This window comes from Leucoraja erinacea, chromosome 27 (assembly GCF_028641065.1).
Source record: "Leucoraja erinacea ecotype New England chromosome 27, Leri_hhj_1, whole genome shotgun sequence".
NCBI lineage: Eukaryota > Metazoa > Chordata > Chondrichthyes > Rajiformes > Rajidae > Leucoraja > Leucoraja erinaceus.
Window position 1 is genome coordinate 9,375,625 of NC_073403.1, and position 61,522 is coordinate 9,437,146.

Below are 61,522 nucleotides of genomic sequence, written 5' to 3' on the forward strand. Positions count from 1 at the left end.
CAATAACAATAAAAGTACTTACTTCTCAGACTAACTCATCTGGTTCATTCACTTCAGGGAAGGAAGGAAGCCAGCAATCCTTTCCTGGAGCAGCTAATTGGCCTACTCCTGCACCGAATGGCCTACTCCTGCACCTACTCCTGCACCTACTTTCTATGTTTCTAATATATAGATGCAGTCCCACTTATTTGCTGACTCTTCTTTATGCCCTTAACTCCAACAATTATGGCTGGAGAATAAATGCTGCATTGTCCACAAGGTCGTAAGTTATAGTAATAGAATTAGGCCATTCGGCCCATGAAGTCTACTCTGCCATTCAATCATGGCTGATCTACATCTCCCTCCAAACCCCATTCTCCTGCCTTCTCCCCATAACCCCTGACACCCGTACTAATTAAGAATCTATTTATCTCCGCCATAGAAATATCCATTGTTCATATCCAACAAACAAATATTTTTTTTTATAAACTTAATCATTTTAAAACAAAACTCTTACCTTGCATAAGAACCTCTGATTGACTACAATGTTCTGTTTAAAAAGCACATTAAACTTGTAGGAAGATTTACCAGAATGATATTTGGACTCGAACAATTAAATTATAAAACAAGACTAGAATTCCCTCGATTCGACCAACTTTTCTAGACTCATCTGGTTCACTCACTATTCATATCCTATACACAAATGGGTTTTTTTAATAGACTTAATAATTTAAAAACAAAACTCTTACCTTGCTTAAGAACCTCTGAGTATCTACAATATATATATATATATTTTAAGTACATTAACCTTGTAGGAAGATTTACCAGATTGATATTGGGTCTCTAACATTAAGTATTGATTTTGGGACTCTAACATTGATATTGGGACTAATATTTGATATTTGATAACATTTGACTAACATTGATATTGGGACTCTAAATTACAAAGGAAGACAACACAAACAAGCCTAGTATTCCCTCGATTTGGGTTCGGGTTAGGTAACTTTTCTAAGACATTAAGGAGAGCTGATAGGATATAGTGAGAAGCTCCTTCTAACCCCAAGGAAGTCCAGAGACGGTCCCTCAAGGAATAATGTCAAAAAACACTTTACACACAAGTGTTTAAAAATAAGATTTTTTTTTCTCTGTATAGTAATTGCTTGTCAATTTTTTAATCTGCAGTTCATAAAACCTTGTCCATCATAGGAGTTAAAGGGTTTGGGGGAATGATAACTACAGTATATGGACTCGGTTACAGATTTACTGAACAATGGGCTAAATTAGCTTCTTGCGTCCCTAACATTCTGTTCTGCACTTTCCTTCTGTGTCAGTTCTTGTTTAACTCTGGATTACATTTTCACTCTGTCTATCTTCACTTCAAATGTGGTCCTTTCAACCCTGCGCTCTCATCTTTGAAAATGCATCATCTCCAAACTTAAATCTCATACGTTCATAAGTTATAGGAGCAGAATTAGGCCATTCAGCCCACCGTCTACTCTGCCATTCAATCATAGCTGATCTATCTATCCCTCTCAACCCCATTCTCCTGCCTCCCCCCCCCCATATCCCCATAACCCCGACACCAAACTAATCAAGAAGCTCCATTCTTTTACTCACAAATCTTCCACGCTGCTTGTATTCTCCCCAACAAAGGTGGAAAAACCCGATTAATGAGCAGCCCTTCATACAGAAGCCAAACCCGTGCAATTGTAAAAGTCACGTTTCCAGCTGTTTTTGACAGCGTTAAGCCCAACATTGCTCTAATTTCACTCCTGCAATGCATAATAACTCAGAAAAAAATTAAAAATCTGAAAAGGCAGAGAATCGAGGGTGCCACAAACTGTACACAGGATAGCACTTTCCTCAATCGAGCATCTTCAAGTTAGTGTCTGGGCAGATCAGGCAAATTCGAATAAAATTCTGCGCAGGAAAGCACGAGGTGATCCATTTTTGATGGGATGAATAAGGCAAGACACTGCAAGTTAAATTGGACAACTTTGTACAGCTTTCAATGATGGGAGAGGCGAGAAGGTGGCAAGTTAGTTTACTAAAGCAGTTACTAAAGCACATGCAATCACGAGTTATGTAAATAGATGAATCGTATACTATACTAAACCTATATAAAACAAAAACCCAGCCTCAGGTGGAGATCAACTTCACGTAAGACAGGAAAGCTTCGGAGAAGATTCACTGGAGAGGTTTCAGGAATGAGGGATTACAGTTCTGTAAATAGTCAGGAAGGGTTGCTCTCATTAGGGCAGAGAAGACCCAGTAGAGATTGTGAGAGGAAGTAGATGCAGAGTGTTTTCGACAGCTCCTGGGTAAATAAACACAGAACGTAACTTAAAACTGTTAACTGTTAATTGGCACTAAAACAGCTTTTTACACAATGAATTGTCACAATTGGAACATACCACCTGAAAGCCGATTCAATAGTCGTTTTAAAACAAGGAATCAAATAAATACTTAAAGGCGGCAAAATTGACAGGGCTATTGGGAAAAATCATGAGGATTGGACTCCCAGACTCCTGAAAGAGCCAGCACAGGTTGAATAGACTGAATGGCCTCCATTTGGATTGTAATGTTTTATATCCCCCAAATTAATTGTGTATGCTTCGTTTAACTGTTAATGCAAAATGTGCAGAATGCAATAGGTAAAGACTTTGTGTCGTATATAATGTATGTCAAGAAAATGTCCTGACAGGTGAAAATGTGCGATTGCAACAACCTCCCTTCAAGACATCTTGTAAGTTTAACAATAATGAATTCTTCAACTGTTGATGAAGATCCAAGACAGTGTCTCAGAATATCCTGAAGAAACTGGTCTTCAACGTTGTCCGGAGACTGGGAGGAAGCCACAGAGTAAATAAGATTAGGGCAAGTGATTTATCGTGGCCAAGAGTTAGCAATTGGAAAACGCATTCACGTTCCCTCCTGGTTGTATTTTGGTTTTGATATTCATTTGATTTTAAAATCCAATCATCTGGCATTTCTTAGCTCACCTGATAATGAATGAAGATTCTTATTGCTATGGTGACAGCTGCCTTTATATTCACCCAGGTGTGTCTTTCAATAAGCTCCATCATACATGTGAATTCAGATACTAATTTTAAGTAAAACTTTAAAAAAATCTGACATTAAAACAGAAAATGCTGGAAACATTCAACAGGTCAGGCAGCATCTGTGGAATGAGAAACACTATAATGTTTTGGGTCAAAGACCTAACATCCTAACTGATGTGTGCATTGATTGCACTCAAGGATAGTATGCCTTGACAGGACAGCACACAAACAAATCTTTTCACTGTATCTCGGTACTGGTGACAGGAATAAATCAATAGTTATACCAACCAGGGGAAAAAAAGGCAACAAATTGGCTCTGTTGAAGAAAGGAGTGGGAGAGGTGTAGATATGACAAAGGGAACATCTCTAATAAATCGAGGCCAAAATTGTCACCGGGATAAGCAGTGACTGATATCATCCAGTCAAACAAAGAAGCATAAAGGTCACAAATCACAGAGCTGTGGGATTGTCCAACAGGTCGGGTTAATGGAGAGAGAAACTGATCCAATATCAAAGGTGGACTGGCAAGCTCTGCTGCAGAGAAGGCAACATACCTGAAGATGTTGAATGCTCTTTTTTCCAGTTTTTGTGTGACTTACTGTCCAGTTCCCTTTATACCACTGCTACTTTGGTCTTTGGATATCTCTCTCTCCCCCTCCCCCTTGCCCTCGTCCTCTCTATCCCTAACTAACTCTAACTCTCTCTATCCCTCCATTTCTGTTTCTATCTCTATTGCTATCTCTATCTCTCTAATCACCCCCATCAAGCCGATGAATGGATGGCCTTGATTATAGTTTCTCCCGTCAGTAACCCTGGCCCTGCCATTAAAGCGATTTAAAAAAAATATTCCTCTCTATCCATCCCGGACGCTCTCTGCACAGAAAGCCAATTTGTTGGCATGCTTTCCCAGTTTTGCCCAAGGGTCTTCAGCCTGAAACGTTAACCCTGCTCCACAGATGCTGCCTGGCCTGCTGAATGTTTCCACCATTTTCTGCTGCCATCTCTAATCGCAAGTAATTTTGCTGGACTGAAAGCTCGTTACATGATCTTGTGTCAGCTGGGGCTCCGATGGAAGCACGATTGCTGTGCTTTGAGAGAAGGTGATGGCTCTTCCAGAATGTAGGCCGGGAGTCCTATGCGTAATACTCAGAGAGAGCAGCCTCTCGGACGTGCTTTGTTAGTTCATTGGCGGCTATATCGTCACTGGTTGACGTAAAGTAATCTCTTGGCACTACTTCATGAAAGATTAGGCAAGTTATTCCTGGTCTGGAGGCCAATACTTATCCTTCAATCATCACCACAAAAATGGGTCACTGTCCATTAAAACGTTGCTGCTTGTGGTTGCATGATTGCACAAATTGGCTGCTACATTCCTTAACGTCAGGAACTACTACACTAGCCGTACGATACTTTAGCACACTTCAAAGGCAATGATAGTCGCCTTGTAACCGGAAACCACCCTGTTTCATTCCTCTTGCTGTCTTGGCTGGTGTGGAGAGAGGTAGACAGACAGTTCTAAAGGCCACCCTGACTGAAGTGGGGGTGGCAGAGGGCAGATAGATTGAGTGCAAGTGAAGGCTAGGGCCTTTGCTTGAGTTGCCAGGCAACGCCAAGAGCAACAAGATGGCGGTCGGTGTTTATGGAATTTGTGCGTTTCAATCGGTTTTCACAGGAAGAAAAAGGTAAGATGGTCACAAGACAGGGCCACGATGCTTTCAAATGCACGGCGGATGACTCCATGTTTAATTGCGGCTCCGAATTAATAATCAGTGCTCATCTTCTGCAATTTACAACCTGTTTATTGTGTTTCACCAACTAGTTGGTTTCTACATCCGAGATGTGTATTGTTCAGCTGTCCAACAACTCTTGTGAATCTTTGCTTTAGCTCTCCCGGGTCAGCTGTCTCCTACAAACCCGAAAGGCTCTTTACTTAACCAGTCCCCAAGACAGAGGTAGCCCCCTACATAGCAACATAGAAACATGAAAAAATAGGTGCAGGAGGGAAAATAGGCCCTTCGAGCCAGCACCGCCATTCAATATGATCATGGCTGATCATCTAAAATCAGTACTCCGTTCCTGCTTTTTCCCGATATCCCTTGATTCCTTTCGCCCTAAGAGCTAAATCTAACTCTCTCTTGAAAGCATCCAGTGAATTGCCTTCTGTGGCAGACAATTCCACACATTCACAAATCTCCTCAGTCCTAAATTGCCTACCTCTTATTCTTAAACTGTGACCCCCTGGTTCTGGACTCCGCCAACATCAGCAACACCTGCATCTAGCCTGTCCAATCCTTTAAGAATTGTATATGTTTCTATAAGATTCCCTCTCATCCTTCTAAATTCCGGTGAATGCAAACCCAGTCGACCCATTCTTTCATCATATGCCAGTCCTGCTTGCACTGGGGTCCACTTTCTGGTTTAAAACTTTTTGAATGTCTGGGCCTTTATTTTGTTTTGAGATGAAGTCGTACCCCCACTCAGAGACAGAGCCGGGCACTGGAAAACTCCAACACCCCCCTCGACAAGATGCATGTTCTCCTTGAGTTCCTCCCGAAAGGGCAAACGGTTCTTGTTCCGCATCCAGAGCAACAGATTTAAATTCATCCGAGTGTTCTTTCCCAAGGAAGAGGATGCTGGATATTAGTGTGGGAGCCATGGGACCCGGCCATTGGGCATTCCCAAAAATCCACCCAACCCATACAGGTCCAATACTGGACTCTCAACCTTCCGGCTAAAACGAGTGCAGATACTAACTCCACGGACATTCTGGTTCACTTCATTTTAAAAAGGCGATTTGCTATTAACTGCCTCAAAATATTATCTTGCTCATCTCCTGTAAAACAATATAATTACTTGGCAGTCTGACAGGTTTTCACATAGGATTGCATTCTGTGATCAAATCCAGAAAGGACGAGGAACAAAGGGTAGGGATTTGGAACTTATGGTCCATTTCCGAAACTGACTCATTCATTGGCAAAAACTCTCAAAAACGCCGTCATCTTGCACGAGATCAGAAGGAGGAGATTTATCTCTGTTGTAAAGGTGGATTTTTAAATTTTATTTTGTGGCTGTTTCCAGATTTCCAGGATAGTTTTGGGGAGTGAAAGGGTTCTAAGTTCCCTGTTGATTACTGCCTGAGCTCTGGGGGGGGGGGGGGGGGGGGGGAGGGGTTCTCTACAGACAACCCAGTGAGATGGGGGGGGGGGGGAATAGTTGGCCACAGATTGGATTCTGAGCTGCTCTCGGAGTTGCACAAGACTGTGATGGGCTGCTAAAGCATTTGTCACTATAATCTCCCCTGAACTTACCTCTCGAGGCAACCTGACTTGCGTTAGAACTTAACATGAAAGAACAAGAGTAAACCATCAGGCCCCCACAAGCCCACTCTGCAGTTCATGAAGATTGCGACTGATCTTCGACCTCCGCCCACTCTCCCATCCACAGGAAGACAGGCTTGTTTTAACACGCATGTTGGATGTGAAATGACCAAACGTGGATTTTAATTTAATATTTCTCAAACCAAAATCACTGACCAATTCATCATTGAGCCAAGCGTACGCGGTTGCAGTTTGGTTATAGAATGGTGATGAAGCTCCAGTGATGGCCATTGTTCTTTACTGATCATCGTGTCCCATGCATTTATTACTTCAACTCCCCCTGTCAGCTAAAATGCAGTGACTCCCACCATTAGCCCGACTGGTTCTGGTCAGGAGATTAGGGGAGAAGGCAGGAGAATGGGGTTGTGAGGGATAGATCAGCCACGATTGAGTGGTGGAGTAGACTTGATGGGCCGAATGGCCTAATTCTGCTCCTATCACATGAACTTATGGTGCCAATGCAGATCCCAGACCAGTCCCTGACATAATCCCAAATTTTGACATATTTCCCCATTTCCCAATGCAATCCTCATTAGGCAACCAAATATCCACAGTCTAACCCAAGATTCATGGCCAGACCGGAACCCTAGTGTCTAATCTCATTCTCATTGTCCAACCCAGTCCCCAAAGTCTGACACAATACCCACAGTCAAACCCTTACCAAACTCTATGACCAGATCCCTGTTGTCCAATCCAATTCATAATGCCATGAGGAATAGGAGTAGAATTAAGCCATTCAGTCCCATTAAGCCATTCAACCAAGGCTGACCTATCCCTCCCTCCTAACCCCATTCTCCTGCCTTCTCCCCATAACCTCTGACACCTGTACTAATCAAGAATCTATCTTGGCCGTAATAATATCCACTGACTTGGCCTCCACAGCCTTCTGTGGCAAAGAATTCCACAGATTCACCACCCCCTGACTAAAGAAATTTCTCCTCATCTCCTTCCAAAAAGAACGTCCTCTAATTCTGAGGCTGTGACCTCTAATCCCAGACTCTCCCACTCGTGGAAACACCTTGCTTCCCATTAATTCCCATTGAGGAACTGACACCACTGCCCTCCATTGTCCGACCCTATTGTTTGACATTACCCCCACTGTCCAACTCAATCATTTCCTGTAGACTTCTTCTGACTAATTCCCTGAGGTCCAATCTTCACCTCATCAGACCAGGTCTGGCCAAATGATCTAGGTCCAACTCAATGCCATCTTGGCTGGTTGTCACAATATCCAAACTCATTGGCGTTTACTCATAGCTTCACATGTGGGAGATTGGGGAAGTAAGGTACTTAACCTCCAGCTAGTTACTGGTGTGTATCATCATTACTGGGCAGGGAGAATGGATTAAATCTCTTGATGGCCTATGGGAGTAAGTAATCTTATTTAATCTGGAAATTAAATGTAACGATTAATAAAATAACCACAAAGCTGTCAAGATTGTCGTACAAAATCGAACTTGTTCACGAATGACATTTCAACGAAGGATCCTGTCCTTATCAGTATTGGAGTACTTGTGACTCCTGCTGTTTTAAGATGGCTAAATCTAGTGGCCCTATAGAGTGTCGAGTGGCCCTATAGAGTAGAAACAAAGACCAGAAGATACACAAAATTGCTGGAGAAACTCAGCGGGTGCAGCAGCATCTATGGAGCGAAGGAGATAGGTAACGTTTCGGGCCGAAACGTTACCTATCTCCTTCGCTCCATAGATGCTGCTGCACCCGCTGAGTTTCTCCAGCATTTTTGCGTACCTTCGATTTTCCAGCATCTGCAGTTCCTTCTTGAACACAAAGACCAGAAGATGCTGGTTTACCGAAGATGGACACACAGTGCTGGAGTAAGTCAGCGGGTCAGGCAGCATCTCTGGCGAAAAAAAGGATGGGTGACCTTTCGGGTCGGGTCCCTTCTTCAGGCTCCCATCCTTTTATTCTCCAGAGGTGCTGCCTGACCCGCTGAGTTACTCCAGCGCTTTGTGTCTATCTTTAGCCCTATCGAGTAGTCTAGCAAACTACTCCGTTGTATTAAACAGCCACGAGGAATCTACAGTGATTCAAGGAATAGATTCACCATAATCTTCTAGAAGCAATCAGGATAGACAACTAACCTGTTGGGGAGGGGGTTGGTATTTCCAGGGATGCTCACTATCCTGAGGATTACTATTTTCCATGTCTATTCACACGTGGGTAGGCATTAGTGTTATGATTTATCATTCTCAGCCAACGGTCCATCAGAACCAAACAGAGACACCACACAGTTGTACACGAACTGATGCTTTTTTTTTTAAATTACTTTCACAAAATAAACACTTAAGGGCCTGTCCCACTTATGCAATTTTTTCGGGCTGGTCTCTGAACGTTTTCAAAGTGTTGAAATTCCAGCGGCGACCAGAACAAGGAACGACTCTTTGGGCGACTACTCGCGACCAAGCAGGCGTCACCCCGCGACATGTCGCCCGTGTGGCCGTGAGCAGTCGCCCAAAGAGTCGTCGTACCTTTTTCTGGTCGCCGCTGGAATTTCGACATTTGGAAAATTCTCGGTGACCTGCTGCGACTATGACGGGTGCCGGCAAGTCGCCGAAAAAGATGGCGTAAGTGGGACAGGCCCTTTACAGTAATGAATGCTCCCTGTAGCCATCTGCATGCTTATAGCGACTGACAGGTGGCCTGCAAGTACCTACAGTATTTTGTGACATTGTTGAGCAGGGGAGAGCCTTGTCTCTTGCTGACAGGCGTGACCAGCTCTGGTCCAGGATGAGTTCTGGCCATCCATTCCTGTGAACAGATTTCAGCAAAGCTACAGTTAAGGTCGATGGAGGATGTCTGCTGGTTTTATTCACCGGCTCTGCCCAGAGTTTGCTCTTCCAGTGAGACTGGGGAGGGGGGAGGGGGGGGGGGGGGGGGGGGGATTTATCTCATGGGTTGTCCTTGTTCGTTAAGGCCGATGTCGACTCCTCCTGGGTACTCAGCAGAACTGGCATCGATGGCTGCCAAAAAATCTTCAAAGAAACAGCCCATGAATGAAATCTCTGTCCTGACTGGTATCATTTACTAATGTTGCTCTACCAGTCTGGCAGTGGCACTAAGTGTGGTTGTGGAGTGAAGAGATAGTGAGATGGGAAGTTAAGGGGTGTGTGTGCTTGTTCAGGGGGGGTTGTGAATGGGAGGGAGGGGGGGGGGGGGGATGGATTTGTATCGAGAGGCCTTAGTTTCAGTTAGTGGTTCACCAGCAATCGCAGTGGAAATGCGCCACAGCACACATTCTTTGCTGAAAGCACAATGGTGAAAGTTAGCAGGAGAACTAAAGTTAGGAGAGGGGGATAGATAGATAGGAAGGGGGGGGTGAGTGGGGGGGGGGGGGGGGGGGGGGGAGGGGGGGGGGGAGGTTTGAATGGCTTGCACTCTGTAAAATCCGATGGAAAAGGGAAGGTGACAAAAAACAAGAGGTCAAAGTCAATGACCCTAAAAATGAAAACTGGAAGTGACCTCAAATGACACCTAGAAAATGACATGATAAACTGTGGAAAAAGCACGACCAAAGAATGAGAGAGAGAGAGAGAGAGAGAGAGAAAGTCTATATATTTTTTTGTAGAAATACTGTTTCAAGCTGATTTTCCTGTCAGTGTGCAGGAAGTAATGCTTATGAATGTGGCTTCAGAAGTCTATAGAAAGCACCTTGATTTCTAATGGTATCTTGTACCCAATAATGGGAAAGAAAAGCGGTGGAATGTTAATAAAATAAAAGACTACGTGTTTAAGGGCCTGATCCTTTTATGACATTTGTCTCAATTGGTTGACTATCAGACCTCTGTGGAATCCTCACCCGCCACAGGAAGAAGAGGAAGATTTTAGAATTATTTCAGCACCATTTCACGAAACCTGAAAGAAAACCATATTTGTGAAGAGGAGAATTAGATGTTGGAGTAATTATTCTTGAAATGCTGCCTATAAAGGTCATTCCATTTCGTGGTGTGACATTTTGCAAGTAAAACATGAACGATGTATTAGTCTATCCCCAACAACAACACGTTGTAATTTATTGTTCCAATCGAAAGTGTTGCATTTCCGTTGAGAAGATGATGTTTGCATTATTCCCAAAGTCCCGGAGAGGTAACTGTGATGTGAGAAAGGCTGAGTCAACTTTTCCCCCCTTGCAAAAGTACGGTCGGGGAGGAAATGGCAGTCATGGTACATAAGGGACTGGATCACACGTGTGTTGTCCATTGGAGAAAATCTTGGCCCTGTGGAGATTTTATGGCAAACTGGAAGACACTATGGGTGCACAGGTCCTCCACTGGACAGAGAAGCCTTCAAGTCCATTCCAGCACAGACAGTTCCACCTTCCTCCTTGGCGACGTGACTTTGAGGAGAGATGGCCATTTCCGGGAAAAGTTGACCACAGTTTAATCCTCTCCCAGTGGACATTCTGAGATCTACCCAGCTGAGGGAACAAGAACTAGACCTTGGATCTGTAGATCCCCAAAAAAAACAAATGCAAACAAATGAGTTGGATTATAGAGGATCACTCAGTCCCTCAGGAACGTGAATGTGCAGAGCGTAACTGTGGCTTAGCACGGTTCACTCCTGGGTCTCACGGCGTCCTACACACACGGAGAGTAGAGGTACGGTTGACCTCCAGACTTTGTGGCCTTCTTTACCGCATGGTGCACGGTACGGTGGTGCAGTGGTTACGTTACCTGGCTGGTGGCCAAAGGCAAGAGTTTGAATCCCAACTTGAATCAAAGCTGGGAAATTTAAGTTCAAGTAATTAAATAAATCTAGAATGAACAAAGAAAAGGCCAGCCTCAGTAACAATAGCCACAAATCCACTGGATTGTTGCAAAAACCTCTCCGGCTCACTAACGTCCGACGGGGAAGGGAATCTGGATTCCTTACCTGATGTGACGTGTTTGCGACTCCAGATCACCAACGTGCTTGACTATTAAACATCTCCTCAGTTTGGGGCAACGGGAGGTGGACAATAATTGTTGGCGTCTCCAGTGATGTCCGTAGCCCGTGAATGAATAAATGTTAACAAAACACCAACACCCTAAGGTTTGGACAGTGCAGAGAGTAAACCAATTGTGGCTGGCCCTTTGTCTCATGGTCTGGCTAAACAAGGATTTTATTTTGTTTAAAGCACTAGTGCACAGTTCACACATGTGGTGCGGTTATTGAACAACTAATGTTATAGATTAAGTAGAGCTTTATGTGTCGTTTCACTTTAATATTGATAGGGATTCACTAAAAGCACCTCAAGGGCCTCTGCTATGAGCAAGAAGGCCCTTCCTACACCCATCCCAATACAAGAGGCCAAGTGCAGTCCCACTTAGAGGCTTGCCCGCACTTGGAAACTGGACAAGGTACCTCCTGTGCGTGAAAGTCGAGCTCCTTTGCGGTTCTGTTCATGGGATGAATTTCTTTAAGGAACGGATCGGGGCTATTGAAGCCCGGCAAACGGTACCATTTCAAACCTCCTTTTGTCTGCCATTGCTGATCAATCGATCGATGTGCTGCTTCAGCTCTGCCCTGTGTGCCGTTCCGTATTATTGCTCATGAAATGAGGCTGTCTGTGTATCTTTCCTTCACTGTGATGTAAATAAGGCAACAGAACTGCTGGGAGAAGATGGCTGCTGTAAGCAGGCTCTCACAATAGAGATTATGTTGCATGTCCGATAGCTTTGGCTGGATTAACAACACTGAAGCTATCGACAATCACTGAGTGAGTATAATGTGCGATCTTTGTTTATGGCTAGGATTTTAAAGGAAGATATTTTTATGGTTAATTGTTGCTGATCTATTTTACTATATTTATGTAATAAACTTGTGACAGAAACATTCTTTTTGTGTGGCTCGGTTCATTACACGCAGTTAGACAAACGTGCTGGAGAAACTCAGCGGGTGCAGCAGCATCTATGGAGCGAAGGACATAGGCAACGTTTCGGGCCGAAACCCTGATGTGAGGTGCATGGCAAATACCTGCATTTAGTTGGACTTCGCAACGGTTTGGGATCATAAGTGATAGGAGCAGAAATAGGCCATTCGGCCCATCAAGTCTACCCGCCATTCAATCATGGCTGATCTATCTTTCCTTCTCAATCCCATTCTCCTGCCTTCACCCCATAACCCTGACACCCGTACTAACCAAGGTACCCTTACTCCTCAAGTACATGTCCTCTGCTGGTGAAACCAGCTTGTTCCTCCCCGTCCTAATGGGGGAAAACATTCACCTCAATGTTTCCTTTGCCCGTTGAGTTGGGTTTCTCCATCTATGGGAGTCCATCATCCCACGGTTCTCCCAAGGTACCACATCACTAGCAGCGTTCTCCCCTTCATCCTAATGGATTCACCTAACGTTTCATCCGCCCAATTGAGTTTCTCCATGGATGCACCCAAGCCCTACCACAAACACATCAGTTTAAGTTCAAACGTTATAGGAGCAGAATTTGGCCATTCAGCCCATCAAGGAACATTCAGCCCAGAAAGGAATGTTGGTTTATACCGAAGATAAACACAAAATACTGGAGCAACTCAGCAAGTCAGGCAACATCTCTGGAGAAATAAAAATAGATGACGCTTCGGGCCAGAACCCATGTCTATCTAATCATTGTTTTAGTGCAATGAGGTTTCTCCCTCCATTTGTTCCTCATCTCCCTGAATGAAAAATTAGCTCCACACATCTGCCTTACACACTCATAATGAATCTCAATGTTCATTCCTTGGTTATCAACGCTTCCCTTGCAGTTTTTCATAAATGCATGTAACTCGGGTAAAGTATAGCTGGATTCTGACTCCTTTTCATCTTAACATTGGAAGGGTCTTATAGTCATACAGCACGGAAACAGGTCCACGTTGACCAAGATGCTGTCTATGCTAGTCCCACTTGCCCCAACTTGGTCCACATCTCTCTAAACCTTTCCTCTCCATCGCACACCTCCAGATTCAGGGACAGTTTCTTCCCAGCTGTTATCAGGCAACTGAACCATCCTATCACCAACTAGAGAGTGGCCCTGACCTACCAGCTACTTCATTGGAGACCCTCAGACTATCTTTAATCGGACTTTACTGGACTTTATCCTGCACTAAACGTCATTCCCTTTATCCTGAATCTATGCACTGTAAACGGCTTGATAATAATCATGTATAATCAAAATTAGGCCATTCGGCCCATCAAGTCTACTCTGCCATTCAATCATGGCTGATCAATCTCTCCCTCCGAACCCCATTCTCCTGCCTTCTCCCCATAACCACCTGTTCTGGTCTGCCCAACCTCTCCCTATAGTTCAGGCCCTTAGGTCCTGGCAACATCCTTGTAAGGACGGCACAGTGGCAGAGTTGCTGCCTTACAGCTCCATAGACCCAGATTTGATCCTTATGGATGCTGTCTGTACAGAGTTTGTACGTTCTCTCTGTGACCTCGTGGGTTTTCTCCGGATGCGCAGTTTTCCTGCCATACTCCAAAGGCATACAGGTTTGTAGACTAATTGGCTTAGGTAAAAAATCCTCCACTCCGGGGTGAACAGATCTTGCTTCTCCAATCTCTCCGAATAACTAAACTACTCCATCCCAGGCAACATCCTGGCGAATTCACCATTGCCCTGACTAATGAAGGTCAGTACCCCATATGCCTTCCCAAGCACTCTATCACTTCATCCACTGATGCAATATTGGATATTGAATGAATTAATGAATGAATGGCCAAGTATTCACATACAAGAGATTTGCCTTGGTGCTCTGCCCACAAGCGCCAACATGACATACAGTGACAGTTAGGAATGACACATAGTACATTAAACATTAATAATAAAACATTACCGATTAAACATGTGCATTAAATAAAATACCAGAGTAAAAGGAGGCAATGAGGCCAACATTGGACAATGAGGGAAACCAGTTGTGTGTAGAGGCAGGAGATTGCCCTCACACACAGAATACCCATTCAACCCTGTGAGTCAGTCTCGTCTTGTTACCATTGACTGAAGAATATCACTAGAGGGCAGTCTGACTCCAGATAAGGCAACAAGTTCGGGTGACGTTTGGATGTGGTTCTGTTTTATATTTTATGCTCTTTTTTTCAAGCCGAGTGCAAATGTTAATTTTGTTTTGCATTTCCTCAGAATCATTAATTTCCGACTTCGGGGTGTCTGAAAATTGTGAAAAGTGCAGCGCAGGTTAAACCTCTTTGAGGATAGGCACAAAATGCCGGAGTAACTCAGCGGGTCAGACAGCATCTCTGGAGAGAAGGAATGAACAGGTGACGTTTCGGGTTGAGACCATGTTAAAATTCTCTGAAATGTTTGCTTAATAATAAACCCTTACAGAAATATCTTTGGTGTCAAATGTGAAGACAGAGGGGGGGGGGGGGGGGGGGTTGGGGGGGGGGGGGGGAGGGGGGGGGGGTGGAGTGTGGTAAGTGGGGGGGGGGGGGTCGGGGAGGGGGGGGGGGGGGGGGGGGGGAGTTGCAGGTGGTGTGTGTTTTCCCCTTCCTCCAGCCTCACACTTTACGCTTCTTCTCACCATATCTCACACCCTCTTGTCTTTGTTTCATTCTGGCCATTGTCGACCCATTTGCCAATCACACCCCCCCCCCCCCCCCCCCCCCCCCCCCCCCCCCCCCCCCCCCCCCCCCCCCCCCCCCCCCCCCCCCCCCCTCTCACCTATATCCATCTATCACTTCCCAGGCTTGTTTCTACCCCATAGATAATGGAATCAAGGGATATGAGGAGAAAGCAGGGGTACTGATTCTGGATGACCAGCCATAATCATATTGAATGGCGGTGCTGGCTCGAAGGGCCGAATGGCCTACTCGTGGCGTCACAGGTGTTGGAGGCAGAGGCTATCACAACATTGAAGCATTATTTGGATAAGTGCTTGAAATACTAAGGCCGGGAGGACTATATGCTGCTAAATGGGATCAGTGCAGCCTGAATGGAGTTGATGAGCCCAGAGACCTCTCTACATGCTAAATGACTGAGCAATCACTTTATAAAGGCACCAGGGGGAGCTCATTCCCAGGGGAGAAGGCTGGGATCAGAATGGAGCCCAATAATTTCGCCATCAGGAAATCAAACGCTCATATCACCCACAACATTTCCTAGAATGCAAGCACATGCATTCATCACCTCCTCTCATCTGGTGTCACTGATGTAAAGATCACGCGGTCAACCAAACCAGAGATTCCTTCTTGGTTTGTCCTCTATGCCCCAGGAAAATAGAAACGGGGAAGGCCATTCGGTCCTTCTAGCCTACTCTGCTATCACTCAATATCACCCTGTCCCAACTTTGTTCCCTGTACCCCTAGATCTCTGCAGCCGTAAGAATAATATCCAGCTCTCTCATGATTTTTATTTAACGTTCATTTAGGGCTTGTGGGCTTTGTTATTTAATTACCCATCTGTTGGTGCCATGGAGAAGGTGCTGGTGATCTGGTTATGGAGTCATAGATAGACACAAAAAGCTGGCGTAACTCAGCGGGCCAGGCAGCATCTCTGGAGAGAAGGAATGGGTGACGTTTCGGGTAGAGACCCTTCTTCAGGCTGGTCAGGGATAAGGGAAACGAGAGATATAGACGATGATGCGGAGAGATAACAAAACAAGGAATGAAAGATATGCGAAAAAGTAACGATGATAAAGAAAACAAGCCATTGTTAGCTGTTTGTAGGGTGAATATGTAGGAGAAGCTAGTGTGACTTGGGTGAGGGAGGGAATGCCATGGCTACCTGAAGTAAGAGAAATCTAAACTCATACCACTGGGCTGTAAGCTGCCCAAGCAAAATATGTGATGCTGTTCCTCCAATTTGTGTTTAGCCTCACTCTGACAATGGAGGAGAACTTGGACAGAAAGGTCTGTGTTGGAATGGGAAGGAGAATTAAAATGTCCAGCAACCGGGAGATCAGGTTGGTTCACGTGGGCTGAGCGAAGGTGTCCTGTGAAACGATCGCCCGGTCTGCGTTTGTTCTCGTCAATATATAAGAGTCCACATCTTGAACAACGGATACAGTAGATGAGGTTGGAGGAGGTGCAAGTGAATCTCTGCCTAACCTGAAAGGAGTGTAGAGGTCCCTGGACAGAGGAGGTGTAGCGACGGGTGTTGCATCCTCTGTGGTTGCAGGGGAAGGTACCTGGGGAGGGGGTGGGAAGGGATGAGTTTGTCAGAGTGATGCTAAATGTAAATTGGAGGAAGAGCATCTCATATTCCGCTTGGGCTGCTTACAGCCCAGTGGTATGAATGTTGATTTCTCTCACTTCAGGTAGCCCCGGCATTCCCTCTCTCTATCCCTCCCCTACCCAAGTCACCCTACCTTCTCATTTTCACCCTACAACAGCTAACAATGGCCTGTTTCCTTTATCATAGTTACTTATTTGCATATCTTTCATTCATTATTCTTTATCTCTCATCACCGTCAATATCTCTTGATTTTCTTATCCCTAACCAGTCTGAAGAAGGGTCTCGACCCGAAACGTCACCCATTCCTTCTCTCCAGAGATGCTGCCTGGCCCGCTGAGTTACTCCAGCTTTTTGTGTCTATTTTCGGTTTAAACCAGCATCTGCAGTTATTTCTTACACATAGTCACAGAGCCGTTCAGCATGGAAACAGGCCCTTTGGCCCAACTTCCCCTTGCCAACCAATATGCCCCAGCTACACTAGTCCCACCTGCCTGCATTTGGCCCCTATCCCACTAAACCTGTCCTATCCATGTACCTGTCTAACTGTTTCTTAAACGCTGGGATAGTCCCAGCCTCAACTACCTCATCTGGCAGCTCGTTCCATACACCCACCACCCTTTGTGTGAAAAGGTTTCCCCTCAGATTCCGATTAAATCTCCCCCCTCACACATTAAACCTATGTCCCCTGGTCCTCGATTCCCCTACTCTGGGCAAGAGACTCTGTGCATCGACCGGATCAGTTCCTCTCATAATTGTATACAATCAAGCTAGTCTTGCAGCACCTCAGGTTCTTTGATCATGGCTGATCTATCTTTCCCTCTCAACCCCATTTTCCTGCCTTCTCCCCACAACCGTAGACAAATTAATTGAGAACCTATCAACCTCTGCCTTAAAATTACCCAATGACTTGCCCTCCACAGCCGTCTGTGGCAATGAATTCCATTGAAATATGGTAATCTCTCTCCTGTTGCGATATGGCCCTTGGACTGAGACTCTATGCATCTACCCAATCTATTCCTCTCATGATTTTATTCACTGTACACTACACTATACAGTGTTGGTAAGTTGTTGCACTGTGTCCTCTACAAACTGCTGCTACTGTGTGTTGCTGGTGGAGTGGGTGAAGGCTTGTGGATGGAGTGCCGATCAGCAGGCTGTTATGTCCTGCATGGTGCCGAGCTTCTCGAGTGTGGTTGAAGATGCTCTCAGCCAGGAGGTAGAGATAATCCCATCGCACTATAGACCAAAGATCTTAGAGCAGAGCTGCTCTAAGATCTTTGCTCCAGACTGGGGCCGTGTGGACGGGGATCAGACATTGGGACGGCAGCTGATGAATTCCTCACCACAGGATTCACACCCTCTCACCTGCTCTTGTAACCATATTGTGTAAATGGCTAAAAGGGCACAAAGTGCTGGGGTAACTCACCGGGTCAGGCAACATCTTTGGAAAGTATAAAGTATAAAGCTACTCCAGTTCAGTTTCTGATCAATTGTATGTCAGGCACTTGTGTAGTGTGAATGTTACGTACGTACGTATGTGTGTGTGTGTGTGTATATATATATGGAATATATATATATGTGTGTGTGTATGTGTGCATGTGTGTGTGTGTATAAATGTGTGGTATATGTATGAGTATGTGTGTGTGTGTGTGTGTGTGTGTATATATTTAGATGTGTGTGTGTGTGTGTGTGTATATGTGTGCACGTATATTTAAATGTGTGTGTGTATGTGTATGTATATGGGTGTGTGCACATGTGTGTGTATATATGTATTTTAATGTGTGCGTGCATGTGTGTGTGTGTGTATATGTGTATGTGTGTGTGTGCACATGTGTGTGTGTATGTGTATTTAAATGTGTGTGCGTGTGTGTGTATGTGTAATGAAATGTGTGTGTGTGCTGAAGGGGCTGTTTCCGCGCTGTATCTCGCAACTAAACTGAACTAAACATTCCACCCAGCCAACGACTGCAGCCTGTGCTGTACCAAGACACTAGCCTCTCCCGTGAACCGCGCCGCGGTGTGTCTGCCTCTCGTGTACCACAAGAAGACGCCAAGCTTCGTGTTGATATTTAATTCAGTGCATTCATATTTTAGTTTTTATAAATTGTATCTTGAGTTGATCTGGAATCACAAACACACCAATAATTGAAGGACGCCGGGACGATGATGCGGTAACTGGAACAGTCCAGGGCAGATTGTCCACTCATGCAGCAGCCCCCAGCCGAGGTTGTGTTTGACACAGTCAAGTCATTGTCCACCCCCTCTGCCCTGGCTGGTGGTCTCACCACCTCTCCCCTTGTAGGCTTCCTTTGTGTTGGACCCCAACCAGGCACGATCCACTTGGCTTCTCCATAGGAAGCCCAACAACGCGTACATTCTCATCCTGCACCTGTATCACCATCATCCCTTCCTCTACTCGCCCCCACCCCACCCCACCAACTCTACTGGCCCAGAGATACCGAGGTCTATTGGAACAGGTGGGTCAAGAACAGGACCTCGTGGACTGTTTAGCACTCGGAAGGAGAGGGGGAGAGTGAGGAGTGGTCGGGTGGGGGGTTGTAGCATCCATAACGGGAATTTAAAGGACTACACCACAAAGACGCGGCGGTTCGCTCGCACAAAGGTCGGTGGGGCTTGAAAACGAGCCGCAGAGAGGCAAGCGGGGACTGGAGTTGTGATCTGGTGTTGTTGGGGTTCTATGGATACAGTCACGGGACAGCCGATGAAATGTGAACGGCGCTGAACGGGACGACGTTTGCTGATGTGCCTTCGAACTGCGTGTAGAAGTGGGCCCGGGGTAGCGGGTGGGGACCGGAGTCGCTCGGTCTGACGCCCACCACCGTGGTCTGCTTGAGATGTGTTGGAAGTTCTCCCTGTTGCCTTTGGTGGGGGCTGGGTCGTCTGGAGGTTTGTCTGGGCTTGGGCCAATGACTAGCCAAACGCAGGAACGATGGTGGGGGGTAGGGGAGATCAGATCAGAGGGACCTCCCCCCACAAATCGCTCACCGCACAGAGTGCATGGACCTCCGGTTGATTTTTACACATTACTCAACCCAGCCAGCAGATAACCTCACGCCCACGTCTACCACTGAGCTCATGTGCGCAGACGGAGAGGTCCCAACGGAATGAGCTTTTAAATATATTGAATTTGTAGAACATTCCTTATAAGAATATATTACACTCCCTCGACAGCTGAAATATACACATTATTTACAGGATGCTTTGCACTATGTCTGAATGTCCATTGAAATATAAATAAAATCCCTTTAAAAATGTGGCGGAGACAGGGGAGAGCGAGAGAGGGGAGTTCAGGGGTCTATCCGGAAGGCCAGCAGCTTTTCCGAGTGCATGTTGTTGAGGGTGCGGAGGTCGGGCAGTTTGAGGAGCAGCTTGGTGAACCGCGAGGCTTCGCTGGGGTGGTTCTTCATGATCAGAGCCCTCAGCACACGGATCAACGCCTCCTGCAGCTGGTCCACCGAGTTAATGTTCTCAATCCCGGAACGATCTATATATAGTCCGAGAGAGAAAGAGAGGGGGGACAAAGTCAATCTGAAAGACACAGTGGCATGCGAAAGATACAGTGGCTGCCTCACCGAGCCAGAGTCCCGGGTTCAATCCTGACGACGGGTGCTGTCTGTGTGGAGTTAGCACCTTCTCCCCCGTGACCTGTGTGGGTTTTGCCCGGGCGCTCCGGTTCCCTCCCGCACTCCAAAGACGCACAGTTTCGCAGGTTCATTTGCTCCGGTAAAAATAGCAAATTGTCACTAGTGTATGAAGGATAGTGTTCATGTGCGGGGATCGCTGGTCAGTGCGGACTCGGTGGGCCGAAGGGCCGGCTTCCACGCTGTATCTCTAAAGTCCAAGGACCCTATCGCAACGGGAGAGATATGACCATATTTCAATGGAATTCATTGCCACAGGCGGCTGTGGATGGCAAGTCATTGGGTATTTTTAAGGCAGAGATTGACTAGTTCTCGATTAGTATGGGAGTCAAAGGTTAGGGGGAGAAGGCGGGAGAATGGGCTTGAGAGGGAAAGATAGATCAGCCATGATCGAAGAACCCGAGGTTCTGTACGACTGGCTTGAGTGTATAAAATCATGAGAGGAATAGATCGGGTAGATGCACGGTCTCACCAGAGTAGGTGAATCGAGGACCAGCGGACATGGGTTTAAGGTGCAGGGGTAAAGATTTAATAGGAATCTGAGGAGTAATGTGTTCACACAAAGGGTGGTGGGTGTATGGAACGAGCTGCCAGAGGAGGTAGTTGAGGCTGGGACTATCCCAACGTTTAAGAAACAGTTAGACAGGTACATGGATAGGACAGGTTTGGAGGGAAAGGGGCCAAACGCGGGCAGGTAGGACTAGTGTAGCTGGGGCATGTTGGTCGGTGTGGGCAAGTTGGGCCGAAGGGCCTGTTTTCACACTGTATACACTCTATGACTTCAGGCAAGAGCAGCCTGGATTCACAAGTGGAATGTTTCCAGAGCGGTCTCTGTCCCCACCACCCGTCCTCGTGCTCACCTGCCGAGACCAGCACGACGGCAGTGAAGAGGCCCAGCTCCTCCTCACTTAGCTGCAGGGAGCTCAGCTTCTCGCTGAAGTCGAACATGGAGTTGAGCAGGTCTCCCATTCCCATCCCCCGCAGCTCCTCGATGGAGTAGGCGATCCCGCTGATGAAGGTCACCGTCTGCTCCTTCACGTTGAACAGGGCCGCGAACCGCACCATCAACACCTGCCGCACAAGAGGACACGACGGATCACATCCTGTTGCTTCACAAACAGCCGACCTTGAGTGAGATCGCCATAAGGGCACAATGTCCACAAGGTTCAAGACAGCGAACCTGCATCTCAATCAGAAAACTCCTGGTTCAAGACCAGTTGACCACAACACAACCGGATACCCAATGCAATGCAATGCATTACTGCAGGAATGCCGCTGTGTCCGGGATGCTCTAATGGTGAATGAGGCATTGAACCCAATTCCCCAAAAGGCCCTTGGGTGAATGGAGACAGAAAGAGTCCATGACACCACGTTAATGAAGCACAAAGGAATTCTCCCTGGTGTATTGGGTAATACTCACCCCTCTCAATTCATATTTCTAGAACAAGGAGATGAGGAGGAGGGTGGTGACTCTGCGGGATTCATTGCCTGTGGAGGCCAGGTCAATGGATATTTTTGAGGCGGAGATTGATAGATTCTTGATTAGTTAGGGTGGCAGGGGATGATGGGGGAGAAGGCAGGTGAATGGGGTTGAGAGGGAAATCTAGATCAGCCGTGATTGAATGGCGGAGTAGACTAGATGGGATTGGATGGTGGAGTAGACTTGATGCGCCAAATGGCCTAATTCTGCACCTATCACTTATGAACATGAATGTACTTGGCATTAGAGAGGGAGAGAGGGAGAGGGTGAGCTGGAATGACGTAGTTCCATCCAATGATTGATAGAACAATTAGAAGGTAGTTATGGAAAATTAAGTTCGCTCAACTTGTAATCAGAGCCCTGGAATGCGGTGCCCCAATGAATGGTGGCAGAATATACCCAAATCGCATAATAACTTCCAGAGACATAGATTATAAGGCCATGGACCAAAAAGTGGGAAACGGGGTTAACTTAAATCTTTGGCAACCAAAAAAAGAGACAGAGTGCTGGAGTAACTGAGCCGGCCAGGAGTATCTCTAGAGAACATGGATAGGTGAAGTTTCAGGTTGGGATCTTCATATGATGGGTTGAATCTCCAGCTATTCCATCAACTTTTATAATTCAAACGGAATCCATGAGTATGGAGGTGAATTTAAAAACTCCCCCTACTAAATGATGCTCACTGGAGCTAAATTCACCTTGTTGCGTGTTGAGCAAGCTAATTCTTCCCCTGGTATAGAATTAGCCTGTACTCAGAGAGTCATCCAAACTAAACCCAGTCGGTAGAAGGATCCTGACCTAATATGTCACCAATGCATGCCTGACCAGCCGAGTTACTCCAGTACTTTTGTCACCTATTCATATGCTGCCAGCACTCCCAGCACTTTTTATGTCAGTTTTTGTAAACCAGCATCTACTGATTCCTCCTTTCTCCAAACTCCACCGTGGGTCAGATGTGGAGAGTTAAGTGTGGTCCCAACATTAGACCCCATGCACTCAAACCCAGCGCTCACCTCAAAGGTGCCGGCTTTCAGCAAGGTGACCTGGTCGTGTTGGGATAGGTCCCGGAATCCAGGAATCAGTTTTGCAAACTCCACCACCTCTCGGACAGCTGGCGTGAAGCTCAGGGAAAAGTCCTCCCAGATCTGCTGCACCGATTGGTTGCCGTCCACGTGCGGCTGTGCGTTTATCGGGCATGCCTGTGGAGGGGAGCAGAGAGACAAGTGTGATGATGCATGACTGCCCAACCGATAGTACGGTACTTTATAGTATGGTACTTTATGGTATGGTACTTTATGGTATGGTGTGGTACTTTATTTGTCAACGTAGAGCGGTACAGTGAAAACCATTATTGTACACAGTTCAGTACATATCACTATACATAAGCACTTCGATACCGATTAGATCTGAAGAAGGGTCTTGACCCGAAAGGTTACCCATTCCTTTTCTCCAGAGATGCCACCTGTCTATTTTATATACGCATCTCAGATACAGTACACGTGTATAGCAGCAGTACACTGAGACATTTGGAGGCATTTTCAAGCCCCAGTTGTTGTAAGTGCAGGGATCCTGATCTGACCGTGAATGTCTGTTGAACTGATGAAGACGACCATTAACTCTGTGGGCAGGCTGAGCAGAGACGAGCTTCCAGCAATATAACCACAATGACTTCACGCAGTTCCTTTTCTCTGCGTCCTGTGTCTTATTCTTTGGCTGGTTGGTAGCCGACCAGCTAATGGAAATAGCCAGTCTTTGGCAACCCCCTCCCCCACTGACACCCCATCCCAAAAGATAAGTTATATCATTCACAAACTACTAGTAAAAATGAAGGCTGCACTTTGTGACACCTTTACAGTTCATTAGTCAAGAAACAAGAGTGTTTTATTGACATTTGTCCCAAAACAGAACAATGAAATTCTTACGTGCAGAGTCCACTGTATCAGTCAAATATCCTTTTAATCTCCCTGCAGGCTTACTTAATATCAATGTCAAATTTACTATGTTAATTATGCCCACAGTTTAGTTTAGATACAGTTCTCAAAACATTTTATTAATTTCAACTCTTCACAAAATGTACTAAATAATTAAAAATCTCATTAATTGCTAATGTTAGACTCTTTTGTCATCTTCCCACTTATTAAATGCCAGTACTCCACTTGCCAGGTGTTTATCAGCCTATAAGAAGGCTATTGGTAGCTGTAGTCATATTTTTGTGACAAGATTGAATGACGAATTACAAAGTCCATGTATTCTTTACAATATGGGCCTTCAAGAATGAACTGACTATATGGATAGGATAAAATAATATTTTTATAATCGAAGTTTCTGAAGTTAGTACTGTAATGTCTCTTTCATATCCACCTGATGAAAGAAAGCCTTGAGTTATGAGATGAACATGACAAAGACCACAGGAGGAAGAGCAAAAGTGAAAACAATACTTTGATTTGTAAAGATAAAGGTAATAGTTCAGACTGGGGGTTTGGCCCGAAACGTTGCCTATTCCCTTCGCTCCATAGATGCTGCTGCACCCGCTGAGTTTCTCCAGCACTTTTGTCTACCTTCGATTTTTCAGCATCTGCAGTTCCTTCTTAAACACAAGGTAATAGTTCCGTTTACTATTGTCACGTGTACCGAGGTACAGTGAAAAGCTTTTTGTAGCGTTCTATCCAGTCAGCAGAAAGACTACACGACTACAATCAAGCCATCCACACTGTACAGATACAGGAATGAAGGGCAAGATAAAGCCCAGTGAAGTCTGATTCAAGAGAGTTTGCTACTTTTGAGCAATTAGTTTGATCGGGGAAGAGGGAAATGGGATTTAGTATCAAAAACTATTCTTCATGAAATGTTACCACAAAGGATATGATGAAGTATTCTTGGGACAACATATTTATGTCTTGAGTGTCACGTCGTGCTTGCTTATTTTTGCAAGGAAAGTTTTTAAAAAAAAACAGATTTTTACTGCGCAAGTCATCTTTTAAAAGGGGTGATTTACTTCAGGAGTGTTTGTTAATGGGAATGACATCAATTGGATTACTGGAAAAGGAGTAGGTTCCAAGGCAAAGGATTAAAGAATGTGAGGTGATGTTGGTCTCTATAATGTGTGGACTTGTTAATGGCTTACTGTTGCCTTGTTTAAAGTGCTGTTAAAATTCTACGGCACTTACTGTTCCACACCTATATTTAAAAATAAATACCTCTAACATTTATTGGTAACTGTGGCTTTGATCTTTGTGTTTTATTAGTATTTTATAAGGAGAATCATTTACTATCTGCAAATATGTTTAGTGTGTCGCTTGCTAGGTAAAAGAAAATCAGTCAAATGGCAAATGTAGACAAAAATGCTGGAGAAACTCAGCGGGTGGGGCAGCATCTATGGAGCGAAGGAAATATGCAACGTTTCGGGCCGAAACCCTTCTTCAGACATTGGATGAAATGGCCCATTAACTTACCAGGACGACAGTATTCGGTCCTTTCCATGGGCATGTCCTCCCATTACCACTCTCCATCTCATCACTGGCACCAAACAGATTTCTATTGTGCAGTTTGTGTCCGTTGGGCTGATGCTGGTAATGTCCGTTTGCGTGGCCATTGGGGTAGGAGGAAGGGTAACACATATTCTTTAGTCCAGAGCCACTGCCCTTGTGGAACATGTTGTTCTCTTCATGATAGATAGTGTTCGCACCATTGACGTGGCAATTAGCATTGTGGCTCATCGACTCTGTGTCGTGCTGGCAGGTTGCAGGTGTTTGCTTCAACTTGTCGTGGGCGTAGGTGAAGGTCTCTTTGTGAGCCCGGGAAATGGAGTAGATGACCTCTTCCATGGAGGCTTCGGTGCTGGGGCAACAGACCTGCTGCAGGTTGCACTGCTGCTGGGAATGGTGGCAGGACGACATGCGCTCCTGCTGCGCGGGCTGCACCGGGACGGCCAGTGGAGGCTGAAGCTGCCAGCTCGGCTGCTGGGGCTGCAGCTCGTTCTGCAACTCGCCGCTCAGCTGGTTGTTGACCATGTTATTCATCACGCTCTGCATCTCCGCCAACATCCGCTGCTTCTCCCGCTTCGGGATACGCCCGAAACGCACGGCTGCAAGAAAAACCAGAGGCGGTAAGTTACTGGAGTGCCGCCTTCAATGTACGTGGCCCCTCTGAAGCCCACATTTAATCCAGCGCTGCGCAGAACAAGGTTTCGCCCCTGGTGCATCAGGATGATCATTAGATCCTCTAATGATCCTCTAATGATCATCTCATGGCGACCTACACAGTGGCGCAGCGGTAGAGTTGCTGCCTCACAGTGCCAGAGACCCAGGTTCAATCCTGACTGCGGCCGTTGTCTGTGCTTAGCTTTTACGTTTCCCCTGTGACTGCGTGGGTTTTCTCCAGGTGCTCTGGTTTCCTCCCACATTCCAAAGACATCCAGCTTTGTAGGTTAATTGGCCTTTTGCCCTCACGTGTGGGACATAGAACTAGTGATCGATGGTCGGCATGGACTCGCTGGGCCAAAGAGGCAGCTCCCACACTGTATCTCTAAGCTAAGCTAAACTCAGCAACACCACTTTAAAAGGAGTGAATCACTGAGATACAAGGTGCAGGTCATTCTGGGAAATAATGTACATGGGAATAACCACAGTGGTGTGAAAATCAAAAATAATAAAATAAATACCTTGCTCCTATAACTGGGCTGCTTTCTTCACAGAATTGACAGAGAGCAGGGTGGGGGTTGGGGGGGGGGGGGGGGGGGGGGAGGGGGGGGTCCCGAGGTCTGCAGTGAGGAGGAGAAGCGGTAGAAAAACAAGAGGAATCGGTAGAAGTTGCGATCAATGTTACTAACATATGGCTGACAAGGTGCATCTGTCCATGCTTCCATCAGGAGACCAGACAAGCGAGTTTCAATGGTTTCTTTAATGCTATGTGTGCCAGGAACAGTGAAAGACACTTTTAGCATGCAGCTGAGCAGGAGTACCCCAGTATGTAAGCACAAACGCTCCGGTCCTTACAGTATGCACAGTACAGCCCACTGAGACCGTTTGTAAGAGGTGTTGACATTCACACCCTTTTATCTTTGAGCACCAGAGGCGGCTGCGTGGTCAATGGATCCAAACACACAACAACGCGTCTTTCCTTCAGCAAGTACGACGAGTGGTAAACGGTGGCGATCGGAAGACTCACCATCCCTGGACATGCCAACGGCAAGGCATTTCTTGAAGCGGCATTGCTGGCAGCGATTCCTGTTGATCCGCATGATGGTACAGTTCTCGTTCTTCAGGCACTTCTTGTACTGGATGTTCTGCTGGATGCTCCTCCTGAAGAAGCCCTGTGACGTACAAAGATCAGACCCTGAGCTTTAGCCACCCTCTGCTTTCAGCTTCTCGCCCAGAATTACGACATCCTCAAATAATATTCTCTTCCTCTCCACGCGACTTAACAACCAACCCACCAATTTAATGAACAATTCTAAAGCCACAGGTGTGTCGGTGGTTGTAAGCATGCAGACATAACATAGATTTCATAGAAAAAGAGTCTGAAGAAGAAGAAGTGGCTAAGTGTCATTTTTCACACAGAGAGTGGTGAATCTGTGGAACTCTCTGCCACAGAAGGTAGTTGAGGCCTGTTTATTGGCTATATTTAACAGGGAGTTAGATGTGGCCCTTGTGGCTAAAGGGATCGGGGGAATGGAGAGAAGGCAGGTACAGGATACTGAGTTGGATGATCAGCCATGATCATATTGAATGGCGGTGCAGGCTCGAAGGGCCGAATGGCCTACTCCTGCACCTATTTTCTATGTTTCTGATTGTCACATTTGCCGCTATCTCTGGCAATTTTATGAGTCTCTTCCTTGGATTTAATACTATCTTTATCTTCCCACGACAGCCGCCGAGAGCCTTTCTGCCTCTTTAATTCTTAACCCTCATAGAAATATATTCTTCTCCAATATACATTATTTCCTTAAATACTGGCCATTGGTATCCACCGTATCCTCCCACCGGCGGCACCACCAACACTTCACACTGACTCAGACAAGCAGCCAACATATGTGTATGTGTCTCTGTCTCTGGTTTATTATATTGTTTACAATGTACCATGTTTACATATTCTGTTGTGCCGCTGCTAGTAAGAATTTGATTGTTCTACCTGGGTACATATGACAATAAAACGCTCTTGACTTTTGCCTCAGTGTCTGTGCATCAAGGGCTAGGTCGGCAGGTAAGCATGCATTCATGTTAACTGTAGCTGCAAGGTTCTCCTGTGCAAGTGGGTGTCCCTTACCTTGCAACCTTCACAGGCATGTACTCCATAGTGGAAACCAGAGGCTACGTCTCCGCATACTTTGCACAGCAGGATCATTCCACTGATTTCTGGATGAGAGGGAAAAAAAAAACAAAGGGAAATGATTGGAACAAAACCTCTTCAGAGGACACCGTCAACTTTGGAGAACTACCTGCGGCTGGAGCCACTGATGCTGCATTTAATGCCTCTTCTTCTTCTTGCGTGTGGCGTGCACAGCCTAAAGTTGTTGGACAACTTGTTCTATTTGATCTTCCCTTTGTGCACGTCGAGTTGATTGCATTAGTCGAAGCAGGGCGGACCACGTGAAGGTTGCAATCTTCCACCCCCATTTAATGCTAAGACTATGAGATGGCATGGGCCTGCAGTGAAGGCCCACTGATGAAGAGATGAAGCAAGTTATTTTTAAGAAGGCTTTGAAAACTGGAAGTAGAAATAGCTTCATTGGAAGTCCTTCAAAATGCAGAGTAGAATTCGTGTTCATATGTTCTACGAGCAGAATTGGGCCATTCGGCTCACCAAGTCTACTCCGCCATTCAATCATGGCTGATTTATCTTTCCCTCTCCCTCTCAACCCCATTCTCCTTCCTTCTCCCCATCACCCCTGACACCCGTACTAATCAAGAATCTGTCAATCTCCGCCTTAAAAATATCCATTGACTTGGCCTCCACAATGAATCCCACAGATTCACCACCCTCTGACTAAAGAGCACATCGAGTGAAGTGACTGGATTTGAAAGAAGATATCATTCTGCAATGCTGACTGGTCAAAGTAACCATGAGTAGTTACTGGGGAATAAGAGGCTGTTTCTATGTGATTATACTTGTCCGATCAGCTGAGAAGGTTATTGGCTGCAACCTTTCCCCCATTGACGAACTGCACACTGCAAGGGCCAGGAAGCGAGCGGGTAAGATCATCTTTGACCCCTGGCCACAAACTCTTTGAAGCACTGCCCTCCGGAAGGCGACTCCGGACTGTCAAAGCCGCCACAGCCAGACATAAAAACAGCTTTTTTCCCACGAGTAGTAGCTCTACTCAATAACCAAAAGTCTGTAGCCTTCTTTTGCTCTGGTATTTTATTTCATTCACATGTTTAAATTATGTTTTATTATTAATGTTTTATGTGTCATTCTTAATTGTTACTGTATGTCGTGTTGTTACTTGCGAGCGGAGCACCAAGGCAAATTCCTTGTATGTGTACATACATGGACAATAAACCTATTCATTCATTCAGCAATGTCAAGCAAGAGGAGGGAAAGGGTTGACTCACTGGTGATGCCAGAGTTGATTTTCGTGGTGGTGATGGAGTTCCCATCGTCTGTTGTAAGCTTCAGGTTGCTGAAGGGCCCACTGCTGGAGCAGTCGTCTCCGGATCCCGATGAGCTGCTCCGGTAGTGTTTGCTATCCTGGGAGCTGGAGCTGGAGCTGGAACTGGAACTGGAGCCGTTCGGAGATGGTGGCAAGGGGGAATAGGACTGGGACACCGACTGGAAACTACTGTTGGAGCTGTCATTGTAGAGCAGGCCCGGGCTTGAGGAGGTGCTGTTGGGCCCGATGTAGGTGATCACACCACCTGCAATTGGAAGAAAAGCATTTTGTTTAGTTTAAGAAAGAACTGCAGATGCTGGAAAAAATCGAAGGTAGACAATAATGCTGGAGGAACTCAGCGGGTGAGGCAGCATCTATGGAGAGAAGGAATAGGCGACGTTTCGGGACCCTTTAGTTTAGTTTAGTTTTGTTTAGAGATACAGCGCGGAAACAGGCCCTTCAGCCCACCGAGACCGCACCGCCCAGCAATCTTCGCAAATTAACACAATCCTACAAGTACGAGGGACAATTTACATTTATACCAAGTCAATTGACCTACAATCCTGTATGTCTTGGAGTTATTGGAAAGTTTAAAAATCTGTGCATTAGTCACCTCTCACCCTTATTGGGAGGGGTGTCAATTTTAGAAATACACCACCCGTCGCTTTAAAATTAATTTAGCTTTGTAGCTATTTTATCTGAAGATAGACACAAAAATGTGGAGTAACTCGGCGGGTCAGACAGCATCTCTGGAGAAAAGGAAGAGGTGCCGTTTCGGGTCGAGACCCTTCTCAGACTATTTTATCTATTAGCTTTAGGTCAATAATGCAGGGAAAAGCAATGTGAGGATTTCAGCCGTATCTATTCCACCAGTAACATATTGCATTACATTTACAATTACATTTACTACGAGCGGAACAAACGCGAAAATACAGTCAGATTTTAAAATTACATCAGATTTAATGTTCTGGCTATCAATTGAGGAAAGGATCAGGTTTGGTTGCAATTAGTTTTACCACTTTGTGTATCTGTACACTGTAAATAAACTAGACTGTAATGGCCCAGATTTATTGCTCCTACGAATTGGATCAGATGAAATGACAAGAATGAGCTGGCTAGAATAAATGTTCTTAATCCATGACTATAACCACCTCCCAAGTCCAGCATGAGGGAGCCAAAGGGTCTGTTTGGAACAAACTACTTGAGGTTGTGGAACAAGAGGAAGGAGGTATTAAACTTTCATTCATCGTCTGGTGACCAACATAAAATGTAAAAGGTTTATATCCAAGAGAACAACGTATCTCCAAAATGGGCCATGGCGTAACTCTGCTGCACCTTTGATATACAAGGAACTGCAGATGCTGGTTTACAAAAGAAAAAAATAGACAGAGTGCTGGAGTAACTCAACAGGTCGGGGCAGCAACTCTGGAGCGCGTGGATAGGTGACGTTTCGAGTCGGGCTCCTACTTCAGAATGTTGGGATTGTTCAGTCTGAAGAAGGGTCCCGGCCTGAAACGTCACCTATCCATGGAGCTAATTCCCTGCTCCGCTCTGACCCAAACACAGACAGGGAAGGAACGGGGAAAGAAACTAAAACGTTGGTGACAAAAATTGGAAACCCACACTATCGTCCATCCTCATTAAATACAGGTGAAGGCACCAACCCTTGGTCCAGGAATGTAGTCACACAACAAGGCTTTCATGTACACTCCCTTTAATTGTAGAGCACAAATCAACTTGCCTATGTCATCAAGCCCACTCATACGATTCCCTTAAATAAATAAATAAATAAATAAATGGGTTAGTAAATAGATAGATGGATAGATGGACAGATGGATAGATGGATGGATGGACGGATGGATGGATGGATGGATGAATGGATGGGTGGATAGATGGATGGATGGATGGATGGATAGATGGATATAGATAGATAGATAGATAGATAGAAAGATAGATAGATAGATAGATAGATAGATAGATAGATAAATAGATAGATAAATAGATAGATAGATAGATAGATGAATAAATAGATAAATAAATAAATAGATGGGTTAAAAAAATATTTTTAAGGAAAAATAAATGAACAGATAGATGGATAGGCAGATAAATAAATAAATGGGTGCTTGTCCAAATGCCTTAAAATGTATTCTACTGAAGTGCCAGGTTATTAACATAATTGGTTAATGTAACATCTTTCATTTCCTCTGGCCATTCCAGAATACCAGGCATTCTTGGTCTACCAAGTATGCTTCAAATACCAAGTATGTGTTGAACTATAATTACTGGAATATAGAAAACGTGGCAGCTAATGTGTTCTTTACACAGCAAGCCCTTTAGCTCACTGGCTCAACATTGCCCTCTGGCTCACACATCCCATTGCCTCCATTTGTCCTCTCCTTATTTCCCTGTAGCCCTGCAAATTATTTGCTTTGAAATGCCTATCAACCTCCCTTTCAATCCTTTGCAATTTACCTACACTAAGGAGTAGTTAAGGTCCCACAAACAGCAATGTGATAATGACTAGCTAACAAAGGGACCCAACCCAAAATCTTTGCCTATCCACACTCCTCCTGGTCCCTGCCTGACCTTTTAAGTTGTTTTTAGTTTAGTTTAGTTCATTGTCAGGTGTTTTTCTGCTGACTGGTTAGCACGCAACAGAAGCTGTTCACTGTACATCGGTACACGTGTGCCGAGGTACAGTGCAAAGTTACTGGTGTGTTGAGCACCATGTGTTTTCGTCAGATGACATGTTTGGTCGATACTCAAGGAGGAGTAAATATTGGCTGGAACACTGTCCATAACTCCTTCAACAAGGGATTGTTGACGTGTTTAGATCCATTTGACAAGATGGTTGATGCCTTTAACCAAGAACTCATCCCAGGGACAGCAGCTCTGATAGTGAATGCAAAGTTGTCCCTGGTCCGGACTGTCATGGCAATCAGTGCTCTTGTTGTTAAAATGGAGCTCAAACCCACGCCATCTAATTCTGATGGAAGGTCTCGACCCGAAAAGTCGCCTATTCCTTTTCTCCAGAGATGCTGCCTGACCCGCTGAGTTACTCCAGCTTTTTGTGCCTATCTCCGGTGTAAATCAGCATCTGCAGTTCCTTCTTACACTGGCAGGAATGCCACGAACTGAATGAGTGTACAGATTAGGACCAACTCCGCCAGAGCCCAGCCTGTGAATGCGGAGCAGAAACCACAGACAGCCAACCACGCCATCTCTGGGTGCCCGCTCTACCACCCACCAAATGGAGCTCAGGGCCTGGCAGACATTGACGCAGAGACAACAACCTGGCTGCTCAACACCCGGCTTGAGATCTAACTATTCCTTTGGTTTATTTATGTTTCATTTGCAAGAAGAAGAAGAAGAAGAAGGAGACCAACTCTGCTGCACCCTTGATATACAAGGAACTGCAGATGCTGGTTTACAACGAAAAAAAGAAACAAAGTGCTGGAGTAACTCAGCGAGTAGGGCAGCATCTCTAGATATTTTGGGTCGGGACCTTGCTTCAGACTGTTAGAATCATTAAGTATGATGAAGGGTCCCAACCCAGAATGTCACCTATCCATGTGATCCAGGGTCAGGTAGCAAGGACTGCAGATGCTGGATTATACTGAAGATAGGCACAAAGTGCTGGAGTAACTCATCTGCGGAGAAAAAGGACGGGTGACATTTCGGGTCGGAACCCTTCTTCAGACTGGAGCCTTTATCCAGAGATGCTGCCCGACCCGCTGAGTTAGCCCAGTGCTTTGTGTCTTCTGCCGCACACCTCCCTGGCAATGTTCTACTGAGTTTGTAAATCTAAACAGCATCGACTCGGAAAGGCTGCAGATACCAGAAGCGTGAAAAACAAAAGCAGGAAAGGCTGTCATGACTCACCAGGTCAAGGAGCATCTGTGGAGAAGCTGATGTCAAACAAGGTAGAAGTCAAGACAAGGCAGCATCTATGGAGAGAAGGAATGGGTGAATGGGTCTCGATCCGAAACGTCACCCATTCCTTCTCTCCATAGACGCTGCCTCACCTGCTGAGTTACTCCAGCATTTTGTGTCTACCTTCGATTTTGTCCAGCATCTGCAGTTCTTTCTCACACAGAAGTCAAACAGGTTGACTTATCAAAGCAGATCGCCTTGTTTGTCTGTACGTTTGCCTAACGTTTCCAGTCTTTTCTGTTGATGGTGGTGGGCATGTTTTTATTGCCATTGTGGGATTGTGCTGAGCTTGGGTTCCTGGTGCAGCACTCCAGCCTGAATGAGAACTATAGGCCTCAGACATCCCGTGGCTGAGCAGCCACTTTATTATGTTTGGCCCTGCCGAGGCTTACACTGTGTGTTTACTGTTTGGTCAGTGGGACTGCTGCCAACTGTGCGAGGGCCATTCACCACAACACAAAGCAGGTGGTGCAGAAAAACACTCCATGGGGCTCATCGCCAACCAGGCTGCTCGCTTGAGTATTTGAGATTTGTGCAAAAATCAAAAATAAGGGCGGTGGGTGCAGCAGGTGGAGCTGTTGCCTCACAGCCCCTGTGATCCGGGCTCCATTCGGGTCTCGGGTGCTGTCTGCGTTGGAGTTTGCGTGGGTTCTCCCCGGGTACCCTGGTTTCCCCTTGCATCCAAAAGACGTGCGGGTCTGTCGGAGTTTGAGTTTAGTTTATCGTCACATGTACTGAGGTACAGTGAAAAGCTTTTGTTGGCCTCTATAAATTGCCCCTGGCATGTAGGAAGTGGATGCAACAATGGGATAATGTAGAACTAGTGTCAACAGGTGGTCAGCATGGACTCGGTGTTTCCATGCTGTCTCCTTCAATCAATCAATCATGGATAGGTGACATTTCAGGCCGGGACCAATGTAGGGAACATCAGCTATCCATGTGTTCCAGAGATGCAATAGACAATAGACAATAGACAATAGACAATAGACAATAGACAGTAGGTGCAGGAGTAGGCCATTTGGCCCTTCGAGCCAGCACCGCCATTCAATGTGATCATGGCTGATCATCCCCAATCAGTACCCCGTTCCTGCCTTCTCCCCATATCCCCTGACTCCGCTATTTTAAGAGCCCTATCTAGCTCTCTCTTGAAAGCATCCAGAGAACCGGCCTCCACATCTCTCTGATGCTGCCCTATCTGTCTAGCTTTTCCCAGCACTCTGTGTCTTTCCTTGGTAAACCAGCATCTGCAATTCCTAGTGTTTACAATCTATCAATTATGCTCTGCTCAGAGCCTAAATTCTATCGTGTATTGTGTTCTTGTGTATGGTAACTCAAATGCCAATGTACCAATTGGCGCATGTGACAATAAATGTAACTTGAACTTGAACTAATCCACGGCCACTGTACTTCTCGTCTCAACTTCAGGCCCAGCTCTCCCACTACACATTGCATAGCCTTGAGCTCATTCAAAATCTGTGGCCGGGGTCGCCATTCGCTCCCAGTCCAACAAGGCCTTCTTTTTAAAGTCTGCATTCTTATTTTCACATTTTCACACCCCTGTCCACCTCTGGAGCCTCTGTCAGCTGCTTAACCTCCATTTCAAACCCTCCCCAGTATTTAAAAAGGAACTGCAGATGCTGGAAAATCGAAGGTACACAAAAATGCTGGCGAAACTCAGCCGGTGCAGCAGCATCTATGGAGCGAAGGAAATAGGCAACGTGAAGGGTTTCGGCCCGAAACGTTGCCTATTTCCATCGCTCCATAGATGCTGCTGCACCCGCTGAGTTTCTCCAGCATTTTTGTCTACCTCCCCAGTATTCATCACTCCAGCAGAGGCAGCGATGTATTCAACTAATTCTCTGGGATTACCATCTAAAACCCTTCTGCTTTGATTGAACTAATAGTCATCTGTTCTAACATCCTCTTTTGTGACTCAATGGCAAGCTTTGGTAACAATCCCGTGAACCTTTGTAACTTAGTCTGCGACGTTGGTGGCTGCTGTTTGTATACATTGTGTCTGCAAGCAAAGAATCTCACTGTGCCTAGTCACATGTGACAATAAAGTATTCCTCCTCCTATTCCTATCTAAATCCAAATCTTTTTCCGCACCATAATGGGAAGAACCTTGTACTATGACAATCCTGCACAAGCTAGGGTTATCGCAAAGATATGTCATATACAGATTTTTCAACAACACTCGAAAGTCATAAACTTCTGTTCAAAACTGATGCATCACCATGGAGCAGCAAAGATCACTATTCCCATTCTACTACATTGTTTGTTAACGCCAGACTGAATTACAGACCTAAACAGTCGCTGGTACCTTCCCTACAAAGGAGGAAGATTGACTGAACTTTATTGCCTTCCATCACAGGGAGGAATGTTAATTCCACTGTGGTGGATGTTTATGGTAAACTTTATTTTATGTGCCGTGTGTATTTTTGCTTTTCACATAGTCTGGTTGGATGGTAACTTAAATGTCATGACCTTAATTGGTACGCGTGGCAATTAAATTGAATCTTGAATCTTGTCATTCTTCCTGTGTGAGCTTAAGCACAGGGTTTCAGCCATTTACTCAATGGCTGAAACCAATTTTGAGTAAATGGTCAAAAGTCATAGAAGATCCATTTTAGCCTGTGTCTACACATGCACACTTGGCACTTGAAGTCCATGGATGGATTGTGGGGTAGGTTAGATTGTGTCTGATGTGCGTCAACCTCTCTGGGAATTGCTTTACTTCTTATGTAACCTGTGCTGTGCCCTCCTTGGCAATAAGGAGTGCCACAAAAATTGCGTTAGTGATGAAAGAAGCAACGTTATGTTCCCACTGCTAGTATATCGCACAATCAATGGCTCAAAACTCAAAGTTACTGCGAAAAAATATATATAGATGGTGTTTGTATATGGTTGGAGGTGAGGATGGAGGTTCTGGAGCAGGTCCACTGAGATTGGAGAAAATTGGAATACAGAAATGTACTCTATATCCTGACCCAACGCTGCTCCTCACTGCGTTAGAAAGACATGGATTTCTACAGTCCCTTAACACCCTGCCCAAGGAGTTTAAATTCTCTTTACATCCGATGAAGAACTTTTGAAGTATATTCACTTTTGCAAAAGGCGGCCAATTTCAACCCAGCAAACTCCCAAAACAGCTGGGTAATGGTGACCAGAAAATGTCTGCAATCTATAGAGGAATAAATATCAGACAAGACTCCTCAATCTAAAGAAAGATCTTGACCCAAAAAATATTGGGATACCCATAAAAATATATATATATATATACATATATAGCAATATTAACTTGGACCACAATCTTTTGACGTAGAAGATCAGGCAAATATATTCTCCCACAATATTGTGGATTCTAATATTCCTTTTAGAAAAAAATGTACCATATATACCGTATATATACATTTAGGGCTGAGATAAGGGGAAAAAATCACCCAGAGTTGTGAGTGTGGAATTCCAAGGCAGTGGAGGCCAATTCACTGGATGTTTTCAAGAGAGAGTTAGATTTAGCTCTGAGGGCTAACGGAATCATGGGATATGGGGAAAACGCAGGAACGGTATACTGATTTTGGATGATCAGCCATGATCATATAGAATGGTTGTGCTGGCTCGAAGGGCCGAATGGCCTACTCTTGCACCTATTTTCTATATTGTTATATGTATGTATGATTACATATAACAATGTATTACATATTACATATACAAATATTACATAGCAATATTACATATAAAAATATGTATGTATGATATATATATATATATATGGATATATCTATATCCATATAAATTTATACACGTACATACATATATGTATATATAAAACATATATATATAATATATAAAACATCGGAAAGATGGAACGCACACGTTTGGAGCAAGCCGAGACCACATATTTATTTCATGGTAGTTTCCATGTCTCCGGAGCCGCCAGCAGGGCGCGTTGAGAAACGCAAACAAGCAAACAAGCTGAATGAAGGTTATTCCTGAGGCTTGGTTATTAATAGACTCTGTGTGGAGGTTGAGTCACGGGCTGGGTCCATGTGTTGGCCGCAGCTCGCGTGTTTCAGCAGCGTTGCCGCCCCACCTCCACGGTACACGTGTTGGGGACATTGCATGAGAGGGCGGAGGCAGGAGCCGGGTCACCTCCCATTGACAGATGCTGTTCCTGCCATCACGTGTAGCGCAACCCAGAACCCTTGTGCTTCATGTGTAGGAAGCAACTGCAGATGCTGATTTAAACCAGATAGACACGAAACAAATGCTGGAGTGACTCAGCGGGACTAGTTTCGCTCACCTTCTGATGCATCTCGGTGATTGTTTGTCACCTTCCCCTCGGCTAACAATGAACTATGAACTACACTTCCATACCATCTTTTTATCATCTTCTTTGATCTGTCCTTTTCGCACCTTACCCTTCCATACCTCTAGTCTCCCTCTCCCCTGACTCTCAGTCTGAAGAAGGGTCTCGACCCGAAACCTCCCCCATTCCTTCTCTCCAGAGATGCTGCCTGCCCCGGTGAGTTACTCCAGCATTTTGTGTCTATCTTCCCTTGTGCTTCAAACTGGACTTGAATCCTTGACCCGCGTTGATAATCTCTTCCCACAACATTCCCAATCCCATGTTGGTAGTTGAAATAAAGAACATTATTCCTCCCAAAAAATCTGTTTGCCTCTTTGCATTTAGGGGGGGGGGGGGGGGGGGGCAAGGCAGGGGTGTCAACATCCATTGCATTTGGCCTGGACCTGCCCCCCGTTAGATTGCCTCGGGATTATGATTCCACATAGCAGGGATACAGGGGGATGGAGAGGGGAGGTATACGCGAATTCCGACAGAGATCAAGACTGTGGCCCCAGCGCAGAGCTGGAAATAACACCAGCGAGGCACATTCCCCGCCTCCTGACCTGGATTACTGCCGCATCACAAGCTCTCTCCAGCCCCCCCTCCCCTCCTCCTCCTCCCAACAGCAAACACGTCCTTCCCAGTCCGATTAACTGTCGAGGCGCCGGAGCCCTTTGCAACAGACCGTGTGTCTCACCGACATCTATCCCCCTGCCGTGCAGAAGGTGCAGTGCGGCGGTGTTAACCCACGCATCCGTGGATGGATGGATGGATGGATGCACCCACCACAAACAACACTCGCATTCTTGCATTCCAATGATCTGCAAACCCAATCACTTGCTGAATGCAAGACACGAAGCATTTTATTTTAAATTGGGCAATTAAACAATAGTCAAATGATATATCTTTTCCACAGCGAGTCGCGTTTTCTTTTCATCATATATTTTTCTGTTTACATGGGATAAGGGGAAAAAAGATTTGGGCTATTTTGATTATTTCAGCCATGCAAAACCAAAATATTTTCATTGTGGCGAGCCAGTAGTTTTTGCTCGTCTGAAGGCGAACGTGGATAGATGGATCTTGTTTCCCGACAATGGGGACAGCTCGAATAAGATATATATATACTTTGACCTAACCCAATGGTCTGTAAGTAAATGCTATCGAGCTGCTTTTGCCTGAGGTACCTTCGTTCAACATCTTTTTTTCCAATGAACAGGGATATCTAACATTCTGAGGAGCACCATTTTAATGTTTCAGTTTCATATTTCACAAGTAGATTCATTCACACTCCAAGTTTATGAGCAAATAGGAAATTCAGTTGTGTGTTTTAATTTATGATTCTAAATCCTAGTGAAAATTTCAGATACGTTTGGGATTTTTAGTCCAAATGGGAAATTCAGGCAAGTTTGTTTTGGCTTATAACACGAAAATAAAAAAAAGTATCTTTAAATTCATATGTAGGTAAATGCAATTAAGAAATATAATTCAGTTTATTGGAGCTCAGACTGTTGAAAAGTGATTGAAATGTGGAATGGATATGTTTATTTGGGAAGGTGCTGCAGGCGCCCCCATTTGTTCACTGTTTCTCAAGCACTCCGTGTGAGCAGATTCATCGCAAGCACAACACATAGACATTTGGTACTTTGGGAAAGAGAGGGGGGGGGGGGGGGGGGGGGGGAACTGAGTTGGAAGGAACTGCAGATCCATTCCTTCCAGCCAGAGATGCTGCTGGCTGTCCCGCTGAGTTACTCCAGCATTGTGGGTGTATCTGGGGCTTGAACTGAGTTGGGCAACCTAGTGTTTAAGAAGGAACTGCAGATGCTGGAAAAATCGAAGGTACGCAAAAAATGCTGGAGAAACTCAGCGGGTGCAGCAGCAACTATGGAGCGAAGGAGATAGGCAACGTTTCGGGCCGAAACGTTGCCTATCTCCTTCGTTCCATAGATGCTGCTGCCCCCGCTGAGGTTCTCCAGCATTTTTGTGGGTTTCCTAGCCCTTAGTTGACTCTACTCTACGGGGGGGGGGGGGGGGGGGGGGGGGGATGACCACACACACTCCCCGAGTCGCTGGGTGCTGTCTTGCCCTGAATCTGTAAAACACTCTGAACACAATTGTATCTATCCGTGTAATTGAATGGGCGGGAGGAGGAGGAGCATGTACGCAAGGTGCACATGGCTAGGGTTCACTGTCCATGTGAGTTTCTGCAAAAATAATTCGTACCTTATTCAGACTGTGACCTACTTTGTGCGTCTTCGGAAAAGATATCAACAACGGATGGGAGGGGGAGAGAGAGGGGGGGGGGGGGGGGGTAACATAGCTCACTGTGTCAATGTCCAATGTTACACCACAACACATAATATTAACAATATGTCACACTCCAAAACACAAACGCGAATAAAAAGCAAACTCTACTATGACCTCCAGTAACACTAACACAGATACGTCAGTCAGGCAATATGAGTATCATCTATCGCTGTAAAATAACAAATATATAATGAGGGATTTATTAATAGCTGATCCCACCGCATAATACTCTCCAGATCTCTCCAAAATAGCACAGCCAACTACCCAAGCAGTGATTCTGATGTAGAATAAATGCAGGCCAACACATCTTGTGACATTTATATTGTGGCCACGGATTTAGTGCGATATCGCCAGAGAAGCCACATCTTAAAATATGGGAAATGTAAAAAATATTCTTTATCTACCAGGGCAGCACTATGTCATCCCCTTGAGCGTACACAATCAGGTTCGAGTTATCACCTTGCCCCGCAAGCTCCGGGTACAAAAACACACAAGTCGACAAGTCAACATTAAGACGCTGGCTGGAATTCAATGATTTCCAAAAAGTAGTATCATCATAACATGGAAAACAGGAGTTAAATATCCGTAACGCGCACTTTAAAAGTCGGGCAGCGTAAGGGTATTATTTTAAATAAAGTGTTTCCAATACCTGTGTTGTTGGAATCCATTGCCGACCTTTTAGGATGTTGTTTGTTTCTCCCCCTGAAACTGCCTGACTTCGCTTGCAACGTTTGATTGTTGTCTTGGCTGCGAAGGTCTTAGCGCGTCAGGAAGGAGTTGTCGAGTTGCTATCTTGCGCCAAGAGTTTCTGCTTGAAGGCGCTGTTTTCTTTCCGATCGGAAAGGTATCGAAATCCTCCCGAAAGGACAACCTCCGAGCTCAGCGGCAGCCTCTCTGGTTGGTTGGCCCTGTCAAATCTCCCCGGCGGCCCAGGAAGAGGTTTCCTTCTGACAGCCTCCCCTGCCCAGATTGGCCCTTTGCAGTCACACACACACTCTCTCTCTCTCACACACACATACACACATACACATGCACATGCACAGCTTTGCCCTACAGCGCAGGAAGACGGTGCAGTCCCTAGCACAGACACATCCAGCAGCGAGTGATGTGCTGAAATTCACCGTGTAATGACAGCAGGCACAGAGAGAGACACTCACACACACACACACACACTGCGGTGGAATCAGCCAAACAGCAGATGAGACGAGCTCTCCAATTGGTGGCACTTACAGTTCCCAATAGTTTGATTCAAAGCCAAAGATCAGACACAGTGCAATGTTGTGATTGGCTGCTCTTTCGTTTTCCTCGAATATGTGTGTGTGCTCGCTGGCCTTGGTGTAGCCAAAGTCGAGATAAATACGGATATTTTATTAGTGTGTTTTTGCCCAGTCTTTGCAATATAATTGATTCACAGGCTTTTAACAGGGGGTGTATCGAGGAACTGCAGATGCTGGTTTAAACCGAAGACTGACGACACAAAATGCTGGAGTAACTCAGCGGGACAGGCAGCATCTCTGGAGAGAAGGAATTGGTTACATTTGGGGTCGAGACCCTTCTTCAGACAGAGATTCAGGGGAAAGGGGAGCGAGAGATATCTTCCATTCATTTTGCCTGAGTACCATCTATATCTCTTGTTCCCCTCCCTCTCCCCTGACTCTCAGCCTGAAGAAGGGTCTAAAAACCATTCCTTTTCTTCAGAGATGCTGCCTGACCCACCGAGTTACTCCAGCTTTTTGTGCCTGTCTTTTAACACGAGGCTTTGTGCTCGTTTCTGCTTATAATGAGACATAGACAACAACTACGCGAGGGGGTCGGTGTATGGAACGAGCTGCCAGAGGAGGTCGTTCTTAAGGTCATGAGTTATAGGAGCAGAATTAGGCGATTCGGCCCATCAAATCTACTCCGCTATTCATTCATGGCTGATCTGTCGTTCCCTCTCAAACCCATTCACCTGCCGTCTCCCCATAACCGCTGACACCCAAACTAATTAAGATTGTGAAGAGGGCACCTGGATTTGAACCAGGGGCCTCTCGATCTGCAGTCAAATGCTCTACCACTGAGCTATACCCCCCCCCCCCCCCCCCAGTTAGGCAGGTACTATTGCAACATTCAAGAAACATTTAGACAGGTACATGCTCAGGACAGGTTTAGAGGGATATAGGGCCAAATGCAGGCAGGTGGGACATGTTGGTCGGTGTGGGCAAGTTGGGTCAAAGGGCCTGTTTCCACACTGTACGACTCTAGGACCAACCTCTGTGTTTATATGGAGCCTTTAACGTTAAAATATCCCAGGAGTTCTTACAGCACCAGGGTCAGGGGGGAATATTGAAAAAATATTTGATATTTTAGAGGTCATGAGGGGGATAGATAGGATGAATGCAGTGAGTCCTTTACCCAGGTTAGGGGAAATCAAGAACCAGAGGACATAGGTTTAAGGTGAGAGAGGAAAGATTTAATTGGAACCTGAGGGGCAAAGTTTTCACTCAGAGTGTGGTAGGTATATGGAATGAGCTATCAGATGATGTAGTTGAGGCATGAAAAATAACACCATTTGAAATACACTTGAACAGGTACATGGCCACAGGCCTAATGCAGGTAAACAGAACTAGCTTAGATGTGGCATCTTGGTCGGCATGGATGAGTTGGTCTGAAGGGCCTGTTTCCATGCTGTATGAGTCTATATCTCAGAGGAGGAATATATGGCCATAAGTGAATGGAACATTCAGACCCTCATGCCTTCCCCATCATTCAACAAGACCATGGGTGACTATTTTTAAATCTCAAAATATTTGTTAGATTGTAACTAGTTGGTCCCAAGCAGGATTCCTGTGCTGGTCCCAACAGCCACATCATAACAACATGAAAATTAATCACTTATTTAACTTTACGATTTACTGATGCAGCATGGAAACAGGCCCTTCAGCCCACCAAGCCCGCGCTGACCATTGATCAACCATTAACGCTATTTCTATGTTATCCCACTTTCACATCCACTGCCTTGCCATCCACTGGGGGCAATTTACAGACCTCGTCCAATGACACAGGCAGCACCCGCGGTCAGGATCGAACCTGGGTCTCGCGCTGTAAACAACTTTGAAATAATTTATAAGCCACTTTATTCTGCATTACCCATGGTCCTGGAAGCATTGGAAAATGTTTATTTGCTTGTAGAACCTTATACTGAAAGGTAACGCAAACTGCATCAAAAAGAACCTGACCTGCTGCAAAGTCTAATTTGGTGTTTCCAATGCAGAGAACTTTGTTTTTGTTCAACGGCCATGAACTTAAAAAAACTTTGAATTAAGCTTGAGAGTGTAGAGATACAGCGTGGAAACAGTCCCTTCGGCCCGCCGAATCCGTGCCGACCAGCAATCCCCGCACACTAACACTATCCTACACACACTAGGAACTATTTACAATTGTACCAAGCCTATTAAGCTACAAACCTGTAGCTCTTAGGAATGTTGTTGTACGTTAAAACCATAATACAATACAATCCAATAGAACTTTATTTGTCCCAGGAGGAAAATTGATCTGCCAATAGTCATAAAACACAACAAGATACATGGAACATGAAATTAAAGTGATGTTGAAAGTCCAGGATTGGGGATGATTGGGGGGGGGGGGTGTGTACAGTTTGATAGCTACAGGGAAAAAGTATGTCCTGTGGCGTTCGGTGCTGCATCTTGGCGGAACCAGTCTGTTGCTTAAGATGCTCCTCAGGTTGACCAGTCTATCATGGATACCTTTGATATATTTGAACGTACATTTCGGATGCCTGATACTCTGACCTCTTTGCTAAACCCAAATTAGATCACTCTATCCATAGCAGCCATGCCTTCTGTTGTCAAGACCCCAACCTCTGGAATTCCCTCTGTTAACCTGTTATAGAATCATACAGCATGGAAATAGGCCATTCAGCTCAAATCATCCATGCCAACCAAGATGCCCCCAACTACGCTAATCTCCAAGGTAGACAAAAATGCTGGAGAAACTCAGCGGGTGAGGCAGCATCTATCCTTTCCTCCATAGATGCTGCCTCACCCACTGAGTTTCTCCAGAAATTTTGTCTAACTTCGATTCCCCAAAACCTACATCTTTGGCCAAAAATTGGCTTACTGCCTGACAACTTCTTTTTGTGGCAAGTATCAAGGTTTGTTGATCAATTTCCTGAAGAACCACAGGACATTTTGTAGCATTGTAAGTGTTACATAGACGCAAGCTTGTTACTGCTGTTGTAGGGATTGTTGCATTGGGGCTTTCAGCAAGAGATGAGTGTTACTGAGGTAGAAGCAACAAGTGATGCTGTTGAGGTGCATCTGAGTTGTGTGAGGGACGACATCCTGAGGTATGCAGTGGTAACAAGGTTGTAAACAGCCTTGAAAAATAAAGTGAAAATCATCTTAAAAGTGATGGATATTAGAACAGAGAACAGGCAGCATCTGTAGAAAACTTTGAAAGGTGACATTTTGTGTTGGTCATTCTGAAGAGAGTCCCGATCTGAAATGTTACCAATCCACTTTTGACCCACTGAGTTAATCCAGCACTTTGTGTTTTTTTTTAAATCTGCAGTTCCCTGTGTCTACATAAAACAGTACAGCACAAGTATAGGCCCATCAGCCCACTCAGTCCATATTGAATTATATGCCGAGTTAAACTAATCTCTGTCTGCACGTGATCCATATCCCTCCATTCACTGCATATCCATGTGCCTATCTAAAAGCCGCTTGAATTTCACCATTATATCTGCTTCCACCATCGCCCCAGGCAACACGTTCCAGGCACCCACCACTCTCCGTGTAAACATATTGCCCTGCGTATCTCCTTTAGATTTTGCACCTCTCACTTTAAAGCTATGCCCTCTAGCCTTTTGCATTTCCATCCTGGGACAAGGGTTCTGACTGTCTACCCGAAGAAATAGGGTTAAAACTAGAAGGAAAAATGTGTGAAGCCCATTCAACAACTCAAAGTTTAATTGTGACTAAAAAAATATGTATTGCTTCATATTAACTTCTCATTATCAAGTTATATTTGCGTATGTGTTACTTTTACACCACATGTGTCTGAAGAAGGGTCTCGACCCGAAACGTCACCCATTCCCTCTCTCCAGAGATGCTGCCTGTCCCGCTGATGTTACTCCAGCATTTTGTGTCTTACTTTTTCACAACAGCGGGACAGTTATTGCTCATGCATAGGACCGATTCAGGGCCCAGACTGGGAGCTGAGCATCTTACATCTGCTATTAGGCGAGATTGCTTGCATCAGTTCCAAAATGCTTCGCTGATTCCAGATCGATATGCAAATAATAACATAACTATGCAGCAAAACCAGCTTGAAGCTGGTTTTCTGATTCTGCAGTTCTCGTGTACGTGCACAATTGCATAATAATGAGGTCAAAATAAGGAATCTCAATTGAAGTGAATGAATAATTCTTTCTGCAGAATTTCAAGAGTCAAGAGTGTTCTGTTGTCATATGTCCCAGATAGAACAATGATACTATTACTAGCAGCAGCACAACAGAATATAGTACAGTGTGAAGAAAATAATTAAAATAGTACACTGTAAACAATATAATTAATGACAAAAAAAGTGCAGTGTGTGTATATACACATACGCACACATACGCACACTGACATTTTGACAGTGAAACACTTGTATTCACTCGAAAATCAGAGGCGTCATTAGTTTTTTTTTGTATTGTAATGGAGCATTTGTAAGACCTTTATAGTCTGGATCAGTGCCAGAGGTGGAGGTGGAGGTGGAGGCAGGTATGATAGTGGTATTTAAGAGGCTTGTGGATAGGAATATGGACATGCAGGGAATGGAGAAAATGTATATAGAGTTGTGGCCTGTTTAGTTTAGAGATACAGCATGGAAACAGGCCCTTCAGCCCACCGAGCCTACGCCATTCAGCAATCCCCTCACATTAACACTATCCTACACACACTAGGGACAATTTATATTTATACCAAGCCAATTGACCTACTAACCTGTACGTCTTTGGAGTGTGGGAGGAAACCAAAGATTGCGGAGAAAACCCACGCAGGTCACGGGGAGAACGTACAAACACCGTACAGACGGCACCCGAAGTCAGGATCGTACCAGGGTCCCTGGCGTTGTAAGGCGGCAACACTACCGCTGCGCCACCGTGCCGCACTGTGCTGTATGACTCTATGACTCCTTGTGCAGGCCGCTGTGATTTGTCTATCTTGGCATCAGGTTCGGTATAAACATTCTGCCTGTTCCTGTGCTGTTCTATATTCTATATTGAGTTTATTTCAGTTGTTTGGAAGAACCAGCAGTACAAATATTGAAACTAGCTTGTGTTGGGAGATATTGGTTTGACCTGGATAACACTAGTTTGCATGGAGTTTATCACAAATAAAGATAGTGGAAGGTTACATTTGAAGTGATCATTTATGAACAACATTTACGAAATATATTTTCATATCAAGTCACCCAGGTTCATGAGTGATTGCCCCTGTAATACTTTGCTACACACAATACTTTCCCGAAATTATATACAGAGAGGCAAGTTGTTGCTTAGTACCAATAGGATAAGCATTGTCCAATTGGGAGATTATCTTTTAAAACTCCCATCAGTAAATTGCTTTTTGTTGTTGGGAGATGTTGTATCTGTTTGTTTCTGATTGTAAAATGCTCGTTACATTGTTGATTGCTATAATGTATCTGATAGTAAAATCCTTGTTATAGCTACTAGGGAAGTAGCTGATATGTTTTAACAAGGAACTGCAGATGCGGGTTCATACCAAAGAGAGACACAAAATGCCGGAGTTACTCAGCAGGTCAGTCAACACCTCTGGAGAACATGGATAGGTGATGTTTTGGGTCGGGATCCTTCTTCAGATATGTAGGAAGGAACTGCAGATGCTGGTTTAAACAGAAGATCAACACAAAAAGCTGGAGTAACTCAGCGGGTCAGACAGCATCTCAGGAGAAAAAGAATAGGCGACGTTTCGGGTCGAGACTCTTCTTCAGACTGAAGTGATCGATTATGAACAACATTTATGAAACATATTTTCATATCAAGTCACCCAGGTTCATGAGTGATTGTCCCTGCAATACATTGCTACAGTGCTACAAATCACCAGGTCCAGACTGAAGAAAGGTTTCGATCTGAAACGTCATCTATGGCTGGCGGTGAGGGGAGCCCTCCCAGTTAGATCCTTCCTGCACCGTCGGAACCTCACCACCAGCTCACGCTGCCCCCGGGACGGTTGCGGTGGAGAGGAGACGGTTGCCCACCTCTTTGCAGAGTGTGGGTTTGCAAAAAGAGTCTGGAGAGGTATGCAAGGGTCCCTGGAACGATTTATCCCGAACAGCTCCGTCACAGAGGACTCTGTGATTTACGGACTGTTCCCAGGGACACATTCAGAGACTGACATCGAGTGCTGCTGGAGGGTCATCAACTCGGTCAAAGACGCTCTTTGGTCTGCCCGAGCGTTGCTCACCACCCAGCAGAGCGAGATGTCCGTCAGGGAATATTGTTGGCCCATGAGACTGCTATAGTAACAGCAAAGGGACTCGCTGAAGGGCTTGGTGCATTATCACATTCTTTATCACTGTGGTTGTGATCGGAGCATTGTGTAGGGTCCTTAGCTTAGTTTAAATGGGGGGCGTGGAAACAGGCCCTTCGACGCCCCTCAAATTAAATTAAGGGAAGGTATCCCCGCACATTAACACATGAGTGGCACACTGGGGACATTATTTGTGGAAGTGAAAATGTCAAATGGGATTTTCGCACTGTAAACACTGTATATATTTATTACTTGGACAGGGGCCACAGAGTGGCACGGGTGGGAGACTGTTGGGTGAAATTTGAAAAAATGTTAAAAAATTGTACTGAAAAAACTTGTATAGTCTCCGAAAATGTCGGATGACTTTTGTTTTGTTTGAATGGTTCAGGAATTGCATATATTTATCAATGAATAAAGTCTATTTTGAAATAAAATTTAAAAAAATCTATTCCTTCTCTCCAGAGAAGCTGCCTGACCTGCTGAATTACTCCAGCACTCTGTGTCTTTCTTAGTTGATATGTTTCCTTCCGGGAAAAATCATGTAAGGATGTATTCACAACTTATACCAAACGCTGCGTCGTTTTATCAATTCTATTCTATTCTATTCTATTCTATTCTATTCTATTCTAACTGAAATGCAAAGTTCTTGAAATCATGGATCATTCATTTCTTAACCTGATCATCACAGAGTAACCTAACGGGTCAGGCAGCGTCTCTGTAGAACATGGGTAGGAATGACGTTTCGGGTCGGCACCCTTCTTCAGACGCTGAGGTGAGGTGAGGTGTTCTGGAAGAGAGATGGGGCAGGACAAAGCTTGGCAAGTGCTTCTATTCCTTCTCTCCATAGATACTGCCTCACCTGCTGAATTTCTCCAGCATTTTTTGACTACCTTCCAAGTGATAGGTGGATGCAGGTGTAGCAAAGCCAATTAGCCTGCAAACCTATGCATCAGTGTGGGAGGATAATGAAGCAGCTGGGGAAACCCCACGTGGGCACGGAGAGAACGTACAAACTCTGTACAGATATCACTCGTAGTTAAGATGGAACCCAGGTCTCTGGTGCTGTAAGGCGGCAACTCTAACGCTGCACCACTGTGCCATTACATTATTGTCACATGCACCGTGGTAGAGTGAAAAGCATGCCATCCAATGGGATCAGATAAAACTATACAATACAAACTGTGCAATCAAATCAAACTCAAGTACAACAGATGGAATAAAGTGCAAGATACAGCACGCAGAATACCGCTCTCAATATTGTAGTGCATCAGTGGCATTTACAAAGTCCAATGACTACAATGGAGCCTAGATGCAGGAAGATTGTTCATCAGTGTTAGGGATTGTCCAGGACAAGGGGTCACAGCTTAAGGATAACGGGGAGAACCTTTAAACTCTGATACAGAATCACTCGTTTCACACATGGAGTGGTGAATCTCTGGAACTCTCTGCGGCAGAGGGTAACGTTGAGACCAGTTGTGGCATTACATTATTGGGACATGCACCGTGGCCCTTGTGGCTAATGGGATCCAAGGGATCAGAGAAAAGGCAGGTAATACAAACTGAGTTGGATGATCAAACCATGATCATATTGAATGGCGGTAAAGTGCTCGAAGGGCCGAATGGCTCAGTACTCCTGCATCAGTTGCATTTACTAAGTTTCTATGTTTCTACAATGGGGGTAGAGATGAATCAGACTGTACCCCAGCTTATGGAAGGATAGTTCTGATAATGGAGGGGAAGAAGTTGTTCCTGGGCCTGGTGGTGCATGCTTTCAGGGAGAAGAAGGAATGACCAGAGTGGAACAAGTCATGGACTATGTTGGCTGCTTGTCTGAGTCAGTGTGAAGTGTTGGTGGTGCCGCCGGTGGGAGGATACGGTGGATACCAATGGCCAGTATTTAAGGAAATAATGTATATTGGAGAAGAATATATTTCTATGAGGGTTAAGAATTAAAGAGGCAGAAAGGCTCTCGGCGGCTGTCGTGGTAAGATAAAGATAGTATTAAATCCAAGGAAGAGACTCATAAAATTGCCAGAGATAGCGGCAAGTGTGACAATCAGAAACATAGAAAATAGGTGCAGGAGTAGGCCATTCGGCCCTTCGAGCCTGCACCGTCATTCAATATGATCATGGCTGATCATCCAACTCAGTATCCTGTACCTGCCTTCTCCCCATACCCCCTGATCCCTTTAGCCACAAGGGCCACATCTAACTCCCTCTTAAATATAGCCAGTGAACTGGCCTCAACTACCTTCTGTGGCAGAGAATTCTAGAGATTCACCACTCTCTGTGTGAGCATTTTAATGTACAGGTGAAGCATTTTAATGTACAGAATAGTGAAAGGCTTGGATAGAGTGGATGTGGATGTGGATGTGGATGTGGAGAGGATGTTTCCACTAGCGGGAGAGTCTAGGACTAGAGGTCATAGCCTCAGAATTAAAGTTCCTTTAGGAAGGAGATGAGGAGAAATGTCTTTAGTCAGAGGCTGGTGAACCTGTGGAATTCTTTACCACAGAAGGCTGTGGAGACAAAGTCAGTGGATATTTTTAAGGCAGAGATAGATAGATTCTTGATTCGTACAGGTGTCAGAGGTTATGGGGAGAAGGCAGGGGAATGGGGTTAGGGGAGAGAGATAGATCAGCCACGATTGAATGGCGCAGTAGACTTAATGGGCTGAATGGCCTAAATCTCCTCCTATCGCTTATGATCTTATGATTTTAGCATTTTAAAATGTAAGAGGCCCAAGAAATTTATAGAGAAAGGCAAGCTAGAAATTGAAACTTGCATAAAAACAGATTGGAAGGGCATCTGTAAGTGTGTAAAAAGGATAAGACAGGATAATTTATAATGGTGAATAAGAAACTGACACAAACATGTGTAGGAAGGAACTGCAGATGCTGGTTTAAACCAAAGATAGACACAAAATGCTGGAGCAACTCAGCGGGACAGGCAGCATCTCTGGAGAGAAGGAATGGGTGACCTTTCAGGTTGAGAAGGGTCTCGACCCGAAAAGTTAACCCATTCCTTCTCTCTGGAGATGCTGCCTGTTCCGCTGAGTTACTCCAGCATTTTGTATCTATCGGAGGACTTAAACAAATACTTTATCTACAAGAAAGAAGGCAAAGAAAACCTGCCAGAGAAGCGGGGGGCTAGAGAGAATGAGGAACTGAAAGAAATAAGTAGAAGTGAAAATAGAGAAGTTGGTAAAATTAAACGCCATAAATCCTAAGAACTAATGATCTCCATTGCAGAGTTTGAAATTGACGGCTGTAGGGGTTGTGAACATTGCAAGATTCTGTCATTGAACCTGTGGACAAGAGACTACTAAATATGACCCCATTATTCAGGAAAGGAGGAAGTGAGAAAACATCAAGAATACGGATCTATTAGCTTAATGTCATTAGTAGGGAAAATGCTGGAATCTATAATGGAAGATGTAGTTTTAGTCTAGTTCAGATTCAGATTCAGATTCAATTTCATTGTCAGTGTACAGTACAGAGACAACGAAATGCATTTAGCATCTCCCTTGAAGAGCGACATAGCAAACGATTTGAATAGAAAAAAAAAAGACAAGTGTCCGGGGGGGGTGGTGACCAGTCACCGAGGTACGTTGTTCCTACAGAGTCAGCCGCCGGAAAGAAGCGTTCCTCGACCTGTGTAAACTGGAGCAGACCTGTAGCGCCTCCCGGATGGTAGGAGGGTAAACAGTCCATGGGGGGAGAGCAGTCCTTGCGATGCTGAGCGCCCTCACAGACAGCGCTTGCTTTGGACAGACTCAATGGAGGGGGCGCGTGGAACAGGTGATGCTTGGGCAATACCCTCTGCAATGCCTTCCGGTCGGAGACAGAGCAGTTGCCATACCATACTGTGATGCAGTTGGTAAGGATGCTCTCGATGGTGCAGCGGTAGAAGTTCACCAGGATCTGAGGAGACAGATGGACCTCTTAGTTAAGGGAAACAGCGCAGAAATAGGCCTTTTGGCCCACCGAGTCCACGCCGACCAGCGATCACCCCCTACACTAGCACACCAGAGACAATTTTACCAAAGCCAATTAACCTACAAATCTGTACTATGTCTTTGGAGTGTAAACTGGAGCACCCGGAGAAAACCCACGCAGGACACAGGGAGAACGTGCAGACTCCACACAGACAGCACCCATAGTCAGGAGCGCACCCAGGTCTCTGGCGCTGTAAGGCAGCAACTCTACCGCTGCACCATCATGCTACCCACAGTAACAGGCCTGAGCAGAGTCTGCATGGATTTATCAAAGGAAAATCTCGTTTGATTAAATAATTGAAGTTCTTTGCGAATGCAGCTAATGGAGTAGACACAGAGGAGCAGCCAATGTGGCACCTTTGGAATTCTGGATGACTTCCGATAAGTTTACTTTAGACTTTAGAGACACAGTGCAGAAACACGATAGTGCTAATGTGCAGGAATCGCTGGTCGGCGTGGACTCTTTGTGCCAAAGGGCCTGTTTCCGTGCTGCATCTCTAAACTAAACTAAACTAATCCAAATAATGTGGAAAAATGTTGTAGTTTTGTGGATAATCAGAAGAAGGCCCACACCTTCTCACAACCTATACAACTACCTGTCTCATCAACGTCACTTGTGGCAACTGTAATAGAGTCTACGGGTCCAATATCGGCATCAATAGTCACCCCCAAATCCGCAGCAGAAAGCAACCTCTCAACCTTCTCAAGTCCTTCAGTAATTTGAAAAGCTGATGCAATTTCTGTGACAGAAGAAGTAAACTATTATTGCAAATTATTACACAATGTTTTTCAAAGGCATTGAATGGGCATCCAATATAACATTGTATTCTACCATGGTATGAGGTAACGTTAGGTTTCCTTGCTGGAGCCCTTGGGAAAACGTTCCCATTACTGATTGCTATTGATTTGCTATTGAGGGAGTGCAGCGTAGGTTTACAAGGTTAATTCCTGGGATGGCGGGACTGTCATATGCTGAGAGAATGGAACAGCTGGGCTTGTACAGTCTGGAGTTTAGAAGGATGAGAGGGTATCTCATTGAAACATATAAGATTGTTAAGGGTTTGGACACGCTAGAGGCAGGAAACATGTTTCCGATGTTGGGGGAGTCCAGAACCAGGGGCCACAGTTTAAGAATAAGGAGTAAGCCATTTAGAACGGAGATGAGGAAACACTTTTTCTCACAGAGAGTGGTGAGTCTGTGGAATTCTCTGCCTCAGAGGGCGGTGGAGACAGGTTCTCGGGATGCTTTCAAGAGAGAGCTAGATAGAGCTCTTAAAAATAGCGGAGTCAGGGGATATGGGGAGAAGGCAGGAATGGTGTACTGATTGGGGATGATCAGCCATGATCACATTGAATGGCGGTGCTGGCTCGAAGGGCCGAATGGCCTACTCGTGCACCTGTTGTCTATTGTCTATTGGTCGCGGCAAAATACATTTATGCAGGTGATCCCTTAACTTATACTTCACAGTTCTACCCGGAATTAATGTTTATGGTGACTTGGAAGATTCAAATGACAAACTTTCAAAGCTGTCACGCCTTAAACTTCCTGTAAGTATTTTTAACTTGGTGTTCAGAATGAGAAGAGAGCAGTCTTATCATTCAGTCATTCCTTCTAGTTCAAGACTTCAGTCATGATCACTCCCGCCACTCCTACCCTGCTCAAATCCAACCTGTTCTGGGTTATATATCTATTTTTAAATACAGCAGTGACTAAAGGTTCCCAAGAATGTGGGACTGAACTTCCTTGTCACAAGTTGTGAAACAACACCTCCATAAATCATTTTTAAATCACATCCTCCTGTCATCTCAGTTATTATACATGGGCTTTTCCAAGAACTTGATCCACTGACCAATTATTCCATTAAAGTTATCATCTAAAAGGCTTTCAGAAGGCTTTCGACAAGGTCCCACATAAGAGATTAGTATACAAACTATCTCTTGTGAGCACACGGTATTGGGGGTTCAGTATTGATGTGGATAGAGAACTGGCTGGCAGACAGGAAGCAAAGAGTAGGAGTAAACGGGTCCTTTTCAGAATGGCAGGTAGTGACTAGTGGGGTGCCGCAAGGCTCGGTGCTGGGACCCCAGCTATTTACAATATATATTAATGATTTGGACGAGGGAATTGAAGGCAACATCTCCAAGTTTGCGGATGACACTAAGATGGGGGGCAGTGTTAGCTGTGAGGAGGATGCTAGGAGGCTGCAAAGTGACTTGGATAGGTTGGGTGAGTGGGCAAATGCATGGCAGATGCAGTATCATGTGGATAAATGTGAGGTTATCCACTTTGGTGGCAAAAACAGGAAAGTAGACTATTATCTAAATGGTGGCCGATTAGGAAAAGTGGCGATGCAATGAGATCTGGGTGTCATGGTACACCAGTCATTGAAAGTAGGCAGCAGGTGCAGCAGGCAGTGAAGAAAGCAAATGGTATGTTAGCATTCATAGCAAAAGGATTTGCGTCTAGGAGCAGGGAGGTTCTACTGCAGTTGTACAGGGTCTTGGTGAGACCACACCTGCAGTATTGTGTACAGTTTTGGTCTCCAAATCTGAGGAAATACATTCTTGCCATAGAGGGAGTACAGAGAAGGTTCACCAGACTGAATCCTGGGATGTCAGGAGTTTCATATGAAGAAAGACTGGATAGACTCGGCTTGTACTCGCTAGAATTTAGAAGATTGAGGGGGGATCTTGTAGAAACTTAGAAAATTCTTAAGGGGTTGGACAGGCTAGATGCAGGAAGATTGTTCCCGATGTTGGGGAAGTCCAGGACAAGGGGTCACAGTTTAAGGATAAAGGGGAAATCCTTTAGGTCCGAGATGAGAAAAACATTTTTCACACAGAGAATGGTGAATCTCTCGAACTCTCTGCCACAGAAGGTAGTTGAGGCCAGTTCATTGGCTATATTTAAGAGGGAGTTAGATGTGGCCCTTGTGGCTAAAGGGATCAGGGGGTATGGATAGAAGGCAGGTACAAGATACTGAGTTAGATGATCAGCCATGATCATATTGAATGGCGGAGCAGGCTGCACCTATTTTCTATGTTTCTATGTTTCTATCTGGAACATATTATATTAAAGCCAAAATTATTTAGGCTGATTTTCCCAATGGATGCTGTATCATCATTATCGGCAGTCACCCAAAACGAGTATGACTGTCCTCTCCATAGGGTCATCTACTTGTGGGTCTGCGGATGTCTGTGGAGGCCGATCCGCGATCCACACACCTTGGTGCAACGTGTGCAGTGGAGACTGGCGGTGGTTGGTAGTCGCCGCACCCCCTTCTCTCTCTCCTTACGGTGCTGTTGCTTTGTCTCTGTGACACGGCGTAGTTCCATTTTGTGACGTGCAGCTCCTTCCTGCATGGATTTCCTCCAGGAGCCCCTGTCCAGTGTAATGTGCTCTGTATAATTTATACAAATGCTATATAAATTATCTATTACTGAACATGTACCTGGAGTGAGGGTAAATTCATAAATACAGTGAATATTCTCCATTGACTATGGAGCTGATGTTTATGATAGCAGCATAAACAGATTAGGTTATATCTCAGTCAAAATTGCTTACAGTGTGATCTAACAACATGCAGAGTTGGACAAACGATACACCTTGGGAGGTTATCGTCGTATGGATGAACTTGGACATCAAGATAAGAAAGTATTGTCTTGGTGTACATGGTAAATGGTAGGGAATTGAAGAATGCATGTGAACAGAGGGATCTGGGAATAACTGTGCACAGTTCCCTGAAAGTGGAATCTCATGTAGATAGGGTGGTAAAGAAAGCTTTTGGTGTGCTGGCCTTTATAAATCAGAGCATTGAGTATAGAAGTTGGGATGTAATGTTAAAATTGTACAAGGCATTAGTGAGACCAATTCTGGAGTATGGGGTACAATTTTGGTCGCCTAATTATAGGAAGGATGTCAACAAAATAGAGAGAGTACAGAGGAGATTTACTAGAATGTTGCCTGGGTTTCAGCAAAGAAAGGTTGAACAAGTTAGGGCTTTATTTTTTGGAGCGCAGAAGGTTAAGGGGGGACTTGATAGAGGTCTTTAAAATGATGAGAGGGATAGACAGAGTTGACGTGGACAAGCTTTTCCCACTGAGAGTAGGGAAGATGCAAACAAGGGGACATAACTTGAGAATTAAGGGACAGAAATTTAGGGGTAACATGAGGGGGAACTTCTTTACTCAGAGAGTGGTGGCTGTGTGGAATGAGCTTCCAGTGAAGGTGGTGGAGGCAGGTTCGTTTTTATCATTTAAAAATAAATTGGATAGTTATATGGACGAGAAAGGAATGGAGGGTTATGGTCTGAGCGCAGGTATATGGGACTAGGGGAGAATACGTGTTCGGCACGGACTAGAAGGGTCGAGATGGCCTGTTTCCGTGCTGTAATTGTTATATGGTTATATGGTTATATTGTGGGTATATTGGCGTTTCTTGTGAGCAGGAACACATCAGGGCAGCAGGGTGGCACAGCTGGGACAGAGTTGCCGCGACAGAGATCTGGCTTTGATCCTGTACGCAGTTTGTACATTCTCCCCGTGAGCTGCGTGGGTTTTCTCTGAGATCGTCGGTTTCCACCCACAACCTGGTAAAATCGCCCATCAGACCTCACCTGGGCAGCACATGTTTCTGGCGCAGACAAAGTTACGGAACAGGCCCATCTTCAACCTGAGGAGATGTATGAGGATGTTGCCAGGACTTGTGGGCCTGATGTCTAGGACTTTATTCCTTGGAGTGAAGGAGGCTGAGGGGTGACCTTATAAAGGCGTATAAAATCATGGGGGGGGGGGATAGATAGAGTGAATGCACAGAGTCTCTTACCCAGAGTAGGGGATTCAACAACCAGAGGGCATTCGTTCAAGGTGGGAAGGGAAAGATTTAATAGGAACCTGAGGGACAACTTTTTCACTCAGAGAATGGTGGTACATGGAACGAGCTGTCAGATGAGGCAGTTGAGGTCGGCACTATAACAACATTTAAAGATCATTCGGACAGGTACATAGATGGGAAAGGTTGAAAGGGATATAGTCAGGAAGGATTAGTGTAGATGGGGCATCTTGGTCAGCATGGGCAATTTGGGCCGAAGGGCTTGTTTTCACACTGTAGGACCCCTATAATCTTGCACTCTCAGGACTGTGGCCGATTTTCTGGATGGTTGGATCTTATTTCCAATTATGCCTCAATCCTCGTTTAGTTCTTTTAGTAGATGTTACAGTGAGATAAATTTCCCTGTGAACCAGGTCAGGTGTCTGGGATGGTGCCAGACTTCACGGTGTGGGGAGCTGCACCCTTCCAGGCACCGGAGGCTGCTCTGTCACATGCACCTACTTGTGTCTTGTAGGTTATGTTAGGTGACGAGTTGCTTAACATGTGCACACCCGACCTTGTATCCGTGACCGCAGTGACCTTGTTATTCAGGGCGTCTTGCCCAGGGTAACACCTAAAACATTGCTGACGATCGCGAAGCTATGCAGGGAATGCCTTTGAGCACCAGGGAGGTGTTTCAATGTTCCCTTTCTTGTGGATGGTTGTTGCCTGGGCAACAAAGGGGAGGAGATTGAAGACATATGACGAGCGAAAGGAATGAGAAGAAAAGCGCACTCACATGCCGTGACATGTTTGTCAATGGTGCGGTGGGATGACAGGTCGTGCATCAATTAAAGGGCAGCCAAGCGGTGTACGTGAGTAGTCGGAGGAATTCTCATGGAAAGGATTAGGGATTGATATGGCCTGGGTGTAACGGAAATGAAGGGGCAGACAACTCGATAGTGTTATAGTGCAGTGAGCTTGAACTATCAGGAAACTAATGACAATTATTCACAGAGGAATTCTGTGTCTGGGAACTTTTGGAGGCGTATATGGGATTGCTTTGTTATTGTCACGTGCACCAAAAAAAATTGTTATGCGGTAAATCACCTGTACATGATTACAATCAGACCTCAAACCAGTCTAACAGGAAGTGCAGAGAGATAAAACAAGTATGATTAGGTTTAATAGAGTCATATGGAATGGAATGGAAAACTTCCTTGCCACATGTGACAAGGCTTTGTTTGCAAGGTATACCAATAGTGGCCACCTAAGGCATTGACAAAGTTACAGAGTATGTCTGCTCCTCCTTTTGTTCTCCCCCACCACCCCCCAGTGGCTCCCCCATGCTGGCTCCCCTTTGTTCTTCCTCCCTTTGGCCATTGTTCGCTCCCCCCCCCCCCATGGCGGTCCCCTAAAGCCGTGTCATCCATTGTTCTTCCCCCACCCTCACGGCTGACCCCTATGCTCTCATTGACCGTCGACCATGGGTCGACCGGCTAGGCATTGCAGCCGCCTCGAGGCTTCACCGATGCTGCAGGTTGTTTCTATGAGGACATCTTAGAAACATAGAAAATAGATGCAGGAGTAGGCCATTCGGCCCTTCGAGCCAGTACCGCCATTCAATATGATCATGGCTGGTCATCCAAAATCAGTAGCCCGATCCTCCTCTCTCCCCATATCCCTTGGTTCCGTTAGCCCTAAGAGCTAAATCTAACTCCCTCTTGAAAACATCCAGTGAAATGGCCTCCACTGCCTTACGTGGCAGAGAATCCCACAGATTCACAACTCTCTGGGTGAAAACGTTTTTTCCTCATCTCAGTCGTAAATGGCCTACCCCTTATTCTTAAATAACCTTCTGCCTATTTGATGGGGTATCCCTAAAAAAATAAGAGCGTACAAAAGAAAGCAAAGCACAAAGCTGGAGGAACTCAGCAGGTCAGGCAGAAACATAGAAACATAGAAACATAGAAATTCGGTGCAGGAGTAGGCCATTCGGCCCTTCGAGCCTGCACCGCCATTCAATATGATCATGGCTGATCATCCAACTAAGTATCCCATCCCTGCCTTCTCTCCATACCCCCTGATCCCTTTAGGCACAAGGGCCACATCTAACTCCCTCGTGTTAGCAGCATCTGTGATGGGAAAGGACAGGCAATGTTTTGGGTCAGGAGCCCTTTTTGGACTCAAGAAACGACATTCTTTTAGTTTGGTTTAGTCTACACTACCCCCCCCCCCCCCCCCCCCCCCAAAATCCATGCCAAAGATCTCCCCGTGATTTCTGACAGATCCTGCATTTTGATACAACAAGGCGTAGTTCACATTTCTGCTGTAAATCTGTGTTTGTCTTTATCGTTCTGCTGTACATATGTAGCATTTCATTGTACTTACTCTGAAATATCCCTGCTGCGTTTATTTATGAGATAACTGTGATGGGACATGTAACAAATGGTTACATTTAAAATAAACCCTTTACTCCTTGTGTGGAGTTTCACTGTTTCAACTCACTTTTAAAAATCTCCAGCGTCTGTTTATCCAGTAGATTTACAATCACACCTTCATGGACTCTGGTTCCAAAATGTTCTTTCATTCTGTTTATGCTTCCAATAATCTGTCTTGGATCGTTATAATTTATATATCCTAATAAAATGTTATCATGTGCGTTGTTTGTAACAATACGCTATCTAAATAGTGTGTAGAAAGGATGCTAGATAAGGAGAGGAATGAAATGTCGAGCCAGAGAGAGGGATATAGGTGGAAGGGGACTGGAGAAGGGAAGTGTTTTGGTCAGCAACTTTGGTTAGTCTTATATCTGAGATTTCACACCTGATCTCTCATCGACCTCTGATCCATCAATACAGTTATCAATGGCCCAACCAACCATTGGGTGAATGAATGGACAATTCTTAAAACCAATTGACGGATGGCATGGTGGTGCAGCAATAGGGTTGCTGCCTTACAGCACCAGACCCCCAGGTTCAATCCTGACTATGGGTGCTGTCTGTACAGAGTTTGTTCTTTCTCCTTGTGACCACGTGGGTTTTCTCCGGGTGCTCTGGTTTCCTCACATATCTCACACAGTTTTGTAGACTAATTGGCTTTGGTAAAAATTGTCAATTATCTCTAGAGTGTAGGAAAGTGTTTGTCCAGTGTGGACTCGATGGACCAAAGGGCCTGTTTCCACGCTGTTTCACTAAACTAAACTAAACTAAATTGAACAGCGAAGATAAATACAAAATGCTGGTGTAACTCATACTGAACAAGGGTTCCGACCCGAAACGTCACCTACTTTTCTCCAGAGATTAGGGTTGCCAGCTTTCTCACTCCCAAATAAGGGACAAAAGATCAAAATGCGGGACAAATTCCCGACAGCAATTCGTTGACTGAAGGCTGGGTGAATGATGAGTTGGCCCGGGTGCTGGACTGTACACAAAGCCCAGCCGGCGGGCCAGCTGAGGAGGTTTGGTCCACGTGGCGTCTCATGGCCAAACCGATGATCGGCCATGTGGTGGTGGTGTTGGCGGTAAGCGAAGGTCCGAAGGTCGGACAGCTAGCCGGGCTGCCGACCGATGGGGCCACGGGCGAGGCGCTGCTGCTGCTGCACTCCATGGGCTGCACAACGTCGAGACAGGTGAGGCGGAGACGGACGCGGCGCTCCGATCCGACAGTCCCCTCGACCCGAGTCGTAGCTGTCAAATATGGGACGAGGGCGGTCCCGTATGGGGCAAACCAATTTAGCCCAATATATGGGATGTCCCGGCTAATACGGGACAGTCGGCAATCCTACCAGAGATGCTGCCTGACCTGCTGAGTTACTCCAGCAATTAGGTTTTTTTTACTCTAGCTATTTGTGTCTATCTTCTGTGTAAACCAGCATCCACTGTTCCTTCCTCCACCAGTTGAACAGCTCTCCCATCCTCTACCACTTACTCATGCTCCTCACTATCCAGTGTATCTGAAATGACCAACGTAGTATAAAGCATACTATATTTTGATGACAATTAATTTTCTGGAGTATTTCTCCTTGTCAGATCAGTCTTAAATATTTGGATATTCCAAGGGACCTGAACAACAGCCATACTCAGAGTCTAACATTGCGGCGACCACTTTGCATGGGTGCTAAAGTGGGCGATGTTAAAACTATGGTAGACAAAAATGCTGGAGAAACTTAGCGGGTGAGGCAGCATCTATGGAGCGAAGGAAATTCTTCTGTAGTTGTATAGGGCTCTGGTGAGACCACATCTGAAGTATTGTGTACAGTTGTGCTCTCCTACTTTGAGGAAGGACATCCTTGTGATTGAGGCAGTGCAGCGTAGGTTCACGAGATTGATCCTTGGGATGGCGGGACTGTCATATGAGGAAAGATTGAAAAGACTAGGCTTGTATTCACTGGAGTTTAGAAGGATGAGGGGGTATCTTATAGAAACATATAAAATGATAAAAAGGACTGGGCAAGCTAGATGCAGGAAAAATGTTCCCAATGTGGGGGCGAGTCCAGAACCAGGGTCCACAGTCTTAGAATAAAGGGGAGGTCATTTAAGACTGAGGTGAGAAAAAAATTTTCACCCAGAGAGTTGTGAATTTATGGAATTCCCTGCCACAGAGGGCACTGGAGGCCAAGTCACTGGATGGATTTAAGAGAGAGTTAGATAGAGCTCTCGGGGCTAGTGGAGTCAAGGGATATGGGGAGAATGCAGGCACGGTTATTGATAGGGGACGATCAGCCAAGATCACAATGAATGGCGGTGCTGGCTCGAAGGGCCAAATGGCCTCCTCCTGCACCTATTTTCTATGTTTCTATGAAAGAGGCAACGTTTCGGCCCGAAACGTTGCCTATTTTCTTCGCTCCATAGATGCTGCCTCACCCGCTGAGTTTCTCCAGCATTTTGGTCTACCTTCGATTTTCCAGCATCTGCAGTTCCTTGTTAAATGTTAAAACTATCTTTTTCCTGTGTATGGGTCAGAGACAAAATTGGATCACAATTTGGCAATGGAGTTTGCCTCGCCTTTTTTGCATGGCTAATTTTCTTTGAGTTTGAAGCCGAGCTTGGCGTGGTCTAATTGCTTAGGACACATGTTTTATTTCACTGGAACACATCACGTGGAGAGAAAAAAACCGGTTGTTTGTCAAGACACGTCGGGTGAACATTTGATGTCGTGTGGATGGAACCTCTAAGTGGTTCCATCCACATTTTTTTTTGCAACGCCGGGGTGTGGGATTTCAATGTTAATATATTTTTTTTAAAAGACTCATGCGTGTGTCCCTGTGACTATGTTG

At 45.3% G+C, this 61,522-nt stretch overlaps 1 protein-coding gene and 1 non-coding gene across 3 annotated transcripts; both read right to left on the bottom strand.

Moving 5' to 3' along the window:
- Positions 1–18,637: 18,637 nt before the first annotated feature.
- Positions 18,638–41,187, bottom strand: nr1d1 (nuclear receptor subfamily 1, group d, member 1). 2 transcript variants are annotated; one of them, XM_055656976.1, is made up of 8 exons: positions 40,549–41,116; positions 29,277–29,579; positions 27,988–28,076; positions 26,890–27,034; positions 25,176–25,807; positions 22,737–22,922; positions 21,104–21,314; positions 18,638–20,086 (listed from the first exon to the last, which is right to left on the bottom strand). In XM_055656976.1, exons 1-8 carry the CDS (start codon positions 40,565–40,567, stop codon positions 19,890–19,892), a joined length of 1,782 nt encoding a protein of 593 aa, XP_055512951.1. In that variant the 5' UTR covers positions 40,568–41,116; the 3' UTR covers positions 18,638–19,889. The 2 variants fall into 2 exon arrangements, with proteins under 2 accessions (XP_055512951.1, XP_055512950.1); XM_055656975.1 differs by lacking the exon at positions 18,638–20,086 and having other exon boundaries at positions 20,093–21,314; positions 40,549–41,187.
- A 711-nt stretch (positions 41,188–41,898) lies between these two features.
- trnac-gca (transfer RNA cysteine (anticodon GCA)) lies at positions 41,899–41,970 on the bottom strand. Its single transcript has one exon. It is a non-coding gene; the product is annotated as a tRNA-Cys (tRNA).
- Between the last annotated feature and the right edge of the window lie 19,552 nt (positions 41,971–61,522).

Coding starts and splice junctions, on each gene's coding strand:
- nr1d1 (XM_055656975.1), bottom strand. Junction 28,077..29,276: donor AATCAACTCTGGCATCACCA/GTGAGTCAACCC, acceptor CCTCTCATCCAG/AAATCAGTGGAATGATCCTG. Junction 21,315..22,736: donor TGAAAGCCGGCACCTTTGAG/GTGAGCGCTGGG, acceptor CTTGTGCGGCAG/GTGTTGATGGTGCGGTTCGC.